The 72089-nt window shown below is 40.8% G+C and overlaps 1 protein-coding gene across 1 annotated transcript; it reads right to left on the minus strand.

Annotated features, from left to right (window-relative positions):
* Positions 1-35282: 35282 nt before the first annotated feature.
* Positions 35283-54585, minus strand: LOC127214106 (glutamate decarboxylase 2-like). The gene is made up of 8 exons (XM_051174438.1): positions 54479-54585; positions 52785-52901; positions 51476-51540; positions 47493-47571; positions 42371-42520; positions 40034-40141; positions 39618-39707; positions 35283-35560 (listed from the first exon to the last, which is right to left on the minus strand). Exons 1-8 carry the CDS (start codon positions 54524-54526, stop codon positions 35387-35389), a joined length of 831 nt encoding a protein of 276 aa, XP_051030395.1. The 5' UTR covers positions 54527-54585; the 3' UTR covers positions 35283-35386.
* Between the last annotated feature and the right edge of the window lie 17504 nt (positions 54586-72089).

Raw genomic sequence — 72089 nt, forward strand, 5'->3', positions numbered from 1 at the left:
CCTCATTCATCAGTGTGAAGGGTCAGAATTGCAATAGAGGAGCTGGAGGGATCAACGGGGCTTATCTATAGAGGTGGCTAAAGGGCAAATGAAGGCTTTGCACAGATGAGGCATCCCCAGAACTCTCCAGACAAGTCTGCCTAGGAAGTGGCTAGCAGGCCTGTAGTACCATCAGTGGTTGCATATGAGGGTTCTGAAGCCCTGGATTTTGCACTTCCCTTTCTCCTGGGTGATATTCTGATTTCTTTGCGGTGTTTATTGACTATGTACTCTTTGTCATTTCTCTTTCATTTGCCTAACTCCCGGCTTTCTCCACACCAAGGAAATTGGAGCCAACTGAGATTTGTCAGAAATTTAGCAATTTTCTATATTTAAATCTGCCCAGGGTTTTATGAAAGCTGTGCCTTTAAGAAGTCCTAGTGGCCAATGTTTTCAAGAATTAATTCTTTTAAATATTCAGGAAACAGATCATCCCGATGCCTTTATAAATATGCCAGTGCATAAAGAAACCTTTAAAAAAATCCCACAGAATCAGCATGTAAATTTTAACAAAAATAGCACAGAAAGAAAATTATAGGTTACTTTAATATGTGAATATCTATGCAAAAATTCTAAGTGACAAGGAAAATGAGAACTGAACAATGAACTATGAGTACCTAAAAGCAGTGAGGTTTGTGGGAGCATTTTAAGAAAGGCTTAGTATTAGGGGTATTATTAAGACAAACCACCAAATTTATAAGTCAAAGATAAAGTGATATGATCACATTGATAGATATAGAAAAGGCATTCCTTAAAAATGTTTTTGAGTTACAAGAAATCATAATAAAATAAGAATAAATAAATATTCCTTTAGTGTAATAGAAGTACATTGCTCAGCCTGGTCTACAGAGTGAGTTCCAGGACAGCCATGGCTACACAGAAAAACTCTGCCCCCATCCCCAGCTTGTATTTTATGTCAGTATTATTTAGTTATGAAATATAATGGGAAGACTAGGTCTGTGGTCATAAGAATATTTGAAAACATTATTAGGGGGAAGATTTAAAAGAAGACAAAGAAGGGAAGGGTGTACTCACTCTACTTGGGATCGGATGGATATCATCACTAGATGAAAGGAATTTCTAGTCTTATGTGACTACCGTTATGTATGTTTTCTACTGTTCACTAAAATGCTGTTGTTACACAGCTCCTCTCTATGTAAGCACACAACACCCATTCATAGCTATATGTTTATCAATTACATACATGTTTAACTGTATGTAACTAAACTGTATGTTTAGTCACTCATACAGAAATACAAAAAAACTCACATAGGATGAAATATATTTATATATGTACATTTTCACAAAGTTTTTCTATATCTCTATATTCAGAGAAGCACAAAATACACTTTTGAAGTATGAAAGTATGAAAGACTGCAGGGTGACACAGTCAGACTTCTTCACAGAGGTTATTGCTAGAGAAGTGTGTGAAAGGACCTCCAGCTAGACCCATATCCTTTCTATAGTGAATTATCTATATTTTGTTTTAGAAAAACATAAGCTTGCAAGTAAGATATAGTAATACAGTCTTTGAAAGACTTTTAAGTACTTTTTTTTTTTTAAATAACGTTTTGTTTATTCTTCAAAATTTTCTGCCATTGATATGATGCATTTTGGTCATATCCATTTATCATCATTTTCCTCCAACTGCTCTTAGTGCCCTTAGCCTGTCTCTCTTGTACCTTTAGGTCCTCTCTCTTTTGGTTGTTAATAAGCCCCTGAGTTCAATTGGTGCTGCCCGTGCATGGGTGTGGGGCCAACTGGGGCATGGCCAACCTGCCAGCAGCCACATCCTCAAAGGAGAGTGACTTCTCTCTTAGCAACCACCAACAGTTAATAGTTCCTCCACTCAATGAGAGGCCCTAGGGGCCCCTCCCCCAATGCTGGAGTTTTAACTGGTTTGATCTCATGCATGGCTTGTGTAGGTAACTATAGCTGAGGCTATTGTGAGGGTGCCACTTTATCACGGATTAATCCATTGATGAGCCCATACTGAATGGGCCATGAGGAGCTGGGCTGGTGAGAGGAAGTAGGTTGCCGAAGACGTATCTTTGCAGGGTATGTCTGTATATCTCTTACTGTGTATCTCCACTTCCTGTCTCCTTCTGCAGTATGTATATTTTCTAATTTATATTTGGTGTTTTGTAATAACCATGTTTGCACTATGCTGCTGTGCTAAAACACCCTGGCTAAAAACAACTGGGGGAAAATAGTTTATGTCATCTTGTAACTCCCATGTCACAATCCATCACTGAAGGAGTCAGGGCAGGGTCTCTAGCCAGGAACCCAGGGGCAAGAACTGAAGGAAGAACCATGAAGGGACACCGCTTACCGGCTGCTTCCTCTGCAGCTGCTTTCTTGTACAGCCCAGGCCCACCTGACCAGGGATGGGTGGGCTGGGTCCCTTCCATTTTAATAAATAATCAGGACAATGACACACAGATATGTCCACAGCCCAAGGTAAACTCTTCAATTGAGATTTCTTCCCAGGTACGTTTAGATTTGTGTCAAATCGGAAAAAAATTAACCAATACAATCAACCCTTTGCCAACTTGCACACAAACACATCACTATTAAACCATTACCTTTCCAGTATAAAAATGTAGTATAACTTTAAGTGTCACCCATTCTTTGAAAAATTCAAATATTTTAGAAGTCCAAGTTCTCTTTAGAAATTCAGTCTCTTAACTGTGGGTTCCCATAAATTCCAAAATATGCCACATGCATCTTATTCCCAGAGGGAAATATCAGAGCACAGTTACAGTTGATTCAAAGCACGTGCTCATTATGCTATGTCAATCCCAGCCTGTAGTTAGTGCTTGGTATCTGGGACACTCATGAACTTCTGTGTTCCAAATGGACAACTCCATTTCTCTGCTCTGCCATCTGCAAGACAAACAGCTGGGCTGTGAGCTGGTGGGCTCAGGTTGGTTTCACTCCACACCTGCTGCTGTGCTTGGAGGTCACCTCAGGGTCAGTTCTGGCCTCTACAGTAATACATTGTCTACCCTCTTCAGGGATTTTGACACTTCTGCGTGGTGCCAAGCCTCAGCTTCTCTTCATGACCCATCAGGCTTTGAGTTTCTACTACAAGAGAGACTACACCTCTACTAATGGGCTCCCTTTTGACATCCCTTCAGGGAGGCACCAGCCTACACTTCCAACATATGATATCAAGTAGAGAAAAAGGTTGCCATTCCACACTTGACCACTGGGGGGTAATATGATGCTTCAAACAGAGTGAGGAGCTGTCAAGTCATTTAAGTACCACTGTGACTCAGAACACACTTTCTCTTGACTTAAATGTGCTCAAATCTACCCTGTGTGTGTGAAAGGAAATGGAGGGCTGTAATTATATAAGAATAAGAGGTAAATGGAAAAGGGAAAAGATTTGCCTCTCTAAGAACCACAATAGAGAATTACAGATGGAAGATAAGAAAACAGCAAGAATACCAAATAATGTTTTGCTGTGTGTCCTTAGAAATTGAGGTGAAAAATGTGCACAAGCTGGAACTTTACTGCTGCTGAGGAGAGCTCACAACTGTTGGTTAGATCCCCAGAGCCCTGAACACACAGGTTGCCGCTCTCTGTATATCCTTCCACTTTGGGAGGTTCAGAAGAAATGAGAAAGAAGATTCACAGAATATAATTTTCCTCAGATAGGATGTTCCCCAGACCAGATAAGTGAACCCTGGAGAGAAAGAATTCCAGTAAAACGTTGCCTGAAATAAATGGGGCAGGGGAGCACAAGTTGCTCATGAAGGCACTGGAGAGGCCTGACACTGCCATTGTAGGGATTGAAACTATAGTGCTGTCAGTGAACATCGGTCTCCAGTGCAGGCTCCCTGAGGTTGCTGCGCTGGTGACAGTTTCCAAACATGAACTAAATACTGCAATGGATGAGGTGACTTGACATTGTCTTACCGGAGTTTGAAAAGATGTTGTGCTGACTAGTTGATGTCATCTTGACATAAGTTAGAGGCATCAGTGAGGAAGAAGCCTTGATTGAGAAAATGCCTCCAGGAGATCAGGCTGTAGGCAAGCCTTTAGGGCATTTTCTTTTTTTTCTTTCTTTCTTTTTTTTTTTTTTTTTTTTAGATTCTAAAAAGGTTGTTATAAGTGTTATTTTTTTATATTTATTTTTTATTTTATTTAATTTTATATAACAGTCCAATTAAATGAAAGCAAACATTTATACACAATATTTGGGAATTTGGGCGTCTTTCTTTCCAAACTACTTCCTGCTGGTAAGGGGCGCTGTCTTGGGGGATTCGAAGAAGATTCAGATATCCTGGCTGTAGTCTGTAGGGCTGTTTTGTCCAGCTGTTTTGAATGTAGGATCAGCTTGTACTCTGTTTCAGGCGGTCTGGTGTGATCAAACCACATTAGTCTGGAAGGAATCCACATCTTTTCATTTTCTGTGGAAACAAAAATAGAAATCATTTTCCCCAGTAACTTGTCCTTCAACTTAAATTTTGGAGACAAAGCATTTTTTTTTAATTTAATTTATTATTTTACCTGTCGATCCCAGTTCCCTCTCCCTCCCTCCCTCCCTCCCTCCCTCGCTCCCTTCCCCCCAGCCCTCCCTCCCTCCTTCCCTCCCTTTTTACCCTCTCTGCCCTGGGTATTTTCTTAATTATTGATTGATGTGAGAGTTGGACCCAGTTCATTGTGGGTGGGGTTGCCCCTGTGCTAGTGGTCCTGGGTTCTGTAAGAAAGCAGCCTGAGCAAGCTATGGAGAGCAAGCCAGTAAGCAACACCCCTCTCTGGCTTTTACATCAGTTCATGACTCCAGGTTCTCAAATTTGACTTTGGATGTCTCAAATTCATACTAAAATCATTAGAATGCTTTAGTAAAGTAGGAAATATTTGAGGGTTGCTTCCTATAGGTTAATACTGTTTTTCCAGTATAAGTCTCTTGGTTTCACTGTTAGGCATAATTTCAGTAAGAGGCTGAAGCAGTTACTGTTTCCTGTCAACTTATAGAGTTCCTACAGGCTTCGGCATTCATCTGTGATGGATAGTCTTTGTTTCTTGCTTGATTAGATTTAGAAGGGCCCGAGAGATAAGTAAATACACTTCTGGAAGTGTCTTCAAGGGGTTTCCAGGAGATACTGACTAAGGGGAAGCACCAACTCAGAGGCTGGAGGCCCGATGTGACAAAAGGAAGACATGAATATGGGGGACTCCCCTTTCTTATTTCTGGCCATATTGATGTCAGATCTCAGCCCTAGCACAAACACCCCACCATGAAGCACCCCTGAAACAATGAGCCAAGCAAACCTATTTTGCCTGAAGTCAGATAGTTGTTCACAGTTATGGGGACTCTGGTATGCTGTCTGAAGTCTAATGGATAGATCTGGCAGAACAGCAAGTCAAAACTACTGGGGCAAGGAGGAACGAAAAAGATGACAGGAAGAAGTTCAGAAGTAAAATGACTCATCGCTGCTTACTGTCCATTGCTTTGCATACCAGTGAAGCAAATAGGCCTGCTCATTGCACACTGGTGAAGGGAATTCTAAGTATGTGGTTTCAGAGAGTTTGCTAGATAATCTTACTGAGCTAGGAAGGGCTTGGAGCAGGGACTTCAGGTTTTCTTTCTCTTTTTATGTTTTAGGACAGTTCTTCTCATTCATTGCTGAATGCCTATAGCTTTAGAATCATACATTTTCTATCCTTGTTTCTATTGTGCCAGCCTGGAATTTGGTGAAATATGGTACATTAATAAAAATAACTGGTATTGCTGGCCATAGTTGGGAATATGTGTGGATAAGATAGCAAGTAGAGGGGAAAAATCAAGTGGATATTATTATGTTGACTTTTTTGGTACTGAGGGGCAAGAAATTATTTCAGAATCCATTAAAATTCAGATTGTCTTGAGGTGATTTTAGTAAGTAATAGAAACCATTTTGAGTAAAGTAATATGTGTCTTAGAATTTAAAATAGAAATGCTTTCTGATGAAAAGGTTGAAAACTTGGGAGAGTGCTTGTACACATATGCCAACTGCATTTGCTTAAAAAACCCAGGGTCACTGGATCTCTGAAGCAGAAGGAGAGGAAATGTAGGGGGATAGCCATGGGATAAAGTGACGGGCCATTTGCTAGGTGAAGCAGGATTGCAGACACAGGGTTGTGACTTCTCTAGGAGGTTTCAGCCAGACCTTTGTACCATGGAGAGTTCTTTTCAGCCAGGTTCCTTTTTCAAGATTTTGATCCTAAACTAGAAACAAGTGCACTCCTTACTTTCATCCTAAACATTTGAAAGGTTCTAAAATATATCTTGTGAATGTACTCGTTGACTGTATAAAAGACAGAATACATTTTAATCCAGTTAGAAGTGAATTAAGCTTCTTTTAATCAAGAATGAGAAATGGCAGGAATGGTTGGATACTTGAGTTTACTGAACTTCTATACAGGCAATATTTTTGTAAGTATTGATATGTGCTCTAAAATGATTAAAATTTACCATCCCTAGCATTTTAGTGTTTAATATGTAGATTAAAGATGGCTTTGACTTTACTGGGTATTTTATAAACATTCAAGAATCTGCTGATCGAAAGACCATCATTACTACTAACACTGCATAGCATCAAATCAAACTTCTGTCCTTTGTCAGGTTTTGAATGATTCTATCCTGTATAATTATGGTTGCTTGACATTGGCTGGTTCGTCTTGCTTCTTTCAATTGTCCATAAAGAATTTCTTAGGTCAGGTACAATGTAGGCACATGATATAGACAGCGCATAGTCACTGACTTCAAGGAGCTCAGAGACCAGGGTAGAAAATAACATAATATATGAAGAACTTGTTCATGTCCTTAGGGTAAGTGCAGCCGCTCATACCCACCCAGCTAAGAAACTGGTGGTTCTCTGAAGGAATGGCTGGAGGGGAAGTGGTAGGCTGCTTATGGTAAATAGGAAGATGTGGGCTGGAATAATAAGAAAAACCTAGAATGTCAGAAGTTATGTGTGCATACACGGCATTTGGGCATCAAACTGGAAAGGTGAACATTTGTAGGGTAATTAAAAAAAATCTTTCTAAGAATGTGGAAGATGTACGGAAAGAATGCACAGGACCAGGGGGTTAATTTTTGGTAACATCATCATCTCTGATGGCTGCAGAAGAGTGAAACAGTGAGAAACTTATTTTTTTTTTTACACATAAAACCACATAGTCAATTGTGCTATTTTAAAGAACCACATACTGATTTAGTTTTGCTAACTTTGAATGATTTCTTAGAGCAGTGGTTTTCAGCCTTCCTAATTCTGCAACCTTTTGATACAGTTCTTCATGTTGTGGTTACCCCCAACCATAGAATTATTTTTGATGCTACTACACAACTGTAATTTTGCTACTATCATGAATATTAATGTAAATACCAGATATGAAGGATATCTGGTATATGACCCCTGTGATAGGGTCATTTGATCCCCAAAGAGGTCATGACCCACAGGTTGAGAACCACTGTCTTAGAAGAACTCAAATGTAAAATCACTCAGAAGCAAATTTTGAGTCCTCTTTTGGTAATTCTATTATTGAGATCATATAAATAATCTGCTTCTCAAGTGCTGGGACTAAAGGCCTGTGCTGCCCTGCATGGCTTCCCTCTTCTTATAATAAAGCCACTAATAACATCTGGAGACCTGCCCTTAACTAAGCCTAATTACTTTCCAAAGACCATGCATCCAAGTAATAGTAGTATATGATGTTAAGGAAACACCGTTTCCAGGTTGAATTCTGGAATCACACCAAGAACCAGTACCAAGGGAAACAGAGGTGAAGGTGTGCACAACACAGCTTCCTGGGTGATCTCCCATAGACCAGAAGTGAATGCTGTCCTGGGGTCACCCAAACTTTCTTTCTGATCTTTTAATTCAGTGCCTGGCAAGAAGGAGGAACACAGTAAGTTTTTGTTGAGTTAGTAGGGTGACTTTGGCTTTTAAAAATCCTGCTGCAGTTGTTTGTACGTTTCCTGAATATTTGGCCCTAATGGGATACTTCAACATGTCACTTTCAAACATTGATGTACCAAGCATAAAATACACAGACACTTCATATTTAGCTAAAAAATACTTGTTAGATATTCACCATTTGACATGGTTTTTTTTTTGTGCTCAGAGTTATGACAAGGAAAAAATAAACAAAAGTCTCTGATGTCACAATTATATTCCAGTGAACATTAAGATCGAAACAGAACATTTTATAATTAGATTGTATCTACACATAATACATCTATATAAAGCTTTAAACTTACTTATACAGGTAAGATGGAAAATTTATCCAAATGTGTACATATGTACATATACAGATATGCACATAGAAATTTGTGTTCCATATGACTAATGCATATTTACAATTAGTCACTTTTAGCCAGCAGTCAGCCCTTCATTCCATAGGTCAGCCATAGAATGTCCCAATAGACTTGAATAAACAATTAGTCAGCTAGAAGTACAGGAAGGTTTTAATCAGCCAACCAAACAGAAGAAGTGTGCAGCTTAAATTCTTTGCTCACCAATGAACTGCTGGGGAAGAGGACTACAGTGAAAACCTCCAATGAGCTAATTGCCTCATGAAATGCAGGGCAGCCCTGTTGCAATGCACTGAGAAATTGAGAATGAATCTTTGTTGCCCAAGTAATGCTATTTTCTGTAGCCTTTGTGTTAATGCTTTTCAGTTAACAGGTATGGAGCACAAAAGCATTAGCACTCATTACCATACACCATAATATCATGCCTACACTTCCTAAATTCTTTTCTAATTTTATTTTAGGTTTTCATACAAAGCAATGGGTTCTATAATGGAATCTTGATACTTGATTTCTTTTTTACCATATTCATATGATATTATCATATCATATAATATATAACATAGTTATCTCTGGTGAGGTTATCTCTGAGTAATGATTGTTAAGTTTTTTGTTTGAGTCACAGAAGTAAATGGAAGGTCTCTTCCACTACCTAAAACTACAACCAATCAAAATGCAGAGCTGTAGAACCTAGTCCCCATGGGTATGTCTACAAAACAGTTTCTCATCCAAGGCTCAGGGAGTACTGTGGAAGATGGGGCAGAAAGCTTGCAAGAGCCTGAGGACCAGAGTTTGCTGAGATAGTCTGTTAGAAGCCACACCATGAGGATCACCAACATGACTTCCTAAATATGAGTGGAACAAGTACAACAGTAGCAACATCATCATCATCAACAACAACACATGCCAAATGGATGGAGGACATCCCATGAGGCCTCAACTTTACACAAAGAACTACAAGCAGGTAAAGGATGTGAGACCAGGAGGTCCAGTCTTTTCCCAATTGGTTGTCCAATACCAAGTGGTCAGCGCTGAAAACACATATACAAGTAACATTATATGGGCTGGGCAGGTTATATTTGGAAATATGTATGTATATACATATACACATATGTGTGTAATAATGGGGAAAGAGGCTATGAATTTGCAAGAGGGCAAGGAGAGATATATGAAAAGGTTTGGAGGAAGGAAAGGGAAAGAGGAAATGTAATATTATAATCTCAAAAATAAAATAAAATAAAGATCTCTTGCCAAATTGCTGTGTTTGAACAGATTAGTGTAGATTGTCACTTGTATTCTGGGTCATTTTTTTTCCTGTCTGGATCTATTGTTCCATTTTCTTAGAAGATGATGTCCTCCCTCCAACCAAGATGTTGAGCATCTGAGATCTTAGCTGGGTGAGAGGTATTTTGGGTGCAGAGTTAAAGGTTGAGGTGATTCAGATGTGTGGCCTTGGAATGTTTTGCATACACAAGGGTTCCAACTCTGGCACTCTACTATTGACATGCTCAGGCCCTTAGTTCATTTCTCTCACTTTTTGTTGTGTTTCTTTATTGTGGTAAATAAGGGTCAGGATAAACAAATAGGCCGAATAGATGTTTATTCAGGGAGAAATAACTTACAACCTAGACAGATGAACACCAGGAAATTCAACCCGATCCTCTCCTGTCCGAGTCACGCCAGAAAGAGAGCGCCTTCCTCGCCCCCTCCGACCTCCTTCCTCAGGTCACCTCCGCCCATCGCTCCACCCCCCAATGGTCTTTAAGTTTTGAATTTTATTATTTTTAATGTTTTGAATCTTTGTTTCTATGTTTTGAATTTTATTATTTTTAATGTTTTGAATTTTTGTCTCTATGTTTTGAATTTTATTATTTTTAATGTTTTGAATCTTTGTTATTAAGTCTCTTATGGTTTGTATAAGTTTTTTATTGTTTGTTGTAATCTTAAACCATTTTTTTAAGAATATCATGTTAATGATGAAACCCATTGTTATTACAAAATAAAAGTATATATTGGTCCAGTCATAAGTTTTTTTTGTTAAAATCCTTTTTACATATGAAGTAAAATAATTTTTAAAGTTTTGTATAGTAAAATTATCTGTCATAGTTATAGAACAATTTATCTTAGATTTTATATCAGCTTAAATTGTAAAGGATGTTACAATTACCTTAGGTGTAATTCTGCTGTCCTGGAACTTTGATGCTTTTAGTTGTATATCTCCGCTTGTGGTAGCTACGCCTGGAGGTGTGTCATCAAATAGCGCCTAGCCGCCCAGGCTCGTCTGATCCCGGTTCCTGTAAAAAGTTCTTAACAAACTATGGCAAGCAGAATTTTGTTAAAAGGGGACTTTTGGAGTTACTTGTAACACAAGACGAAAAGCGTGCAAGCCGGGCGGGTGCCGCCGGGCGGGTGCCGCCGGGTGGGTGCCGCCGGGCGGGTGCCGCCGGGCGGGTGCCGCCGAGAGGCTCTGTGCGAATGCAAAGTCCCGTGCGGAAATGGGCAAAAAATGTTAAGCGGTAAGTGCCTTCTCAGGTCTGCTTTAGCGGCAAAGATCTCCTTTGCAGTAAGGAAGAGGCAAATGTCCCAAAGCTGTGGTGAGTCCACCTGGTTAAACCCTGCCCGTTGGGGAAGGTGGGGGGGGGCGGCTTCTGCCGCCTGGGGGCAAAACCCAGGTAAATCCCACTTCTGACACCAGATATTGAGGTAAATAAGGGTCAGGATAAACAAATAGGCCGAATAGATGTTTATTCAGGGAGAAATAACTTACAACCTAGACAGATGAACACCAGGAAATTCAACCCGATCCTCTCCTGTCCGAGTCACGCCAGAAAGAGAGCGCCTTCCTCGCCCCCTCCGACCTCCTTCCTCAGGTCACCTCCGCCCATCACTCCACCCCCCAATGGGCGTGGTCAGTGCTACAGAAAGACTACCTCACTACATTTCTTTTTCATTCATTATCGCTCTAATAGTAATATTCATCTTGCTCTTGATAGTTTCAATTCAAAGACTGATTTTTTTTTAAATCCACGTTGAGATTACAGCATTGAGCTCCCAGCTCTGGTGGTGGGTCTTGTATGCTCAGCACACATTGAGTTTGTCTCCTCTCTCCTGCAAAGCTCACAGTGATGAAATTGGACAAATATAGCTAAGGCAAAGACTGGCTTAGGTCTAGGTTTACCTCTCTGAATTTCTTCCTTCACTAAGTTCCCATTTTGAATACATTTTCATTGATGGTTAAGACATTTTAAATTCAACTTTAGCTGTTTTCAGGTAGAGAGTCACTGAGAATGTAATCCATCATATTACAGATGCAGTTCCATGATAATTCTATTTTAACCTATAGTTTCTTTATGTTAATGGAATTCTTGGTTTAATTCTATAGTTTACTTGAATATTTCTAGTGTTTTCTATCTCTTTATTATTTTGTATTTTTATAGATTTCCAGTTTTTAATTAATTTTGTAATTTTCTTTTTTTTTTCGTTTTTTATTTATTTATTTTATATAACCAAGTCCATTTAAATGAAAACAAATATTTATAGACAATCTTTGGGAATTTGGGCGTCGTTCTTTCCAAACTACTTCCTGCTGGTAAGGGGCGCTGTCATGGGGGATTCTAAGAAGATGCAGAAATCCTGGCTGTAGTCTGTAAGACTGCTTTGTTCAGCTGTTTTGAATGTAGGATCACCTGGTACTCTGTTTCAGGCAGTCTGGCTTGATCAAACCACATTAGTCTGGAAGGAATCCACATCTTTTCATTTTCTGTGGAAACAAAAATAGAAATCCTTTTCCCTAGTAACTTGTCCTTGAACTTAAATTTTGGAGTCAAAGCATTTTTTTTATTTAATTTATTATTTTACATGCTGATCCTGGTTCCCTCTCCCTCCCCCTCCCTCCATCTTTCCCTCCTTCCCTCCCTTTTACCCTCTCTGCCCTCTCACATGCACTCTAATCACCCTCCCCTCCCATCCCCCCACCCAAATTCCATATATAGGGGAATGCCATCCAGTTGGGGTCATTAGATTTCTAGTTTTATTATATCTACTCATCCATGCTTAAATGTCAGCAGTCCTAATTATTTGATTTTTATAAATGCAATGCAGTCATGTCTGTCTGGTACACTGACTTTTTCTTTTTCAAGACAAGGTTTCTCTGCATTGCTTTGGAGCCTGTCCTGGAACTTGCTCTGTAGACTAGGCTGGCCTTGAACTCACAGAGATCTGCCTGTCTGCCTCCCGAGTGCTGGGACTAAAGGTGTGTGCCACCAACACCCGGCAGGTACACTGACTTCTTAAGTTACTCTGGTGACATTAGAGTTTTGTGTGTTCCTTCCTATTACTGATTTATCTTCTTCCTGGGTTCTCACTCCATTCATTGGCTTGCAATATGCTTTTCTGGGCTTTCGGTTTTGTTAGCTGCATAGCTTCACTTGCTATTGGTCTGTTTTGTTCATGCACACTTGTAAAGGTTACATCAGTGAAGTAGCAAGCATGGCTTTCTTTGTGGTTGAGCATAACTGTTTTCACAAAAGAGTGTTCTTCTATCTGGGAGGCTGAGGATGTATCCTGCAAGTGGGAAGCATCTGCCTAACTGCAGGCCTCTTTGTAGTGGACGCAAATAGAAACCACAAGTGATGACAGTTCTGCTCGGGTGATAATAGGTTGTTAGTTGCCATTAAAGTCCACACTATCAGTTTTTTTTTCTTTTGCTTGGACCCAAACTGCTTTTAGCAGTTTTAACAACTGCTCTAGCAAGTAACATACCTGCAGTGAGTGGGAAAGGTCCCCTGCAGGGCTGTCACTCAGTTAATTACCCTGATTGCTGACCCTGTCTCACTTCTCTTTATACTGCAAAGTTGGAATGTAGAGCACAGTTAGAGTTTTTCCTAGAATATTGGCTCCTTCCATCCCCCGAGATTCTCACTTCTAAACTGATGCCTTCTCTACATTGTTCTTCTTCTTGTCTTTCAGAAACACAAATCTGGTGTATTGTCAAGTCTGCCGCCTGTTCTTGAGACTATTGGGAGTGAACATCTCATCTTTTACTTTCCGTGGAAGCTGGATATGGTACAGGAAGTGTATGTGTTCAGTCCAGTAGTCCACCAAAGCGTCTTTTCTGTTTTAGAAAATGAATGGCATTGTATTTCTGCTGTGTTCGTATCTTCCCTTCATTTAGTCTGTGTCTGATTTATGGCTAAATCTGTATTCACAGGCTTTGGGGGTAGGGGGTGGGTCATATCAGAATGGAGGGTGAAAAGGCCTTCTCCGGGGAGCCTAGGTGCTGAGCACAGTGGAATGAATCATGAGGTCAGGATGTTGTGATGCCTTCCAAGACCACTGTGATAGCTTTCCCTGGGTACTTCTTTGCTCTAGACCCTTCCCAGGCATGACTATACATTATAAACTGATGTGGGATGTCCTTCTGTATGCTGTGAATATATGTTTCTGTTATTGGTTGGTGAATAAAGCTGATTTGACCAATGGACAGTCAGGAGGTAGCCAGGCAGGAAGTATAGGCAGGGCTATCAGACTAGGAGAATTTGGAGAAGAGGAATGAAGAGAGTGGGTTGCAAGAGAGATACCATATAGCTAGCAGAAAGGTAAGATGCCTAGGCATTCTCTGGTAGGCCAAGACTACATGGAGATAAATAGATGAACAGAAATGGGTTAATAATTAAGAGAGAGCTATCCAATAAGAAGCCCAAGCCATTGGCCAAAAAGTTTATAATTAATATAAGCCTCTGTGTGTTTATTTGGGACTAAACCGCTGTGTGACTAGGCAAGACAGAAACTTCTGTCTACAATAAACAGTGATCCTTTCAATGTACAAATCAATTCCTCATACATTTTGCTTTCTTTTATAATAAAATTCTTACTGGGGAGATGGCTCAGTGAGTAAAGTGATTGCTTTGTGTGTATGAGGATGTGAGCTTCATCTCCAGCCCCCATTTGAAGCTATGTGTGGTAGTATGCTTCTTTAACCCTGTGCTGGAGGCTGAAGATGGACAAGCAGTGCAGCCTATCAATGAGCTCCAGGTTAGTGAGAGATCATGTTTCAAATTAAGGTATATAGAAAGGGATAGCATCCTACATAGACCTCTGGGATCCATACATAAGCACAGTGGAGTGCACAAGAACACACACACACACACACACACACACACACACACATACACCACACCAGGGTCTGCATGTTGTGGTGCCAAACTCCCCCTTCAGTTCCATCTTGGTGCGAATTTTCCAGTTCTCTCCTCCTCTGGAAGGATCAGACCTTGCACTAGATGGTGGTGACGTCAGTGGCAGGACAAGCAGAGACCCACAAATCCTCAAACATTCCCAATAGTTTCTGTCTTCCAGATGATAGTTACAGATGCATTGTCTTTCTTAGACAGTGGTCCCTTTCTTCTACTTGGGTTAAATTTTCTCACTCTTTGTATCCTGGTGCATTAGTTAGTTTCTCAGGAAATTATGTTTTTATCCTAATCTTTCACATGCCAACTTCTGTAAGGTTGAAACTTTATATTTTCTTGTATTATTATTTTCTTTCCATTTATAAATTCTTAATTCCTCATGATAGCATGAATTTTCCCTCTTTATACTTCTGATAATGACATAATGATTTTCCAGGGCTAGATATCATGGACACTAAATGAATATTTGTTGGCTAGGTAAGTTATTGAAGAATGACATTGCCTGTGGGTAGAGGAGTGATGTAAGTGTGTTTGTGTGTGTGTGTGTGTGTGTGTGTGTGTGTGTGTACATCAAGTAACCAATGGCATCTACTGGGATGCCTACTAAGCTTGTGAAGCACACGAGCTATCTCACTTTTCTTGATATTTGTTCCTGATCTATAGTGGTAGCTCTGAAAAATGTATCATCTTGAATACATCACATTTAGCAGTGTGAACACTCATTCCAAAATGCACTCAGTTAGATTCTTTCTTTTCTTTTCTTCTTCTTCTTCTTATTATTTTACATGTCGATCCCTCTCTCCCTCCCTTCCTCTTATTGTCTCTTCCTCCTCACATGTACCCTGACCACCTTCCCCTCCCATCCCCCCACCCCTATTCCACATGTAGTGCAATGCCATCCAGGTGGGGTCATGTAAATCTGTCAAGTCATTTGAAGTAGGGAATAGGACTTCTCTCCTATCTCTAGGTTAAGGGAGTATCCCTCCATGGGGGATGTGTCTGCAAGGTCCTTTTGTGCACCAGAAATACATCCTGGTTCCACTGTCTGTGGTCCCTTAGACTGCTCAGTCCTTCTAGCTGAGACCCATATTCAGGGGATCTGAGTCAGTCCCATGCTGGATTCCCAGCTATCAGTCTGGGGGCCTGTTAGCTCCTCCTTGTTCAGGTCAGCTGTCTCTATGTGGTTCTGCAGCCTGGTCTTGTCCTCTCCCTCTGTATCTGGATTCTAGTTCGACTCGTGTTTAGTTGTGGGCGTTTGCTTCTGTTTTCAACAGGTACTAGGTGAGGGCTCCATGATGGTGGATAAGTTAGTTGTTGATCTCACTATCCAGGAAGGGCATTTATGGTAGCCTCTCCACGATTGCTCAAATTGTTAGTTGGCAGCAGTCTTGTAGGTCTCTAGACCTTTCTTTAGGTTCAGTTTTCTTTTCAAACCAATAATGGCTCCTCTTTTGTTTGCTCTCTCTCTCTCTCTCTCTCTGTCTCTCTCTCTCTCTCTGTCTGTCTGTCTGTCTCTCTTGTCTTCTATTCCTACCCTGACTCAATCTTCCTAATCGCATGTGCTTTCCTCTCCTCCCCTTCTCTTTCTCCTACTTCTCTCTCCATTCACTGCCCCCAGCCCACTTAGATTCTTTCTTGTGAGTAATAACAAGAGACAGAGTTTAGAAAGTGGAGTTGAGCCCAGATATCAATGGCAGAACTTCAGAGAAAACAAACATCAATATGTGACTGATCACTGAAGTACTATGGGTACTACTCATTTTCAAGTTCTGAGTTTCTATGTTTTTGCACACTGATGTTTGTCTGCCTAAACTAGTTCAAATTGTATTTCACTGATTGCAGCCAGAAAGCCTTATTATTAACTTAGCATTGCTACTGTAATGCTCCAAAGCAGAAATGTGGGGCACAAGTGAGATGATAGGCAGTTTAAATAGAGATAAAGTGATGGGATTGAAGGAGTAGAACGGATATTGGTAGAAGCAGATGCCATTTTGGGCAGGACTAATGGTGGTTTTGTCTGAAATGGAAACATGTGGTTCCTAACATGCTGTGGGAGGGGAAATTGCAGGTCATTTCTGATGGGAGATGCCATTCTGTGTGTTAATTGGGGCTGGCGTGGCGGGACAAGACCGGCCGTGGGAGGAAAAACCTTACTCCTTACATATGGCGCCCACATGGCTAATAAGAACTTCCACTTAAAATTTAACAAAAGCTTAAAAAAGGGTTTTAGAAACAAAAGAACAGAGACAAGCAAGGCTTCTTGGTAACATCATTTTTCTCGATTGGGTTCTGTTTTGCTAAAGACAAACAGAGATTTCCCCGGCTCCTTTAAAAAGTTTCCCGACTCAGCTTAAGTGGCAAAAAGCCACACGGCTTTGAAAAAATTGCTAACAATTCATTGGTGTGTACGGGAGCTGGCAATGGCAATGACCACATCTCCAAGCCGACAACATGTGGCTGGATGGCAGCATAGACCAAGGCAGTGACCACAGCTCTCACTGCTGGCGGTAAAATAGCCGCAACCATCTTTGATAAACCCCGGCGGACACAAGTATGAATTTCATTTTAGCAATGTTGTTTACTAGATAAAAGACTCGTGGCCAGAAAAAGATAAACATTTACAGTAAAGACAGATTCATATTAAGAAAACCTCTAAAGGTTTACAGTGTGTTCTAAAATATACAGAGACATGAAAATTATAATGAAATGGTTTTAAAAAGACAAAGAGAAACTGGGTGTGGTGGCACATGCCTTTAATCCCAGCACTCAGGAGACAGAGGCAATCAGATCTCTGTGATTTCAAAGTTAATCTGGTATGCAGAGTAAATTCCAGGACAGATAAGAGTTACACAGACAAACCCTGTCTCAAAAAATAGAAAAACAAAACAAAACAAAATAATAAAAAAGCCACAAATGAAAAAACCTGGACATTGTACTCCATTATATTGTCTTTGTATCTTTTGACTGCTGAGAAAATAACAACTGTTAAAGGAAATGCTTCTGAATTAATTCAATTTACATATTTTAAAAGTGCTTTGACTCAAAAATTTAAGTCTAAGGACAAGTTACTGGGGAAAAGGATTTCTATTTTTGTTTCCACAGAAAATAAAAAGCTGTGGTTTCCTTCCAGACTAATGTGGTTTGAGCAAGCCAGACCCCCTGAAACAGAGTTGCTGATGATCCAACGTTCAAAATAGCTTGGACAAAGCAGCCTTGCAGACTACAGCCAGGATTTCTTCATCTTCTTAGGATCCCCAATGACAGTGCCCCTATCAGCGGAAGTAGTTTGGAAAGAACAATGCCCAAATTCCCAAATAGTGTTTATAAATGTTTTTTTTTCCATTTAAATGAACTTGGTAATAAATGGTTAATGATCACAGCCAATTCTTTTTAAAGGTAAAAAGGGAATTATGGTATCGATATGAATACTTTGTTTTGAAATAGATTTTCATTTATTGATACAATTTAAGGCCAATTTTGTGATATGTATATTTCTCCTTTTATTTAGGTATTATGTTTATATAGCTCATTTAGGAATGTAATGTATAATTTAATACAGATTATAGATAATTACCTATGATAGTCAAAGCTTAGAGTTAAGTTAGTTAGGTTTTCAAGATACACATAGATGTATTTGAGATAGATAGACATTCTTCAAACCTTTCAAAGACCTACAGAATATGGCATTTAAAATTGTTTAGGGTTTTTCTTGACAGTGAGACATAATTGTTCCTGGCAACACCACCTGTGTCAGAAAGGAAGATGGACATTGAAGAAACTCGTTATGAAGTTTACTTCCAATATGGCAAGACTAGCCATTTAGACAAGATACTGCTCTTGCCTGGACTATTTGACTTTATGCTGTATAAACTGAACATGCAGGGCCCACAGAAAAGTGACTGCTGATTCAAGATGGACATTGCTGCAGAGTTCCTGCTTCATGGAAGAGTCTGCCAGACAGTCTGCAGGACACAGAGAAAAGTGGCTGACAAACTGCCAATACAAGAAGACAGTTTAAAGTTTCCTGCTTTGCTGAAGAGTCTGCTAGACACACTATGGCCTATGGGCTGAAGATGGAAGATTACAGAAGAACTTCAGGTGACTGACAAGGCAAGATGTCTCTGTCTTTTCTAGAGTTTATATCCTATCCTTCTGTGGTCTTTGAAGGAGTTGAAGACAGATAGTTATGGTTATAGTTTTCCTTAGTTAGGGTTAAAGATAAGTTACATATAGGACTTTAGACTCACAAATATAGGGTAGATGATAGAATAGTTTCTTTTAATCTTGCTAAATGTTAATGGACTAAATATTGTTAACTGTGATTCTTACTTGATAACTGTTATGTTATATATTTTGCTATGTTAAGGTTAAAACCCTTCTTTTTATTTAGACAGAAAAGAGGAGATGATGGGAGATGCCATTCTGTATATATGTTTCTCATACTGGTTAATGAATAAAGCATTGTTGGCCAATAGGAAAGCAAGACAAGTGGGACTAGGGGACAAGGAGGAAGAGGAGGTAGTAAGGAGGAGTCAGCATGGAGAGATGGGAGAGAACAGAATCGCTGGTCCTCATTCTCCAGTAAGACCATGTGGAAATACATAGAAATGGGTTAATAATTAAGACAGAGCTAGCTGATAAGAAACTGGTACCTGCCCAACAGCATTATATCTAATACAGAGTCTCAGTGTGTTAATTGGGGCTGGCGCGGCAGCGGGACAATACCGGGGGTGGGCAAAAAAACCTTATTCCTTACACATTTCTGTTTGTGCAAACCATTACTCCAACCAGAAAGGCTTGTATGCATGTAAAGAATTTCACTGGTTTTCTATTCCTGAAGTTCAGTAAACTGAAGAAGAGTCTTACTCACTTCATTAAATATGGCAGAACATTCTTACAGCTTACAGCACTGATGTCTACTGGGTCTCAAAAACTATTTGTTCTATATCACTTTTACAATAAAACAGTTTCTGTGGGAACAAAGATTCCTAATACAGGTGTTCTGTTTTTTCAGTATTCATATCTCAAGGGTGAAGCCTTTCAGTGTCAAGTAAAGTGTTGCAGAAATTGTCTCATGAGAATAGCCCCAGATCTCTTCCTGGTACCAGGAAATTCACACAGCAACTTCCACCCTAGTAGCCCCAGATCTCTTCCTGGTACCAGGAAATTCACACAGCAACTTCCACCCTAGTAGACGGGTTCCTGCTATCTACCCATGGACTACCTCCATGCCTCATAAGTAACTAAGGGCAAGAATGATTTAGCACTTGGTTGTTTTGTGAACAATGCCTGTTCATTAAGGATCCTCATTTAGCCCTTTGTTAAGGCTATGACACTTCATCTATAGACTAGAGGCCTGGTCCCAATGATCCTCTGGGCAGTGCATGCTCCTGGAGCCATGCTTCTTGGTAGGGACTCCCTTGTCTACATTGTCTTTCTTATGCTCATGGGTCACCCAAAGCCATTCTCCTTTTTGTAATCTTGGAAAGCATTCATCGAGACCTAGACTTGAGTGTGGTCTCACCGGGCAGCCACAAAGCTGTGGCAATGATTCCAGCTTTCTGCATGTCCCCATTTACTTCTGAACTCACCTGCTATGTTGTAAGGTCTTCAAACCCGAGATTATAGTAGTTCCTTTTCATCTGCTACACAGAACACAAGGCAAATATTCACTATTTTCTGCTACTTGTTTTGACTCTTTCAGTAGCTAGGTGCATGCATGTTCTGAAAGGGAAAGCAGAGCAGTTTGGGTATATATATATATATATATATATATATATATATATATATATATATCATAGCATGCAGCTTGTATACATTATGTAATCTATAGGTTATATAGTTCCTGTGCCCTTTACCATGATAAATTTATATCAATAAATATGTGTATTTATATACACGTGTACATTATACATATACATAGCAATACATTTTATCTATTACATTAAGAACTGTTATGTTTACCCCATTACTGAAGCAGCTATGTGCTAGTTACACAGGAGTAACAACTAACATGTTTCCCATTCCTTTCCTTTTCTCCTTCTACTTTCCCTGTTATTGAGCAATGGGAGGCAAGATCATCATTGTTCCTATTTCAAATAGAAGCTGAAATGGTTTGTGTTCTTTAGCTTGTTCTTGGCTGACAGGGTCTTGTGTGGTGCAGCTCTGAGTGAAGGATGAGGAGATCAGATTCCTATGTCTGTTTGTGAGGTAAATGGAGGCAGCATGAAACTCCACTCAGCAGCTGCCTCCCACCACCGGATGTAAACACGCAGCTACCTCCCACTACCAGATGTGGACATGAAGCATTATGGTTGTGGACATGCAGCCATGTTGATTCCATTCCTGTGTGCCAAGCCTTCCACAGCTCATGTGAGTCATCGCTGCAGCAAAGGCAGCTGCCTTGGTCTTCTATCTCATGAGGTCTTGGCTCGTTGCCTGATACGTGATTATCTAGCCTGTCTCCTATGGGACCTTGTCTAATAGACTCCAATAAAGTACTTATAAATGAGTCCAATAGAAAAAATTCTGCTTCTAATGTACAGAACCCTATAGCTTTTTTCTTTTTTGCTAGAAGTACATAGATTTACTTGATGTTTTATATCAATAAAAACAAAACAAAACCCTTAGCTTATATGAGGAGCTACTCAGGTCAGCAAACAGTCACACTCAGTGAATGGCTGACCTGGTTAACTGGCCAGCAGTTCACTAGGAGGCAATTCTAATACTATAAGAAAGAGAAACAAAGGGGTGGGGGCCAGTGGAGGTGGCCAGCTCTGTGATAGATACAGTAACAATCATACAGGTGAAGAAACGACACTCACAACCAATGGCAGCAAAAAAGAAGGGTGATATATGATCATGAAGTATAAAATTCTGCCATTAATCTAGGGAGTGTTGAAAGGGGCTTCAGAAATTTCATTGTAGCTGCTTTGGATGCAGAATGAGGCTAAGACAGAGAGAAGAAAGAAGCACAGTCCAGGGCTTTGTCACTTCTTCAGCCCCTGGATGCCATTACTACACACCTTTGGCTACAATCGTTATATCAATGGGTTGATTGCTTTGTGCATTGAATTTACTCATAGACAAGATAAGTCTCCCATTATAAACTACCACAGGCAGACAGAAGCAGAGTCAACCATTCAGTGTCAGAATTTAATTCCCACCCATGTCAAGGTATAGATAGTGCATTCTTGATAGACACTTGCCCTGACGTTCCATCCATGTCTTCAAAAAGTGAAGCTTGCAACTTTAATAAGCAGTCACACAAAAGAACATCTTTCTTTGCACCATGGCTGCTAAGTAATAATTGGAGCCATCTGTTCTTCCCTGAACATAAACCACGCAGCCCAGCCAGCTGTGGAGAGGCAGGATGAAGAATGGCTTTTCCCAGAAGACTATATCTACATAGTAAAGAGGGAATATAAACTCATAGGACAATTTAAATGAAGTTTATGATAAAATAACCCTATTCTTTACTACTGTAATGTTTTACCATCCTAAAATAGGCCTATAAGGAAATAGAGAGAACAAAAGATTTTACTGGCAGGTTTTTTTGACTAAAGTCTGAATTGAAGGAAAATCTTGGATTCTATTCTTGCTACTGACATACAGATTTGTATGTGTGTTAGTCAGCTTTTGGTCACTATTACAAAATGTCCAAGATAAACATTAGGAGGAGGAGACATTTATTTTGGTTTCAGAAGTGTCTGTGAGGATCACTGAGCTCTGTTGTTTGGGGCCTGTGGCACATAATACCACAACAGGAACTAGTGACCTGGCCTTAGTCACCACCCAGGAAAAGGAGAAAGAGACTGGAAGGAGTGTGGATTCTAGTATCTGCTTCCAGGGCACAGTCTAATAGCTTAACTGCCTTCTCTTAGATCCCATCTATTAGAGTTGGAAACTCAGCCTTTGACACATGGACTTTTGGGAGCATTCAAGTTCTAAGCTCTGGTAGCATAATTGAATTGTTGAGGGTTTATAGTTACTTTGTTTAAATCAATTTAAGTTAACTTAAAAACTATTTTTTTTTGCCAACTGCAATAAGCTTTTAAATTCATTTCCACAGACAGAAGCCTCAGTGCTGAAACCTAACTAGGGTCACAAGCATTTTTGCCTCAAAAGTAGAAACAGAGTTCTAAGTAGGGAAAGTGGCTGTCTGGCTCTGGAGTGTGAGTTTGTGCTTTTAGCCTACAATCCATACCACCAGAGAAGCTAGGAAACAAGGAGGACCCTAAGAGAGATATACATGGACCCCCACAGAAGAGGAAAGGGACAAGATCTCCTGAGCAAATTGGGAGTGGTGGGGGGGGGAGAGGAAGTCAGGAGAAAAGAAGGGGGAGAAGAGGAGGGGGAGAACATGAGGGAGCAGGAAGATTGAGTTAGGGGCAGAATAGAGGAGAGCAAGAAAAGAGATACCATAATAGAGGGAGCCATTATAGGTATAAAGAGAAATCTGGCACTGGGGAAATGTCCAGAGATCTACAAGGATGACCCCCAACTAACAATCTAATCAATAGTGGAGAGGCTACCTTAAATGTTCTTCCCCGATAATGAGATTGATGACTACCTTATAATGCCATCCTAGAACCTTCATCCAGTAGCTGATGGAAGTAGAAGCAGACACCCACAGCTAAGCACTGAGCCAAACTCCTGGAATCCAGTTGCAGAGAGGGGAGGAGTGATGAGCAAAGGGGTAAACACTAGGCTGGAGAAACCCACAGAAACTGCTGACTTGTAAAAGGGGGAGCTTATGGACCCCAGTCTGACAGCTGAGAGACCAGTATAGGACTGATCTAGACCCCCTGAATGTGGGTGTTACTTAGGAGGACTGGGCAGTCTATGGGGCCTCTGGTAGTGTATCAGTATTTATCCCTAGTATATGAATGGACTCTGGAGTCCATTCCACATAGAGGGATACTTTCTTATCTTAGACACATGGGGGAGGGCCTAGGCACTGCTCCAAATGATATGACAGACTTTGAAGACTCTCCATGGAAGGCCTCACCCTCCCTGGAGAGCAGAATGGGGATGGGATAGGGGGTTGGGGGCAGAGGAGGAGGGGAAGGAGAGGTAAATGGGATTGACATGTAAAACAAGCTTGTTTCAAATTTAAATTTAAAAAAGGGAAAAGCAAAAAACAAAATAACAAACAAACAAACAAACAAAAAAAACAAGATCATGCTATAGGCAAGCCAATCAGGCATTTTCTTAGTGATTAATGGGGCAGGGTCAAACCATTGTTGGTGGTACCATCCCTGGGCTGGTGGTCCTGGGTTCTATAAGAAAGCAGGCTGAGCACGCCATGGGGAGCAAGCCAGTAAGCAGCACTCCTTCACAGCCCGTGCCTCAGCTCCTGCCTCAGGATCCTTCCCTGTTTGAGCTCCTGTCCTGGCTTCCTTCAGTGATGCACTACAAGGTGGAAATGTAAGGCAAAAAAAAAAAAAAAAAAAAAAACCAACCAAACAAACAAACAAAAAAAAACAAAAACCAAAAAACAAAAACAAAACACAAACATTTCCTTTCCTTCACACTGCCCCCCAAAAGAAAGAAGCTAAGGGTGAGCTTGGGGCAGATCTGCCCTTCCATTCAGAATTCCCTGTGGTCTTTTGGAATTTGGTTTTTATTTTTCTTCAGTTTGTAGAACTACATATATGATTAAATTTTCAGAATTGACACATATCTCCTTGAAACCCCCCACAAATCTCTCCCAACATGTCCCCTTTCTGACTGTGTATCTTTTTTTTTTTTTTTTTTTTTTTTAAATACAACTGCCAGGTGGTAGTGGTGCATGCCTTTAATCCCAGCACTTGGGAGGCAGAGGCAAGCAGATGATCTCTAGGCTCAACTCCACACTGGGCAGTTATTTACAATGCTTTTTTTTTTTTTTTTTTTTTTTTTTTTAGCTCTTGAAGTTCTTTGCTGCTTTTGAGAAGGTTAATTTTTTTTTTAATGGTGTCTCCATAGTTATATTGGATTGGGCTACTATAAAAGTTCAGCATAGACTGGAGGGCTTAGAAATAACAGCCCATTCTGGATGCTAGTGGTTGAAATCAGGGTGCAGTGGCCTGACTCTGGGGACATCGCTCTGCTGAACTTCACACTTCACACCTCGGAATTCTCATTGTGTCTGCATTTGACAGAGGGTGAAGAGATCCCTCTAGAACTATCTTGTTTTGTAAGAACATCAATTCCCACTCATGAAAGCTTTACTTCTCATGACTGGATGCCTCCCCAAAGGCCTACCTCTAAATTTTATCACATTGGGTGTTGATGTGTTTCTGCTTTTAAGATATGGGGAGACACAATGTTTTGTTTGCACCAATGTTTATGTCCTATTGTATGAATAGAAGAAGCTAGTAAATATTAAGCAAGCCACCTTATTAGTGACTCCAGGTAGGAAAAGGCACATATTCCATGTCATTTTGCTCCTAAAGGTGTCTGCCTGGGGGAAGGATGCATGTGGGGATTCCAAACAAGCATTAGGGAACCAACCGTTCCAACTAAATTGATATATGGGCTATTTATTTATTCATCCACAAATTATCTGGTCATATTCACACCTCACTGTCCTCTTTTAACTCCTTTCCACTACTATTGAACTCAATCTCTTCTTCCCAGAAAACACCTCTCTTACTTTCATGTGTGTGTACAGTGACTTGCATGAGCATGAGTGGGGGGGTATTTACTGGGTCAGGACAACTTACCAATGGCTACTGGGAAATATGACTCTCCCTCCTTCAGCAAACATTAACTGCTTATATCTACTCAGCTAGAGGTGAATGTCTTGAGCTCCTTCCACATTTTGTGGTGGGTAGATGTTTCTTATGCAGGGAAACACAGCTGCTGCTGGTTCGTGTGTGCAATGGCTATGGCATGTTCAGAAGACAATGTTTGACTGTATTCCTCCTGTATCCTGTTTTTTACAGTATTTCCATATTTTCTGTTGTGAGTGCTCTGTTACCTGAGCTTTGTGGGGTGAGTGAATAAATGTCATATTTAGGAGTAAATACACAACAGTCACTTATTACTTTGTCCAATTATGAACTGTGCATTCACTACTATCCACTGTACAATTAAGCTTCTTTGCCAAGGCCGTGAGTAGTACTTATCAATGGGTATGGACATTTAGATGTCATCTTAACATGTTCATTAAGCAAAACATCAGTGGTAGGTTCTTCCTAGGACTTATGAGTTTCCCACCCATAGCTTTCCATCAGGCTTATAGTGAGTGATAGACATGATTCTCCTCCAATGGAGAAGACCTCAAACCCAACCAGAAACTCATATCAATCATGCTCCTATTGAGTCTGTGAGAACATCTTGTTTGTGAGGTTAGTATTATATCACTCTTTTTGTTGTTATTTTTGACACAGCTCAAAATAACTTCAAGATTTATTATCCCCTTGTCTCAACCTCTCAAGGACCACCACACCTGCTTAACTTTTGGCTTCTTGTTTCTATTTTTCTCCTTAGTTCCCTATAACACTATCTAGGTCTTGTCCCCCACTCACCATTACAACCAAGACTTCTGTCTTCATGGATGGTATATGGAAGCCCCCCAAACTGTTCCTGCTTAGAACCCTTAGTCCTGGAGAGCTTCCTGTAAGAGGGAGGCCTTGTACCTAGGCCTGGTTCTTCCATGAAGCAGCACAATGTGAAATGGGGTTCATGTAAGATGCACTGGTGAACGAGCACTTTGATTCAGGCTTTGGGCATTTTTCTCATTTGAATATTCATTATCACCCTGAGGATCAGATGCTATTTGTGTCCTAGTTTGACAGGTGAGAGAACTGAAGTAGGAGATCATGAGAGATCTAGTAGGTTAACAAATGGCAGACCAAGTTTCGAGAAAGCCAGGCTGGCTCCAGCTGAAGGGCTGCCAGCTAGCTCATGAGGGGAATGAAAACATGGGACCCACAGTTCTTACTTCTCCTGGCAGGGGCTTATTTTCCAAGCCTGGGCAAATCCAGTTCCTTCCATACATATACTCTAGTTGTGTGTACTTGACTATGCAAGTTTCTGGGAAGGAAGTTAATAGGACTCGGTTCCTCAATGGGCATCAAAGGCCAGAGGAGGAAACTTGGCTTTTATAATTAACATCTCTTATTTCTTGTTTCATCATCATTTCTGAGCAGTTTACTCAAATGTTCGTTGGTTAACATGGTTGTTCGAATCCCTTTACTGCCAGACATGAAGGCAGGCACCTGTAATTCTAGCTCTCTGGAGGATCACAAGTTCAAAGCCACCTTGGGAGGCATAGTGAGGCCCAGTCTCAAGCAAAATACAATAAAACAAACAAAACAAAACAAAAAATGATCCCCTTTATTGTTGGATTCAGAGTCCAGAGTGCTAACCATTACACCATGGAACCAGCACGATCCCCTTTATTGTTATACACAGGAAAAAGAAACCTTCAGGCAGGAGGCATCTTTAAAAACCCCACACACACTGGGATAATATTGTTTTCACTGTGACATCAAACTCTCCTAGTGACTCAGTCTTAGAATACTCACACATCCACGTGATGTTCGTGTTTGGGAGCGTTCACATCCACCAGAAGAGCAGAATGTCTCTCACAGGGCAGCAGTTATCAACCTGTGGCTCTCCACCCCGTTGGGAAGTCAAACCACACTTTCACAGTGGTCAGATATCCTGCATATTAGATATTTACATTAAGATTCATAACAGCAGCAAGGATACAGCAATGAGGTAGCAACGAAATCATTTTATGGCTGGGGGGGGGGGGTCACCACAGCGTGAGGAACTGTGTTAAAGGGTCGCAGCATTAGGAAGATTGAACCACCGCTCTAGGGTGAAGATATTTACTCAGCAGCAGCCTTGGGGCTCTTGCTCCTCTTTCAGCTCCAGCCCTGCCCACTGTTGCAGCTTCCGTGGGGAATCTGGACAGCAGGAATCAAGAAAGCAGTTTGAAAAGTCATTGCAAGCCACAGCTTTCTCAGCATCATCAAAAGACAGCCGCCAGGGCAGGTGTGTTTTCTGAATGCATGGTTGGGAACTTTCCCACAGAGCATGGAATGCTGTCTCATGTGCGGATCTGTTTGGATCAAGGACAAAAGTTATGCAACAGGAAGTAGAAGGGGGATTGCTGCTCTCTGTGAAGCACCTGCAGCCCTGAAATTCCCTCTCTTCCACAATAAACAAAAGATAAAAGAGATTCCTCACAGGTGCATCAGTGTCCCAGGGTCTACCAAGGCCTTGCCCATTTCCCATCTCCCTCCCTCCCTCCCTCCCTCCCTCCCTCCCTCCCTCCCTCCCTCCCTCCCTCTCTCTCTTGCTCTGCCTCTCTCTTCTTTTCTGCTGCTCCTGTCCCTAGAGACTAGTCTCCCTTCTCCCCTCCCCACTTTCCCATCACTTTCCCTCAGTAAAAAAACCCTCCACCCAATCTGGGCCCAGGGATTGGCTTCCAGGGGCAGGCTAGCTAGGGACAGCTCCCAGTAGGGTCTTGCCAGCTGTACTCCTTGCTGAGCCTACAGCTAAAGGAACTACTGGAATCTTACTAGAAATTCTTTGCCTGTTTAATTTAATGTCCTCGTGATTGATCCCTTGATCAGTAGGAAGTGACCATCTTTATCTCTTATGAGTAATTTGGGTCTGAAGTCTTCTATTTTAGATATGAGAATTGCAATACTTGTTTGCTTTCTGACTCCATTTGCTTTGGATACCTTTGCCCATCCTTTACCCAAAGGTAGTATCTATCTCTGATGGTGAAGCATGTTTCTTGGAAGGAAGAAATTGATGGATTCTGTTTTCTGGTCCAGTGATAAGCTCTGTCTTTTGTTTGGGGAGTTGAGACCATTAATATTTAAATCTATTATAGAAAGATGTATATTCCAAACATTTGTTGATTTTCTAGTGTCTGTTTTCTTGGTCTATTTTCTTAGCCTTTGAATAATATTGTTTATTTTTCCCCCATGATCTCTTAAGTTTATCATTCTTTTAGGTCTGAAATATTCCATCTAGTATCTTCTGTAGGTTTGGATTGGTAGTCATATGTTCTTTCAGGCTGTGTTTATCTGGCAATGTTTTTCTTTCTACTTCAATTATGACATAGTTCTGTTGGATATAGTAGTCTGGGTTGGCTTGTGATCCTTTACAATGGGAAGTGCACTATTCCTGTCTTTCTGGCTTCATCAAATGTTATACAAGACTCCATCCTTCTCTCTTGCAGCTTTCAATGTTTCTCTGTTCTATTATAGGACATGGGGAATTGCTCCTCTAATCTCATCTTTTTGGTGTGCCTCTTGTATTTGGATGGGCATCTTTTTCTTTAGATTTGGGAGATTTTCTGTGAAATACCTTTCTGTGCCTTTGACTTGGATTTATTCTCCTTCTTTTATGTCCACAATATTTGTAGGTTTGTTTTTTATCATAGTGTTTCAAAGGTCCTGCATAGTCTGTGTGATTTTGATTTATTGTTTTATTAGACTGAGTGCTCCAATTCCTCTACTGGTCTTTATGCCCTACTAGTTCATTTTCCTGTTCACTGGTGAAGTTTTTTGCTGAGCTTTTTACCTCAAGTTTTATTTTGGTTTGTGTTTTATTTAATATTCAATTTCTTTATTGAATTTTATTTTCATGGCCTGGATTGTTATCCTTGTTTATATGTTTTCTTAATCTTCATTTTGGCCTCTTTTCATGTTCTGTTTGAGTTCCTTGAACATATGTAATTGTTCTATTGAATTCATTGTCTTAAGTGTCATTCCAGTTGCTTTCCTTGGGGATCAATACTATGGGATTAAAGATCCTGGGGGAGATGTATTGTCTTGGTTTTTCATTTTCTACTGTTTTTAGTAGCGGACTTGGGTGGAGTTAAGTTGTTGGTTATGTGGTCTGGCCCATCTTTGTGGAGTGAGCATTTGCTTCCCTTTTCACTTTTAAGTTGGTTTGACAACTTTTGTGTCAGTTAATGCCTGAAGTTCATTCTTAGTGCCATTCTGGGCTGATTAGTGAGTTGGGCAGCAGAAATATTTGTAGTTTAGCTAAGGAAAGGTGTGGCCTCTCATCTCACCAACAGATGCTCTAGAGAACAAGCAGGTTTTTCTAGTAGTTCCCCAGAAACTGAGGTTAGAGTGCCAGAGAGAAGTAGAGGGAGTGCTCCCAGTGGAGCATTTGGGTACTCAGCACAGGTCTTCAGAGGGTGTCATTAGGGTTTTGGAAAGAGTTTTGAGAGGTTTGGTGGAGTAAGCAAGGCAACAGCATAGGTCCTCATTTGGGCAGCACTGGGATTCCAGCACTAGGAAGTGATTGTCATTTACGGAGGGAGCAAGGGGGCTCAGTTCAGGCCCTCAGATGGTGAAGTTAGGTTACAGGGTTAAGGGGAAGAGAGGGATAGTTAAGGAAGACTGAGTGATTCTGCACAGATACCCCGATGGCAGACACAGTATGCAGGAGGTGTGAGGTATGAGGGCCTTCTACTTGACAGGCACTTGAGGGAGGGTATGTTAGAATTGGAAAGTCTGGGACCTCTTATCTGTCTAGGATAAATGGACACAGGCCTAAATTTGTATGTTGAATTATATCTCAAGGACCTTCTTCCTAGGACCCATTCTCTTAGTCCTCAGTTCTAGAAGCTCAGGGACAGTAGTGGACTTAGTCAAGATTACACCAAACATCAGGGAAAGATGCATGTACAGATGGATGTAGAATACCACAGGAGAGAGTGGGGGGTTTTGCTAGGACTCTAGGATGAGTAGGAAAAGTCAATAGGATAGTTAGGCAATCTATATGAATAAGCAGAAGACAATGTGAGGTATAACACCCAGAGACAGATACACCGGTATCAAGGTTCAAACTGAAGATCAGAAAACCAAAGCAGCCAAGCCACTAGAGTTCTTACCTCTACCAAGGCTAAGGCCAAACTGCACTGCTCCTCAGACTCTCTAGACTGCAAACTGAATACACTACACTTCTGTCTCCATCTGCTTTACATTCTTCTCTAGTGCTGGGATTAGAGGTGTGAACCACCACTGCCAAGTTTCTATGGCTAATTAGTGTGGCTTCTGGGATTAAAGGTCTGTGCCACGACTGCATGGCTTGTATAACTGTGGCTAGCTTTGCACTATGATCTTCAGGAAAGCTTTATTAGATCACCACAGGCATGAGATTTCTGGATTGAGCTTGTTAGGTGGGCCTCAGCTGAACTCCACTGACCAAGAGTCAGCAGTGGAGGAGCTCAGTGGGGTTTGAGTGTTTAAGGAGGTGAAAAGAGGAGACTTAAAGTGTTCACATAAAAATTAACAGGGGTATGATACAATCAAGATTTGTGGACTACTATGGAATGCTCTATTAGATACTTTTCTCATTGCTATGACAAAGTGCCTGACCACTGCCATTTAAGGAATGGAGGATATGGTTTAAAGCAATACAGCCTCCTGTGCAGGGAAAGGGTAGCAGCAGAAGTGAGAAGTGGCTAGCCACATTGAAGTTGCAATAGGAGGCAGAGAGAGATGAATATTAGTGCTCAGATCTATTTTTCATTTTTTTTGGGGGGGGTTGGACACACCTCAAGGTGAATCCAGTCAAGTTGATGATGAAGATTAGGCAGCACAAATACCAAGAGCCATCTTCAGTGCCCAGTATATATTCAATGTAACCAACATAGAAACTTTATGAGCAAAGTTGCTGGGACAGAATCAAGGAGGCTTGGTGACATTTGTGGGATATCCCAAGGGGCAGTGTTGGGGTTCTACCTTAATCCCAGATAATTCTGATGCAGAACCTGCATTCTTATAACTGCCGAGATGCTTTTCTGTAAGGAGTAGGGTTTTTCCTCCCGCCTCTGGTCTGTCCCGCCGCCGCCGCGCCAGCCCCAATTAACACATGGAGACTCTAAATTAGGTACAATGCTGTTGGCCTGGCACTAGTTTCTTATCGGCTGGCTCTGTCTTAAGTATTAACCCATTTCTGCTGATCTATGTATTTTCACGTGGCCTTCTCTTACCGGGGAGCCGGCTGGCATTCTGTTCTCTCCAGACTCTCCATCTTGGCTCCTTTACTACTTCCTCTTTCCTCCTTGTCTCCTAGTCCCTCCTATCTTCCTTTCCTATTGGCCAACAGTGCTTTATTCATGAAACCAGTATGAGAAACATATACAGAATGACATCTCCCATCACTTTTCCTCATCAAAAAAGAGTAGAAAATTCTTCCTGGGCACAGAGGATAATGGCAGGGCTGTGTGTCCCTTCTATTTAAGAGTCCCTGTCTTTCACACATTCAGAAAAACATAATTTGCTGGTGGGGAGAGAAATAGATTAACATTTGAGCTCTACAGCAGTAAAGGTTAAAGGCTACACAGGCTTTCTTATTTTGTTTGTTTTTTTTCTCGTTTTTTTCTACTTATGTGAAATGTTTTGTAATAATTTTAATTGATCACTTCTGTTTGAAGGAGAAACCAGAATTTGTGCAATGGTACCCTCCAGATGTGGCAGGAGGGGGTGATAGCAGAGATAAGACCAGAAAGACAAGAAAGACATTAAAAATGACATCTGCCACATGGCAGAGTTTGAAATGATCATGCACAGACTGGATGTGTCCACATATACACATTTATTTGGGTTTAGAGAGAAAACACAGGTAAAATACTTTGATCATACACAAGTTTATATTTGGTAGGAAGAACAGGTTGCCACATGTCTGTATGTTTTATTTTATTTTTATTCTGTCTTTAGTAATGGAAGGGTACTGGGGGAAATATTGACATTATTCAGAAACACCACTTGGTAACAAGATCTTGGCACACACAACTAATTAATACACAGTGTTTGCATTTAGTACTTGAAATAGAAAAGCACGTGCAAGATGATACCTGATTTGATGGTCTTTGATTCTTTGTCCTGCTGCTATATTTACACCTGTGTTTCCTTTGTCCATGTTCTGAGGAGCAGCACCTACTCCGAGTCCCCACAAAGTGAACAGCTGCAGTATCAGCAGCTTGTGACACTGTAATTGGCTTCTCTAGCCGCAGAGATGAAACAGCGTTCACGTTGCATTTTGTGTTCGATCACATAATTGTCAAAGAGATTTCTTGGGGTGGGCTTAGCTGAGGTTATGTTCTCTATAAGAGCTGACATACAGGGCACACAGCTTGGGAAGGGTGAGAGGGTGAGGGAGAAGAGAGGCGAGAACAGGAACGGATGCAAATACAGTTCTCATAGTCTCAAAGCTCAAAGTTCAATATAGCTACCACGTAGAAGACGACACACTGATAATTGTGCAAGCTTTTACAGCAACACATGTTAATTTGCAACACCACACAATTCAATATAGAGTGCACAACCCCAATCCAAGGTGACAAGACAGTACTAACAATGTACTAAAGGCAACACACACACACACACACACACACACACACACACACACACTTTTCTTCTTTTCTTTTCTCAAATCCCGTGACAGTACATGAGCTCTATACCATTTAGAGATCTCAGATAAACACACACTGCACTTTTTTTCAAGTATTTTAAATAATAAATGAAATATTGCTGTGTAAATAAAAATGGCCATATCAATTCTGACTAAAGATGAAACCAGTGTTTTATAAATGAAAGAAAAGAAGATCACAGATAAAGACTTTTGGCACTGGGGATTTGGACCACTGTTCAGTGCAATTTCCCTCCATTATTCTTTCTTCCCATCTTCCCTCTTCCCCTCTCTCAAGTGAATGGTAGATCTAATTAAAGCATTGCCCCCCCCCTTTAGAATACAGTGGGAAGAGATCTCTACATCTAAGCAAGGCTCTAGAAAATGCAAGGAAGAGTCTTTGAATGAGGGGATAGGAGAATTCCAGTAAAAAGTATTTTGCTGGAATCTCATACATGGACATGACTACTTTTTCAAGTTTGTCATCTCATCAAACCAGAAGCCATCTTGTGCCACCAAGTCTGTCCCCTAAGGGCTAAGCCTTTCTGTCTATCAGGACACCTGGCCTTTTGCCTTCTCTAAGTGGGACAGTGGGTTTGATAGATGAATATCTCTTCTTGTGAAATGAGATCTTTGAGCCTGAGGTTCAAGATGGGTGGACAGCTGCTGGCTTACTCTCCACAGCCAGTTTCCAGAAAGGCCTGCTTGCCCACTAGAGAATAGTTAAAATGGGAGGCTATTCCTTCACACACTCAGTTGCATAGTGAGTTTTCTTTCCAGTGCTCTGGGAAGGCCATTGGCTTTCTAGACAGCAAAGGCCTGAAGCCACATTTGTAGACAATCAATATGTTTGCACACAGCCTGACCAAATAAGATCTGGGACTATGTCATGAAGATATATGACAGTTGAGGACAGGGCCTTCTTTCTTCCTGTAGTCTTTCTGAATTTTGAAATGCCCATCCACTTGGAGTGGAAGAATGCTTCCAGACCTATACTAGCCATTTATTTGTAAGAGGCCATAGTTCTCCTACTAGCACTTAGGTCATATGTGACTCTAAAGTTATCATGGAACTATGGATAGCTCTCCATATAGTTGACAGGGAAGGAAACTTACTTTTAAATTATTATTTTGAGTTTTAGTGATCTCTGCGTATCCTTGTTATTGTGGACCTTGACCGGAGACAGATAAAAGATCTTAGGCTATCTTGAAACTGCTTGCGTGAGGCGCTTATTTCAGAAAAGGAAAACATCCACATGAGATACTAATTCCTTCTTGTGGGTTGGGAGGTAGGGGAAAGCAGCAGAATGGTATTTGGGATGAAGCCATTATTGTCATACAGAGGTCTCATCTCCCATGGCTGGGTTTAATATACTGAGGAATGTGCTACACTCCTCCTTGGTAGGGCTGATTAGGTTTTATTTTTAGTTTTTTCCAATTAATCCAAGTGATCTAATAAAAGAATATGGTTTGAAAAGAAACTTCAAGAACTAATATCAACCTTCTGTTCAAATCAGCTACAGGGGAAAGCAGGACAGACATGCTTACTGGATCTGGGACCAAGCAGGACTTCTAAAGTGGGTCTTCTAGGGCCAACTTGTGCAAAGCCTAAACAGGAAGAGAGTCTTAAGTGTTGATCCGGTCAATTGTTTTTAGAAGTTTCTTGTGTGTGTGTGTGTGTTTGTTTGTTTTGAAATACTATCTTTAGGGATATGATAAGCCATGATATATACTAACATAAGTTATTAAACTTTTAAAGAATTTTGTGGGTTTCTATGTTAAAATTACCTTGCTAAAGTGTTTTATTGTGCCTCTATGAAAATAAAGAGAGAAAAAAAGAATAAAGAAATAAATCTGGCTTAGGTTTCATATCTGCCCCTGCAGTTTATATAACCCATATAAAATAAAATCTATATGTTACAAAATAGGATTTCTTTTATATATATTTTCTTTTTGTAAAATTATATGTATTTAAATACATTTGAAATGTTGCTATAGGTAAATTAGAAATTTTTTTTCTAATACTATGAAAAAGGCAAGAGTTTGTATTGTCAGCGTACATTTTATATTTACTTTGTCCTTTTCACGGCACCCCAGAGAACCCTTTATGATTCAAGGGTGATTTGGCACTATTCAGCATTCCTGCTGGGAAGTGAAAGTAAAGTTGGATTGGCACACAATATTAAAAGGAAAGTATTTATAACAACTTTATGCTTTCTCTTACTGATGAGAACATAGCTTTTTGTCACTAATTATTAGAGATGTATTCTAAACTTAAGAAAGGATTTTTAAAAGGAGCAATGTTTCTCTTTATGTTTGTTAGTTTTGATTTTTTTTTTTAAACTGTACTCTACTGTGACACCACAATATAGAAATAGTTTTACTTTGGAACAAACTACAAATACATTTACACAGTTGTGACAACTTAACTGTCTACCTAGAGAATTTAAACACTTTGATGTGCAAGGTGATTACAAATCCTGTCCCAGGCGTTCGATTTCTTCAATGAGGAAGTCGATGTCTTGGTGAGTTGCTGCAGGGTTTGAGATGACCATGCGGAAGAAGTTGACCTTGTCTCCCAGGGGTTGGTAGCTGACCATCGTGGTCCCATACTCCATCATTCTGGCTTTAATCACTGGTGCCACCTGTAGAAGAGACTACATCAGTGCAATGTCTTTCTTTTCTAGGTTAGGAATCCCACAGCAAGCCTTGATTTTGTTTTTTAACTAAATGGTACCACAGTTTTCTCTTGAAGGAATTTCTTCAAATTTTCATGGGGTCAGAAAATGAAAAGAGCTCAAAACATCGAAAACCGGGAACTGCGATCGATAAGTAAGATAAGAAAAAATAAAAACATTAAAAACCTTAAATATGATAAGAGTAACACACAGCAGGCTAGCAGATGCTTGCCACCTTGGTTGTTTAGTTAGTGTTTGTTGGGAATGGGAAGAATCTGGTCTTGGCCCAGGGCTAAATGGTTTAGCAGAACTAGATGGGAGAGAGTTTCAAGACAGAAAATACGAAGTCATTATAAAGAAAACATTGTTCATAGAATTATTATGAGGGATGTGCCTTAGTATCAAGTGATGGTTAAAAGTAGTAGACCTCTGAGGGGCTGAGAGATGGTTCAGTGGGGTTAGTGCACTTGCTTGGAAACATGAGGACCTGTGTTGTCCTAGCTCCCATGTAATAAAACCAGGAGTGGTTGCGTGTGCCAATAACACTAACACTGTGGGGAGGAGACAGGCTGGCACTGGAGTTCACTGGCCAGCCCAGCTAAAACAGTGAGCCTCAGATTCAGCAAGAGACCATGTATCAAGAGAACAGGGCTGAGAGAAATAGGGGAAGACAGCCAGTGCCCTCCTTTGGCCTCCCCAGGAGGGTGCACCCCCACTGCCACACACACACACACACACACACACACACACACACACACACACACGCACAGTTATCGTACTTCTGATAACTTTCCTGTGATCCAAAACTTTCCTAGTTTCTTTGCAGTCTCTTTTTAAATTGCTTTCCCTGATGAGTATGTTTTTGGAGGGGGAGGGAAGCTTTTAATGCTATGAAGAATTATCTAGGGGTAAAAAGCTGAATCCACAAGACTTCATATATAGAAGAATATCTCAGACAAGATCACAGCTTCATGGATTCTCTTTGCTGTTTCAAACTGAGTTCATGGTCCCTAGCTTGGCATCAAGGTCTTTTGTCACCAGCTCCAAGGATTCATCTTCAACTGCTCACCAAAATGAATCTACAACTCTGATAAGAGCAACTTATTAAATATCCCTTGAACCATCTACATTTTTGCTGTTTCATGCCTTCATCAGACCTATGGTGGCATGCTCTCCCAGTCCACAGTCTACATCCTCTGTAGGACTCCACATCCTAAGCACTCTGCAGGATTTCTCCCACGTTGCTACATGTCCTGCAGACTCTTTCCTGCTTCTCCTTCTGAGTTGAAATGAGATGGGCCTTACCTGTTAAATCTAACAATATCCTGATAGTTTAATTGGCCTATCATCTTTCTTCTTCTGAGTTATAATGAAGTAACAATATCCTAATTTTTTAATTGGCCTTTCACTGATAAACAGATACATCGTCTCTTTCTTCCTCAGCTGTAAGCTGCTGGAAGTTACCTTTGCTCCCTAGCACAGCGCAGGGGAAGTGTAGCAGGCTTTCTGAATTCTGATATGGCAGTAGTATGGGAAGAACAGTTCTCTAAGACAAGATATACATTCCAGTTGCATCTTCTCAGATTCGTGATCTGCCTACGTGCATTTGCCACTGGAGTTTGTAAATATAGCATCTGACCTTTGGTGTTCATAACAAAGACGCAGCCAGAAATGAGAAGCCAGACTTGTTTTTAACTTAGATAGGATGAGCATGTTCAGAAATTCAGTTCAAAATGGGGACCATCCCTTAAATGACAGCAGGCCTCTTCATAATTAAAATAAACAGTTGTTTCTTCCTAAGGGGGCTAGTATTCATGAAATAGCATACAGTTATCATGGAAATGCCCTTTCACTATTTGTTATAAAGATTTTGTGTATAAACCCATTTGTTGATGTTTTGGAAATCATCAATTAGTGAGAGGGGAACTATAAAAGCTAATAAAAGAGATGCAAGTAATGATGGAGAATGGCTGGGCCATAAGATGCACACCTTTAATCCCAGCATTTGTGAGGCAGGGGTCTCTGTGCCCTCTATTCCAGCCAGGGCTACATAGTGAGCCATTGTCCCCAAAACAACAGCAAACAACAACACAACAAAAAGAATAATTAGAAGAGAGGCTAGAGTGTAGCTCAGAGGTGGAACAGCTGACAGGTATGCATGAAGTCCTGAGTTCCATCCCTAGAATAGCTACAACAACAACAAAAAAAAAGATGATGGTGATGAAGATGAAACAGAGGAACCAGAAGTAGGAGCAGCCTGTCTGGGCAGCGGGAAATGCACATACCGGATCCTCATCCTGACATCCTCACTATGGGGTGAATGCTTGGATTAGTAATAGCCATTTCTGTTATCCAGATATTTGTTCCTTACCAGTGAAGCCTGGGAAAGCCTCAGGGGCCACCATTAACATAAGGGGGTGTTCCCTTCCCTTATGCATGATGGTATGTGAAAAGCACTTACTGTAGACTGGACATTGTGTCCCCTTAAAGGTCTATATTGTCATCCTAATTCCAAATTAGGAGGTAGGGCTCTCAGGAGACTCTGCCTCATTAGTTTGTGCCTTTTTATGAGACCCCAGAGAGGTGTTTGTCTTTGACTCTTTTTTTCTTTCTTCCTTCCTTTCTTTCTGTGAAAGGAGGGTGCAGTGAAAACAGAATACTAACGGATTAGAAAGTGGGATCTCAGCAGATATAGGATCCTCTGACTTCTTGCTCTGAGGTTTCCCAGTCACCAGAACTGTGGGAAATCAATTCCTGTTGTCTATAAGCCACCTAACCAGTTCATTATATTGCAAACCCCCACACCTCAATACTTTAGCTCAGCAATTGACCTTGGGGTAGGTTCTTTCCTTGTCTTGTCCAGAATTTAACTTTGCTCTCTCTCTCCAACATGCAGATGCACACATGGGAATATGTACACACAGGTACATTTGCAGACATGTGTGAACATGTACCCTTATATACAAAACACACTGACAAATTAAAAAAGAGAGAATCTACCACATCTGAGTTTCACTATGCTGATGAATGTGATGATGGATTGCTAAAGGGCAGATGTTAATGTCTAAAAACTTTCCTGAGGATTTTTCATCTACAAGAATCATTCTTCCCTTAATGTAGAGGGAATGAATTGTTCTAGTAGGTCAGTAAGATAAGGTGAGATTCTTAGCAATGGGAAATACATGTCTGCCTAACCTAGCTGTGCCTCCAGCCTCCTCTAGTCACAGAAAAAAAAATGCCTAGAGCAGCTAGCCTTCTGAAGTTCAGGTATATACAGTCAACCTAGTTTTCTATTTCTACAAGACCGTGATGTCAAATAACAAAAAATATACTATACCCATGTGTAGATGTTGGGGGCAGGTAGAGATTAAAGGTAAAATATATATACATATATATTTCCTGACCAAAGAAGACCTTGAAGCAACTTAGGCTCTGGAGTCAGACTTACTGTGAAATTTGGGGACAATTACATTTTCTCCCTGTCAATCAGTACTTGGCCACATCAACTCAACATGAGTCTCTAAGTGACCAACATGATAAATGTTGAGCCTGGGGCACAGTGCACACTGTAAATGGTAGCTGTTAATATTATTGTTCCTTCCCCTGGGTAGCCTTGACCTTGGTATCTCAAGGGGGTCTTCCACAGCCTTTTTCTTTTTCTTTTCTTTTCTTTTTTTCTTTCTTTTTTTTTTTTTCTGTTTCTGATACTTAAAGTGTTTTTGTACTTGTAACTGAGTATCTGTTTCCTTTCAAAAACCAGGAAACTTTGAGGACAGTTCTTGGTGCTTTCTGAATGTCAGTGGAGATTATCACCCAACCAATTTTAAGACATCATAAACTCTTTTTCTCTAGAAACAAGCAAACAGAATTGTGAAAAGTCAGGAAATACAGATTTTGTGCATCCTGGCTCTGTGGGAGCCACAGAGGGTATCCATTATCCATCTAGGTACCAGCTGGTATTCCCCATAAAGATGTTTCTCGTCAAAAAGAAGACACATAGACCAAAGGAACTCACAGCACTTACCTTTGAGAGGCGGCTCATTCTCTCTTCATTGTCTTCCAGAACTCGCAAACTGGGAGGTACAAACCAGAAGCACACATTTGTGTGCTGAGGCTACAAGGAAGAAAGTAGGATTCAGACATGGTCCAAAATTCCAAGGATGATTTGGATGTGTTTATTCTTTAGGTTCAGAAGATAATTGCTGTACTTAAATGAATAATTGCCTTTGGAGTGTCTCACTTTCACATTCTATACAATTACTTGTGAGTCTGATCTTTATTCCAGCTCAAAGGGGCCATCCCACCATCTATTGCTTCCCCTTGTAATGGTCCCACTTAGCTAGACAGCATGTTTCTGACATCAGAAAACACCAGGGGTGAAGAGTGGAATTCAAGACGCTGGGATTCAACAATGGCAAGTGTTGAAATATGAGTATATACCTTCCCATCAAACACCATTTCATAGCCTTCTCGGTTTTTGATGATATTGTATAAATACTCTGCCAGCTCCAAACACTTATCAATATGTGCTTCAAAGCCAGTAGTCCCCTGTGAAAGAGAAGAAGGAAAAGCATTAGGCAGACCCGGCATGTGGGTAGCTATCAGCTGGAAATAGGGGAATGACATGAGTCCCCGGGAGACTGGGGGTCATCCTGCCCTTTCCAGCTCTGCCAGGCTGAGATGAGACTGTTCTGGAGGCTTCTCTGCTGAAGGCTCCCTTTTAATCCCCCCCCAGGTGCATTTGTTCCTTTTCATTACTAGGGCCCACAGCTGACTCCTTTTGTTCCCAGGGCTTAATTCCCCAGGCAATTATTTTGATTACTCAAGGGGAAAATTTGCCTGTGCAGCTCATAGATGCAATCATGGAAGTCATTAATAACAGAAGAGCTGGGCTAGTCTTTTCCTGTAGGCAAGAAGCCTTGTCAGAGACCCCCCCCCACATGCCTGCTTGGCCCCCACTGGTGTTGTAAATTATCCATCCCCAAACTCCCTAAATGACTCAGTAAGAACAAACAGACATTGAATGTCAGTTGATCAAACAAATGAGTCTTGGGAAGCCTGTCATTCTGCCTAGCTTTTTGGTGTTGTCCTTTGCGATGATGCGTGACTCATATGTCAGCTGGGTGAATATGCTATTGAAGTCCTCTACTTCTCAGCTCTAGAAACCTCGGGTCTGGACTTATGAAACACCTTGGGCTGGAGCTATTTAACCAATGCCTAGGCACACTAAGCAACTGATTTCTAAAATGATTTTCCTCCTTTAGAACCTGTATTTGGCAAGTGCAAATGCAAATGTCAGAAAAGAAATTAATGCTGTTGGTACTGGCATACTACCTAACCCAACATGGGAACCAGAAGAAGCAACTCTAACTATAAATGGAGAGAAGATGGGTATGTTTTCCCCTTTTATTCAGGGCCTTATCATCCCTCAAAGGGAAGACCCAACACAGCCCGTGTAAAGCATGTTTCAGGTCTTAATTCCTGAGGCAAAGGAAAGAAATACCAGGTGTGGATCAAGCAGCAAGAATAGGTCAACCCCTGACAGGAAGGTGATGAAGCCAGCTTTTCCCAGCCTTGAAATAAAAGACCCCAGAGAGCGGTGAAAAAGGCAAGGTCACCAGCTGCATTACTTAAGAGCTTTCTTTTTTGTTGTTATGAAAAGCTTCAAATGTCTGGATATCCAAAGGGAAAAGTTCCATTTGGCTTTCATTTTTTCCCCCCAAGATGAAATGGTAAGAGTTATCAAAGTAATAAGTGCAGTCCCTCAACCTAGACCAGAAGTGAAGGTAATTATCCCATCTGAAGCTCCCTAGCCATGCCTGTCACAGCGGTCAACCTTTCCCTGAAAGAACAACTGTAGCAAATTTACATGGCTGTGAGACAAGATCCTACTCAGAAGACAGGCTGATCTCAATCAAGCTCACACCAATCCTCTTGCCTTAGTTTACGGAGAACATGGTGTTTTTTCTTACATGTAAATTGAGAGTCCAGTTAAAATTAAACTAAGTGGGTCACAAAGCAAAGTCCAGAAGCCCCCTAAAAGATATGAAGGTGGGTTTTTGGGGGGTGGGAGGGATAAGAAAGGGTGGAGGGACACATGTGACTAGAATGCATTATATACATGCATGAAACCATCAAGGAATAAATTAATAAAAAATAATCTCTGACCTTTGCAGCCTCCTTACAGTTAACATCTGCCTCCAGAAGGCTGAGAAGAGGCCCAGCCTATATTGTACCAACAGCTACAGAAAGTACTTCACTGGGTAGAAGAAGGATCACCTCTAGGTAAATTTTGAGGCACACAGAACCCTACACAAAGGACTGGGAACTTTTAGAGTTTAAATAGTGTTTTCACATTGGGAATTATCCCTGGAAGTGACCAACATAAGGGATCATGGTAGCATTTTTCATTCCTGTTTTCCTTCTATAAACACATTAATCTACCCTGGTGATTGGTCATCAAGATGGAGAGGAGGGCACAAAATAAACCAAATAACAATGAGGATGATAGCAGTAAGAGGTGCCTCTCAAAAATTAGGCTGCTCTGCCAAATGCATCAAAATGGGTTTTTTTGAGTTAAGAGCTTTAGAAACAACTGGCCTTGAGAGGAGACAAAGGAGGGGGTCTCATTGTACTCTTGCCCATGGAGAATGTGGGTATGCAGATAGAGATCAAAGAGAATTCCCTGAGTAATTTTCCATCTAGCAATCACTTTTTACAACCTTTGTCATATAGGCTTTCTTTTCTTTAGTTGCCATTCAGCGGGTGTGTGCTCACCTTTGCTCTCCACATGAGCCATAGTTTAAAGACATCAACATGGCGTCCACACTGCAAGGCCTTGTCTCCAGTGTCATAGGACAGGTCATAGTGCTTATCTTGCTGAAAGAGGTAGGAAGCATGCATCTGGTTGCAGCTCTGCATCAGTCCCTGCAAAAGCAAAGAGGACATTCAGGGCACTCTCCTCACTCTGCATTAGCATTGCATTGTGGTAGCAATTGTTAAGGAAGAAGAGAAGCCATAGACCCAAATGTTTTTATATCTCATGGAAGAAGAAAACAGTAAGAGTTAAATAGAAATACTACTGGACAAGACTGTCCAGGCAAACATCATAGGCTGATTCGGGGGCGGGGGGGGGGGAGATGAATGCTCAGGGTAGGATGCTACCAGAGGTTAACAGGGTCACATTTACATTTTTGTTTTCTTCTTCTTAGGAAATAACATTTACAAAAATACATAGATACATAAGCTTCACATGATGTTCATTTTCTAGGAGTTCATCTTAATCTAGTTTTGTTATAATTAAAATATTTCAGAAACCCAACACTTGGAAGGATTGCTGCAAGTTTGAAGTCACCTCGGTCTCCTTAGTGAGTTCTAGGTCAGTCAGGGTTGTATACCAAGACCACCCTTTTAAAAAGAAGGAGGAGAAAGAGAAAAAGGAAAGGGGAAGAGGCTTCAGAGGCTTCTATTTCTTTGATTTTTAAGATTTACATGTGTGGATACTTTGCCTGCATTTATGTCTACCATGTGTCTGTAGTGCCCCAAGGGGACAGAAAAGGGTGTTATAATCCTTGGAACTGTAGGTACAAATGATTGGCAGCTGCCAGTTGGGTGCTGGGACTCAAACCTCTGAAAGATTAGCCGGAGCTCATAACTTTTGAGTCATCTCTCCAGTCCCAACTTTCTGGTTCTTAAAATACCATTATTGTGGTTCTTCTAGAACTTTCACTCCTCTGTAATTACTAGAGCTTGAGCTATTAGGTAGCTCGTTGCTCTTATTTTTTATAAACTGGCATGTGAAAAAAATTCAAAGACACTGCAATTATGAGTTGAACCTAAAGAAGCAGACTTTCCCATCTCCTGTTCCTCTCCTGAGAGTAGGGCTTGGAGACTGCATTTTCAAACATTCAGTTGCTTATGGCAAAGTAGATTTTCCTGCAGTGACCATGAATTTACCCAAGCACCATACCCCTAATATAGAAATAGGCAGTGAAGTGATTGTTCTGAAGAACAGTGAATGACTCATGCTTCTGGCTACAATAGCACTGCCTGCCAGTCTCCTCCTGGAAACCCTACCACAGTTCAATTTATCACAGCCACTGGAGGTTCCTGACTCTCCTGTCGGCTGCTGTGCAATTGTGATTTTATAAAAGCTTTGGCATTTGCTTTCCTTTCTCTTATGACTCATGACAAGAGAAGAAAAGACCAAAATGTGATCACGAGCTGAAGTAGAAGTGAGAACCTTTTAAAAAGTTATTTAAACTAAAAGGCAGAGCAATGCAGACAGGATGCTTGATAGACAATATAATTGATCCACCTCTAGCTTGGGCTTCATATTACATGAACTCTGTAGTTCTCTTTGGAAGTGAGACAAAAAATAAATATGTGTGAGCATGAAAGCAGGATGAACATATTCAACTTGAAAAAGAAAATCCCCTTACAGATTAATAAGAAGTAGAATTATAGGCAGTGCCTCTATTTTGATTCATGACCACAAAAACCTTTGTACCAGTTTTTTTCCTGGCATTGAAAATTTACAAATAGGTGTCACCCGTACTAAACAAAAGAGTTTCAGAGAGTGTGATGGTGGGTGGATTGGACCAACTCCTACTGAAATGTAAAGATTAGTTTGTAGTCCATGATTTTCATGACTGGCCCTGGACAGACCAGGTTCACCATGTCCTCAGAAAGCAAACAGTGATCTAGGTTTTTATACACAAGACTTTTGTGAGTTAATGTCCAGGTTCTGACCAAGGAAACAGTCATAGACCACAGTGTTCCAAACTAATCCAAATACATGAGTTCATGCTACACAAAATGGAAGTCTCAGATTTCAATAGACTTAGGAAACTATATATTTGTGTCTTCTGTCTAGATCTTATAATGTATAACAGAATATTAAAGGCTTCAACAAACACTTGGGATGGTAGGATTTGTTTTAAACTCTTATCAATACATCTCAACCTTTTTAAAACTGAAGTTTTTTGTTTTTCCCACCACAGAACTTTCATTGCAATCTTGTGTGATGTTATTACTCATTGTATTCCAAAAGTGGTAGTGGGGTGTGTGTGTGTGTGTGTGTGTGTGTGTGTGTGTGTGTGTGTGTAGGGGGGGTGGGTAGGACATCATAAGCTCTTGGATTTGAGAGGATCTTCGAATTAAACTAATCTATTTTTTTCTTTGATTTATTTTTATTTTTAATTCTGTGTCTCAATGCGTGTGCTGATTAGTTTTTTGTCAAAAGTTATCTGAGAAGAAGAAATCTCAATTGAGAAGATGACTCCCTTATTGATGTGGGAGGGCCAGCCCTCTGTGGGAGGTGCTACCCCGGGTAGGTAGTCTGAAGTTGTATTTTTTATACAGAGAGTCCTATAGAGCAACTCTCACAGTGTGTGGGGCCTCCCACATCGGTCATTAATAGTAGACGTTCATGTAGTGTCCCTGGCTATTGGACGTCTCACTTGGTGGGGTCCCATATACAGTCTGGGACCAAGCAAGTGGAAACGCTGCAGGTGTGGCCTAACCACTAGAGAGTGGAGATACCAACTTTTGGATGCTGAATTTACTCTTCTCAATCGTGGTCTTTTTGAATGGCATTTGGATTTGCTTTTATCGACCATGTATAGTACACACTGAAGTTCCATTTTCTTTACACGTCTTAACAATAAGTGAGATGAGCCTGTCTGCTCAAGCTCAAGTGTAGCCTGCTCTGTTTCAGCCTTCCCTTGATGTGGCCTTTCCTTGCTATGCCCCATTCTGCCCTGTTGGCTTACCCTGTGCTGTCGTGGGTCTTTTGGGTTTCAGCAGCTCACAGTTAACAGCTCTGAGTTTCTGAAGAGACTTTGGGGCAGTGTTGAAACTGCTGGATTACAGTGACTTTTGAACGACCTGCACTTTGCATTATGGGTAGCTGCAAGTGGAAGGAGGCCAGGGAGAGAGTGCTATGGTTTGAATGTGAGATGTCCCTTCATAGGCACGTTTGAACCTTGGTTCCCTCGATGGTAGTGCTGCTTTGGAAGAGTGTGCAAACTTAGGAAGAAATGACTCACTAGGGTAGGCCTTAAGGGTATAGCCTAGCTCCACATCCAGACTATTCACATTTGTGTTCTGCCGAGATTGGAGGTGGTGAGATATCCCAGCCACATGCCATACTGTGGCCTGCTGCTGTGCCTTCCTCATCGTGATCCACTGGATCATCTCACACTGTGAGCCAAAACAGACCCTCCTTGCGTTAACCCCCCCAACAGTATTTGGTCCCAGTGATGAGAAAGGAAAAGGATGAACACCATCCTCTTTCCAATGAGACTCTCAGTCCTAGTCTGTAAAACACAGGTTGTGCTCTGATTCTGTTACCTTCCAGCTTCCTCTCATATGAAGCATAGGAGCTTTGGTGTCTCAGATTGTCATTGAGTAATTTGTGTATGAATGGGTCAGGTGCCAAGCACAAGGCTCTATCCTAGGTTGCATCAAATTGTCAGTGGGCAGATCTTTCCAGTACAGGCAGCTAGTCAGATCCAGTTTGGCCTGTTTTCATCTGACTTGCATTTCTCTTTTTTGGCTTGCTGTGACAGAATGCAAGCAATGTCTAACATCTGGCTGGGACATAAATAACAAAGGTTTATTTTATATTTTCAAGTAGTAGCTGAGGTGTACATGGGCTAGGGTAATGACGATAAAGTAACCAAGTGTTTCTTTGCAAACCAGTCCCAAGGGATGCTTTTACAACATTCCTCGAATTTTGTAGGGCAGTTTTTCTCCAATTTGTGTCCAGATTTTAATTTTATTTGATGAAGACTCAGAAAGCATGGTGCTTAAATTTATAGTTGTTAAGAGGGATCAACAAAGATCAACAAAATAAGAATGCCATTTGACCCAGAAATCCTTCTTAAAGGGATTAATAATCAGAAAAGTGATAAAGATACATGTTTTAGGATTTTGTTAAACAACTAAATATCGTGTGATAGAGAATTAAAATATAATTTAAAAAGTATTGAAATATCATGTTCATCCTAGAATGTTAAATATAGAATGTAGTATATGAGATATGTGGTAGCAATTTTATTTTGAATGTATAAAATGTATCTATATATAATATACACAGTCCTAGGAAATTGTGGGAGCATATATTTAAAGACAATAGTGATAATATCACTAAATAACAGAATTGTAGGTTAGTTTAAATTTATCTGTATTTTGTGAAATTTTGTTAAAGCAAGTAAAGTATTTAAAAATGGCTTTAGATGTGGTACTAAAATCTAGTATCATGATTTTAACAAGGCAAAATTTAATTGGAATGAACTGAAGTTCCTTAGTTTAGTTCTTGTTTTCATTTGCTTGGTTTTGCTTGTTTCTGGGTATGGTCTGGCTCTGGAAACTAGGCAAGGCTTGATTGACAACAATCCTGCTTGGGCTTCCTTAGTGCTAGGATGACAAATGTGAACCCCACATTTGTCTTGTTGTTTAGTTCTTAACAACAAGATGAATGTAAGAGTGAAGACATATGACTCACCCTGGCACCACTAAGGGAGATGCAGAGCCAACAGAGAGACTCTATTTCAGACTTTGCACATATAAGTACTTTGAATGAAAGTGGTCATTGCTTATTCTCTTTGTGGTTCATAGTTACACAGATGGGTTAGATTTATATTCTGAATGTATTGGGGGAATGTAAGGAAAGGGATTTTCAGAAAACATGCAAATGAAGCCAAGGTATTAGTTCTGAAGGCTGAGAGTTAAGTCTTCCTTCCCCTCTGGGTTTCAGGTCCTTCCCCTCCAAACAAGGGCTCTGAAGACCTCTCTGTGGGAAACAATTAACACCTGGACCTGAGCAGGTCCTAAGCTGTATGGGAGCAGGTAGATTCCACCCCCTGGACTGGCCCCAAAGTCTGGCAAAGCATACCTCCTCTCTAACCAAGAGAGCTGAGCACTGCAAAGGGACACCCATCATCTTGTGTGGATTCCATGTCACAGAGTTGGCCCTAAAATAAGAAAATCACATTAGATTTTAGTATTCACATCAGATTACTGGGGGTCTGCGCCTGACACCAGAGCTTCCAGGTTGTACTTTTCTCATACTCCAGGATGACACTCTATCTACAGAGGTGCAGCCTTCCACTGTTGACAGATGGGGTTGGTGAATATGCTTCCATGTCCTTTCCTTTCTCTGTACCTTCAATAAAAGCGGACATTGCCTGTATGGTGTTCTCAGAGCCCTTGGGGTGCCTGGGATCACTGAATTCATGGTCCTGCCTTTAGCCACTGTTGACCAGAGCATTGTAAATGTAGAAGGGCCATCCTTGTGCCTCTATTGTCCCTGCTTCTGACTCTGCCACCATGGTCTGGATGAGGAAACTCCTTTCCTCCTTTCTTTGATGGTATTTGCCCTACTCAGTTCATAAACATACATCTCACATGTGTCCTTTCAGAGGGACTCTCCTCTCACCTGATACTTCTGTGGTGAGCGGGATGGCTCATACAAGAGAGCTGCTGCTATCGTTTCCTTTCTCTTCTTCCCTTCCTTTACTTTCTCTTTGAAACAGGGTCTCACTACATAGCCTAGGATGATTCAAAGTTGTTATCCTTATGTTTCAGCCTCCTGAGTACTGGGACTATGGATATGGCTGCCCATATTTACTGTACAGCAGAGTTTCCAATAAATTTTGTCTTCGTTCATATGAAACACTACAGTCTTTCAGTGACTATGATTCTAAGATGAACAGCTCAGTGACTTACACTGCATTAGGACCATGGTTCATATTTATTTAATAATTATCATTATTATTAGCTTAATCTGGGTAGTCTTAACTGACTCTGCCTCTCCCCTAGGCACGGGGATTATTTTACACTTTTGTTTATGGTCTTTCCCTGTAGCTCAAATTGCAAACTGCAGCATATGACCATGGATATCCCAGGGGGACCTCTGTGTTCAGCCTACATCCCTTCCCTTCCTTTACGAGTTTCCATAACACCAGATCCCTTCTTGTTCTCTGAGTATTCTACTCTACTCTTGGGAAAATCATGCCATTGCCTCTTTCTTGGCTTCGCTTTGTTTAATTTTATTTGCCCTTACATCCAGATACTTAAGTACCTCTTCAGCCATATTCAACTTCCTTTAACTTCTCACCTTTAACTCCCTCTGCAGTGCCCCAACCTATACATTCCAAGTGCCCAGAGAAAGCAACTGTTGCTGCCAAGAATTCCATAGCCATCAAGCAAGATGATGAGGTCATGATATGAATGTTGAATAAAGAAACCCACAAGAGGCAGGAAATAAGGCCGTGGAACAGCCCATAGCAACTGAGTCCACAATGCCCTAGCTTGATGTTCCCCTCACTCTTCAAGGTGTGAGGGCCTTGGGAAGTAATGATAAATAACAGGTATAATCTGGCCAATCAGAGGACTCTTACTGGGAATCTTACCTAAGCCAATGAACAATCCAGCTCAGCAGTCCATGGCATTTAGACAGCACCCCTGGGACTTTATGTGCCAGATAATCTGCCAAGTCCTGGACAGGTCTTCTGTATTTCTACCACTCTTCTATTCTACCTACACCCAGACTGGACTCTACTTTCTCCAAGGACATTTATGCATCTCTTCTCTCCAGGTGGAATACACCCTTCTTTCATTTTTGCCCCTCACTGGATGATGCTAAGTCCCCGTACTGATGCTTGGCATATGCTTCCTGGAATGACCTTCCTAGGAAGGACCATTTCTTCCTCCATCTCTCTTATCAGCAGGCTTGCCTTGGCTCTCAAGTGGGATCCAAGGCAATTGCTGACACTGCTTCTGTTTCATTGAAATCCTCAGCAAGTCCTTAAGTCCCCTGGAAGAGCAGATTGTTGCAGTGTTAGACATGCTCTGGAGTCTCTGGGCTCCTAGCAGCCCTTCTCAGCTACACTGGCTCTAGGAAAGGCAGTGCTAGCAAGAAAGAGAGACATCTGAAGGATTTGGTTTGTTCTCAAAGAGGATGCTGGATAGTGCTCTGCCATTATGCTGTGAAAATGTCACTCAGGAATGCCCTGAAACCACAGAGGGCAAGAATGGACCATGGATTTCTCTTTCCCCTTTAAAGCAGGTCCTAAACTTTGGCTTGTGATACTTAGAGAAGTTATTTCTCCAATGGAGTCACATTTCTTTCCTAAAATTAAGGCCCTCCACATTTCCACAGGTTCTGTGACCATATTCACCAAAGAGTATGCACGGTGTGCTAAGGATGCTGTAGGATGGTTACCATCTGCTACATGTGCTCAGAGCCTGACATGGCAGTGCCAGTGCCCCAATTTCTGAGTAGTCCATCCTTGGCTACTCCACTTGGTAAATTTAATCATAACTTGGTTTTGAGAATTGTAGCAGTAGGAACACGGAGGACTCTGTGTTCCAAGATGAACACTCTGAGCGTTTCTCTCAAATAACAGTCTTTAGTACAAAAATGTGTGGGTGTTTATTTTCCCCGGGCTCCAGCTAGGTAATTTAGTGAGCTTTTAAGTGGTGGTGGCAGGGTGCTCTGTAGTCCTCGGTACTTACCAAATGAGGTGGTATTAAAGGGAGTATAAAATATGCTTATACTTTGTCAGAAACAGTCACAGAAGGGAAGGTGCTCTGCACTTCTGGGTGGGCATGTAGGGTACCAGGGCTCTGGCCAAGCTCAGGTGGGAGCACACCTACTCTCATCTTCCCCTCCATGGACCATGTAGCCGGAACAAGGGCAGTGTTAGTGACTTAACCCTGCTGTGCCAAGGCCAGGGCTCCTGGCAGCAGAGTCAGGAACAGTCATCCCATGATGTAAGGCTTGGCTGCTCTGTGCCAACTCTTCCTTAGCCTTATTTCTGCTAATGCAAAAAAGGACACTCTTGGCTCTATCCCCAATCTCTTCCTCCCCCACTTCCACACTCATGGCTTCTGTCCATGTGAGCCTGAGTCGGCCTGGCCTCACACAGATACTCTCTGGTCTGTGCTCTCTGCGTACTGACAGATGCTCCCAAGCTCCTGAAGCCTCTTCCCTGGTCCTGACATAGAACTTGTGCCAAGATGTCCAGGGGCAGAGCCAGGGTGAAGCTTTTCCTGGGAAGCATCTGGCTGCTTGGCAGAGCATGGTAGGCAGTTGTCAGCCTCTGATGAATTAAAGCTTTCTCTGTGGTCTGGAGTGGCAGAACTCACAGCTGTAGCTGACCTGCTGACCTGGTTGACATGCTGTGTTGTGATGGGAAAACTGGTTGCCCTTTGCCTGTGGCTCAGAACCACAGCCTGAAGCCATATTTTGTATCCTGCACCCCCTCTGGACTTCAGTATGTTTTATGCTAATCAAATACTACTTCCTTTGTGCTTTGCAGCCTTTCTCAATGGTCTGCTGCACCGGCCCCAAATAAGAGCTACTTACTGCATCAATCAGAGCTATGTCAGAACAGGGTGACTGTGGGACAAAGCCAGGAGAATAAAATCACTAGCATGTCTTACTTTGTCTCAGTTGACTGTATCTAATGCCAAAATGTAACTTTCAGCATTACAAAGGACAAAGCGTTTGCCTGATTTGAGAAAACTATTTTTTTCTTTAAAGTAGTGGATGTTATTCTTATAGTAACGTGGAGGCTATAGATCTCTCTAGGAAAAATGTGGACAGGCTGCAGGTTTTAAAATCATGGCAGAGGATTCAAAGATTCCGGGAATGAACTCTAGAGATCATTTCTGAAAGCCACTTTCCTTCAGTTACTTGATGTGGGATTTGCTTTTGCTCCTCCCCCACCCCCATAGTTACACATAGGCAAGACACACAAGTACAGGCAGAGTGGGCCTACTGGCATTCCAAGACTTTCTTAGAAGTGGAGTGCCATTTGCTTCTGTGTAGCATTTCACATTCTACATTGCAGACTAGGAAATAGCACATACCTCTCCACCCCGCTCAACTTCCATTTGTGTTTCCGGGACATCAGCAACCCTCCACCCCAAGCTGCCTGAAATGACAAAACAGATAAGGAAGAGTGTGGTACCCTTTCACAGCCTAGATTTCTATCTGCTGTCTTCAGTATTAATGGGAATGTCATAATATGAAAATGACCTTCACAGTTTCATATAGCTTAGGGGAGTAGACCACCTTCTCTTAATGTGAGATCTTTAAACTTCAAGGTGGGAAGTCTCAGACTCTATCTTACATTTATATATCATACTTTTATAATTATGGAGTCAAATTAGAGACACATTTTCCCAGGGTGCATGAGCGGGAGAAAGATCACTTCCCCAGCCTCCTGTAGTTTTTATGTTGATCCTTTGGAAGGTCCATGCTCTCAGAATGAGAAAGCCTATGGCTGCCACAGTTGGAGTAGGTAATGTGGGCTGGGGAACCATGAGACAGGGTCCATGTTGAAAGCCAGAATGACCCAGATCAATGCTACTTGCAGATTTAGCTAACAGCAGCATAAGGAGTTTGCACCTGAATGTGTAACAACTTAGCACTTCCTTATAGAGAAAATATTGTAACAAAAAAGATCAGCTGAACTAAACATCCTGCTGAGTTGGTGATGGTTTGTGGTTGGTTATTTATCACAAATATTTTTATCTCACCGTGGACCATTAGCATGTACTTTGCAGATAGCAATTGATCTTCAAGCCACACCAAGTAACACACTCAATTTAAATCCCTTCAGTTCAGCCTGACAAAAAGGGGCACATTTTTTATTAGAAAATGCTGGTGTATTTTCTTTAAATGTTGGTGTCATTAAACTTTGTGTCAAAATATATCTAATACAGTTCAGCTTCTTAGTTTACTAAACATATTGGAAATTTGGTAGTTCATACTTCCTAGTAAGTTGTCAAGCCTGCTTTTTAACCACTAAATAATGATTATCTAACTTGAACTTGAATTTTATAATCCTGTGGGGATCTGCATATGTGTGACTGTGTGTTGGGGGGGGTGATTTTTAGCCAGGGACATTATGGATTGATAAATTGAGAACCAAGGTCAAGTACTGGACATGTCAATAATATTTTCACATTGGGAACCTTAACACATAATCAATGTCAGCCTATTTCTGACTAATATCACACACTGTGTAAGTTCTGTGCCTCTGAAATCTTTAAAATCTGAGATACCACCATTCTAAACATAGAGAGAGAGAGAGAGAGGATACAAATAGTATTTCATGAGTCTCATCTAAAAAGTGTGCAGAGGTATTTAATGGGGTCGCTGAGGGGTACTTACATCCACATGCATCCAAATCTTATACTTCTTGCAAATGTCAGCAACAGCCAAGAGGGGATCAAAAGCCCCATACACAGTGGTTCCAGCTGTGGCACTCACAAGGAAAGGAACAAATCCCTACAAAAACAAGAAAGCCCAGTTGTGTAAATAGCGCCTCTGGGCTATTTGCTCATTTAAATTTTTTGAGACAAGGCCCTGCTATTCCAAGTAGCCCAGTCTCACTTGGAACTCAGTATATAGACTGGTCCCAGTGTGTGACAATCCTCCCAGCCCAGTCTTGAGTGCTGGTGCTATAGGCACGACCACAGCACCAGGATCCGAGGCTTCTTTTTAATGAACTTTTTAACAACTTTTTAACAAGAGTCGTCAGCACTATCGATTGACCCAGCAATGACTTCTCCAAGATTCTGAAATCTTCACTTCACCACAGCTGACGACAGACAGCTGGGGTTAGCAGCACTGGCTTTGCTGCACTGGAGGTTTCCAGTGATGTCCCCAAACCATTACATGCTCCAGGTAGACTGAATGACCCTTCCTATTTTCTTTGCTCATTTTCTGCTCTTTCTTCTTCTTCACACCTAACTCCTTCCTTAGTGTGTCCATGCTCCTATGTGGACTAGTGCAAGTGATTTATTTGGGATCTTAGAGGGGAGCTCACATGGGGCTAAGCGTTCTTCAAGCCATGCATCACGAAACTTGATTTAAATAATAGGACATGACTACAAGAGGGTGTAAGAATGTCAGATACAATCAACTTGGTGCCATCACTCTAGGCTGTCCTGACCATCCTGTTGGTTCATAGACCTTGATGTTTCAGAGTTTGTCTTTAGGTGGCAGCAAAGATTTAATCTTATGGTTTATAGTACTCATCACCTTTCTAAAACATAAAAGCCGTGGAAGGGAAACAAGGCATATGAAAATAAATTATTACTGTTAAGTTCATAGTAATTATATCTACTGCTAAACCAGGCATCGTACCCTTTATCTACTAAAAGTTAAACAGAATTCTCAAAGCACTCTCTGACTTGTGAACTGTCCAAGGGCATATTATTTGATGGTATTGCTATTTTGTTTTATATTTTTTGAGCCATGATTCATGATTTCATATCTTCCAAAATGACCTCAGACTTCACATGTAGCTGAGGATGATTTTGGAGTCCTGACTCTTCTGCTTTGACCACACATACTTTATGGATGCTGGGGATCAACCCAGGACTTTTGGCAAGTTAAACAAGCCCTCTCCCAACTGAGTCATATCCCCAGCCTATCTTGTTATTGATAACAGAGTTCTAAATTTGTGCTTCAAAATCAGATGTGTGGTTTAGCAAGATCCTCTCAGAACTTCACATGACAGTCACTCACATGTTGCATGAGCATGCCAGTCCTTAGCTGTGAGAGGGTGGTTCATACATGTGCAGCATGTATGGGGGCTTTGGAAACCCATATCTGTATAGATTACCTACTCAGAAGCTTAAACTTTTATAAAACACACACATACATACATATGCATATACATCACATACCACATGTACACATACACATACATATACTTGGAGACCAATATAAGGATTTGTGGAAAATTTAATTTTCTTGTTAAAGCTTGGAGACTGGGGTTTGTATCCTTTACATGACGTTTTCTTGGCTACAAATCAAAATACATATTGCTATGGGGCAGAGATCCCTACAAAACCTACCTTCTGTTTGACTTCAAGGATTCTTCTTTCGAGATCAGATGGGATCATTTTCCCTCTGTAAGGAAAAAGGAATATATGTGGGTTTGTCTGGAATAGTTTTCTTTGCTGTCTTTACAGTGTCAGGATCCTCAAGATGGTAGACTCCAACTAATATCATTAACTGGTGCTCAGTTAAGACAGCTCTTTGTCTATCTCTGGGGACAGGCACAAATGCATTTATCTTCCAGTATGACATATAACTATTTGTTACTGTGTTTGAGAGACACCTGACCATACCATGTCCTTGGTAAAATGGTCGCACTGCTTCTCTCCTTTGCCCACAGAGCTGCTAAAATGCATCCTTTTGCTTAATTTGAAACAGGTCTAGTTGGGAACAAGACATCTGGCAATGAAAGAGAAGTTCAGGAAAACAATCATGCCCAATCTTCACTTTAAAAAAAAATTTCACTCCAAATGGGTGGATCTACTTTTTTTTTCTTTTTTATGTTGATGGAACACCAAGAAGAGAGAATCCATTCTGAGACATTTGTATGAAAATGTGATTCCCAAATCACCTATATAGTCTTAAAGCCTGAAAGCATAAAGCAAGCCCAAACCCAAGGACTCATTTCAAATACTCGGATAGAAAGGCACATGAGGAAGAAACATCATGTTGTTCCCCAATGGATCTCTTTCCCAAAGGACAGAGCTACCTCTGTGTTTACTGTGATAATCAGTTAAATAGGAAGGCGCCGGATGAGGACACATCATTGCATTCTGACACTGTTTCTTTCCTGTAATAAAATTCAACATTATGATAATCATGAGAAATTATCTCTAGAACAAGTTATATGATGCCAAGTATTCCTGGAAAATGGTAGTATTTATAGTTAGTTATTAGGATTAAGCAAGTCAATAACTTAACAAATGCAAAAATATTTTTAAAGGCTTGGCATGTGATAGACACATAGTCATCACTGAGATTATTGTAATGTGGTGTGATAGTTCTGTTTTAAGATTCTGAAGGAAAACAAAAAACAATAAAGTAGTTGGAAGGAGCTGTGGGTGGGGAAATACTTTCCTAAGACAGGCAACTTTCCCTGTTGGGATCATTAATCTAAATTTTGTAAAGACACTTTTGAAAAAGTAAGGACAGAGTGTGTAATACAAAAATTGGGTGGGGATGCTACCAGCATTCAGTGAGCAATGACTGGGCCTTGGTAATTTAGCCCCTGTGGATCTAAACACATGGTGACCATGGGCTGCTTCATCATACCTTCTTGTGTCTTTCCAAAAATAAGTGATTTTATTACAGGTTAATTAACATTTTCACATCACATTTCTTTAGTCTTCAAAATAATCTGAATATTCTATAGAGGGGGATGTCAGGCCGTTAGGTTTTTTTTTTTTGTTTTTGTTTTTGTTTTTTTTTTTTGGTCAATTTCAATACAGATTTTGTTTTTTTAAAGAAGCTTGACAAAACAATTGGACATTAAATCTCAAAGCTCAAAGCTTTGGGAACCACTGGCTTAGGTGGTTCTGCCAGAACAAAGTGATTTATATGCAATCACCCAAGCAACAGCAATGGACTGGGGCTTGGGTTGTCAGGTTAGAATTTAGCAAAAGGCATTACAGGTGTATTGCTGTGGAAAGCGTGTCTGCAAGGCCAGAGCATCCCATCTTCCAGACTCCTGTGAGACAGGGAAATGGGACTGGAAATGAGCTCTCACAAGCATTTTATACCCTAAATTAGTTAAATATTTACTGATAATAAATCAAAGAAATTCATTCTATCTTGTTTGTATGTATGCATGTGTTTTCATGCTATAAGTGCACATGTTTATAAGAATACATGCTTGTGCATATGCATGTCTGTAGAGGTCAGTTCTCAGGTTCCAGTCATATTTTCTTTTGAGGGAGGGTCTTTTACTGGCCTGGATCTTGGCAAGTAGGCTAGGTTGACTGGCCAGAAAACCCCAGGCATTTCCTTACCTCAGTCTCACACCCAAGGCCTAACTTTTAAACATGAGTTCTGGGGGTATTTACAAGGCAAGTACTTTAGACTGAATGATTTACCTAGCCAGAAACTTATACTCGTTTTTGGCATGTATATAATTTTGCCATTTGTTAATGATGACAGCAAGCATGCATACCACTGAGATGCATGTGCCTGAATTAAATCTTGGCTGAATGTTTTATGCTGCAGGCTGTAGATCATCTTCAGGGGTTTCCAGAGTAGACGGATGTGTTTATAACAGCAATTAAGAAATTAATTATTCAAAAATTAATCATTCTAACATATAATCCAGAGAGATACAAATCTGATACTTGTATGATGAAGAATGACAAAAAGAAACTTAAAATCTTTTTTTTCTGTAATTGCACCATTTAAGTTTCTACAGTAGCAGCAAATCTTGTATGTACAGTAAAAGTACCACAATTCGTAGCATACATCTTAACCAGGTTGTTGCAGATGATGGTTGTTGATACTGTGTAACATGAAGGCACACACTGAACCAGATGTGCTGGTTGTATATTCAGAACCAAGTCTGCAGCAAAACAGCAGAATGCAACTGAGTGGGCACTGCCAGAAACATCTTGGAATCACTACAAACTGATTTGAATTAATTTTTGCTCATTGTACAGTCAGAAACATTTTACTGTTGTTAGATTTTTCATGACCCCCCACAGTTAAGTGAACCTCAGATGAGGCTGTGACCCAGCATTGATGGAGCTGTGTCCTGGACCACAGACTATTCCACCCTGTTCTCAAGGAACTGTTGGAACTTCAGAGGAAAGTTTGGCAATGTATTTCTCTCTTACAGAAAGTTTTAAGCATGTAAAACTGCCATAGTATTGTGTAGGTAAGCATGGAACTTCAAAGAAACCTCTCAGAAACTGGTTATGCATCTGGTAAATTTGTATAGTTTGCCTAAATTTGGAAAGTACAGGATGGATTTGATCATCACTATTTGCTCATCAAATTACATAAGGGTATTTTGTTACATATAAACCACTCCACTGTGTTGGGAGATGTCATTCTGTACATGTTTCTCATACTGGTTAATAATAAAGCACTGTTGGCCAATAGTAAAGGAAGATAGGAGGGACTAGGAGACAAGGAGAAAATAGGAATAAGTAAGGAGGAGTCAAGATGGAGAGTCTGGAGAGAACAGTATGCGGCAGCCGGCTCCCGGTAAGAAGAACACGTGGACATACATAGATTAACACAAATGGGTTAATAACTAAGGCAGAGCTAGCCAATAAGAAACTAGTAACTGGCCAACAGGATTATATCAAATACAGAGTCTCTGTGTATTATTTGGGGCTGGTGCGGCGGCAGGACAAGACCGGGCGGCGGCAGGCAGAAAAACCTGTACCCCTTACACCACTGTCACTGAGTACTCAAGAGTTGGGCACATTAGAACTGAGAATGACCTGAAGGACTGGTTCTATTCTCATTTCACTTATCAAATGAGGAGGAGGCTGAGAGGGGAAAAGACCACCTGACACAAATGGCTGCCACAAGGGCATGGATTGCAACTAAAATAAGCATCAAACTTAAAGGAACCACACACTTAGTGAGGCTATTTGGAAAGGTTAGATTATTTTTTTGATTGTTTGAGAATAGTAAACATACATTTAATGTATTTTGATCAAATTGACCTTCATCATCACCCTTCCATTTTCTCCCTCTTCACCATAACCACTTTTCCCTCCCAACTTCAGTGCTCTCCCATTTTTTTTCTAACTCACCAATCCCATTTTGTGCTGCCTGAATGTGAATGGTTGTGGGAGCATCTACTGGGACATGGGTGGGTAGTATTTCAGTGGCCAAATCCCTGAAGAAAAACTGAGGAAAGTTATACTCTCTGATGATAACATACTGCTTTCGGGAATCAGTTATTGTCCAAACCTGCTTGGGAAACAGCAGTGAATGCAGAATCCACTTCCTATTTTATTTTTATAGTATACTCTGAGAATACTAATGTCTCATCAGACAGACAGCATGGGTCTATGAGCACAAAATCATACATCACTTTTTATTAATTTCATTTTGTTTTGAGAACTTCATACATAGGCACTGTAACTATAGTACTTCTGCCTCTCCGCCTTCCTCTAACTCCTCCAGTGTTGTCTCCCATACTCCCAAATTCAAGATCTTTTCTTTACACACATGCACACATGTACATATAACCTGCTGAGCCCATTTAGTGCCACACTCATCAAAGAAGTTTATTTTTGCAAGAGATGGAACTATTAATGAGATCTACAACTGGTCAAAATACAGAGAGTAAGTGATAGTGGGATGCCCAACTCCATCTAATACACCTGCAATGCAACTCCCACACCCAAGGCTCCAGGAAAATCTCAGAAGAGGAGGCAGAAAGATTGTCAGGGAAGAAGCCCAAGATAACTGTTGCTAGATAGTATCCTTTAGACCTGTCAGGGGAAATGCACCCATGAGATCTCAACAATATGGATGTCTGAACAAGACTGGTGTGATAACCTTTCCATTTTAAGATCCTAGAATTCACTGAATTACTTTGGGATACAAATGCCTAATATTTAGCATGACTAAGAATCACTAAAGTACTACTTTAAAATGTGAATTCCTTGACTTCATTCTTAAGGATTTTGATTCAATAGTCAGTATAGAGTTGAAGAATGCAGTTATTGAATAAATATCTATAAGCACTTACAATGTACAGATATTGTTTTATGATCTGGTGTGCCAGGTCTTCTCTCATGCTATCATGGGAGAGAAACAATAGGTAGACAGGTATATAGAAAGCTGCATTTCTAACATGCACCGAGATGATTATGATGGAGGTAGACTCAGGTTCACATATAGAGAAATAATGCTTTAGAAATGTACATTCATCCTGGGTAGCATTGTAATAAAGTAACAAGCTAGCTAAAGACTTCTCATATGAGCCATAGTTCAGAGTCTGTATGGCTATCAGGCAGCAAGCAGAAGGGGCTCCAGATGTAACACAGACAGCCTCTGCCTGCCCATATGTGGTGGGGCCACCAGCAAGCTTTTCTGAGGATTTGTAGCTGTCTGTCCTAGCCTTTCTGGAAATGCTCTGTATGGCAGATTTTCATCCTTTATGCCTGGCCTACCAGGATCCCTATAGCATAATGTATGTCTTTCACATTTACTCATCCAGCTGTCTGTAACCTCAAAGTAACCACCAGTACCAATATGACATGGCTCTGAGTGTCAGTGTGGCAGAAGACACTGACACCTGGGTGAGGGCTGTTGAACCAAGCTGAGGGTTTGTATGATGATTTTGTATTGAAATTTTTTGGTAAGTGATAGTTTTAAAAAGTCATACAAAGTTGCCTGCATAAACCCCAGCAAGATGCTAGTCGGTTGGAAAAGTCTTTGTGTTAAGACTTTTAGTCTACATCATGGATTTTGGGCTATGGTTCATCCCTGCACATCCATGAACCTAAGTCAAGGGCTATCTTCCTGCACAGAGCTCATTAATAGAGAGGGTGTATTTCTATGCAGGTTTCTAGATGGTCATAGAGAGCTGAGTTATTGACTGACCTTGCTTATAGTTCTTCAGAAATGGAAAAGCTTCTACAGGGTTTTCCTAAATTATTAGGGAAAGGACATGGCTTTATTCAGACCATTCATATGCAAAGAGAGGACTCATGAAAACCATTACCAATGTTGCAATGCCTCTGGCAGTGATAATGAGTGGTCCAGCTTACAAATGTTCACTACACCATGCTTTTTCACATGGTCCCTGATCTCCCCTGACAACAATTCAAGAGAATTATCACTGCTTATTTTGGCGGATGAGGAAGAGACAGATGAACATGAGGTAATTGGATACTGTCCCAGATTTAAGGTAACTAGCTGTATTAGAAGAGTTAAGTTTTTCCTTTTGTTCATTTATAAAATAGTAGTTCTTGCCTTGTTAATTTTCTACTGAGGACCAAATTGAGTAGGAGGCATAAACACTATAAAATACAAAACATGATACTCCTGCCTCAGTTTCCCAAGTACTGGCATTACAAGCATGCAGCAGCACACCTAGCTACGAAATGCATTTTAACAATCAATAACATATATTCTAGAAGAGGAAGAATGGAAGAAAGAGGAAGAAGAGAAGAGTCCGAGAGAGTGCGAAGAGAAAAAGAAGAAATTCCCAGTAGTTTAAGAAAAGTAGGTACTATTTGTCACAATTGAAATCATCTATTTCCAAAATAAATGTCAGTATTATACCAAAATGCAGCACCTAGATACTTGTTAAGGTTAAGAACAATAACACTCTTTAATTTTTTTTTCTGTGAACATTAGTCTTTAGATAATAGAAAGTCCAAGCATTAACAAGTATAGAGATTGAATCAGCATTTAAAAAATTTACCATTACCACCCCCACCACAGAACCTACTGGCTTTACTAGTGCATTTCATTAAACATTTAAATAGGGATCACTGCTAATTTCTACAATTGTCTGTATAAAGGACAAGGGATGAATATTATTCCAAACTTTTTCTGCCATTACCTAGACATGGAAATAAGGAAAAGACTCCACCTGAAAGAAACAAGCAGGATAATGACAGATGCAAGGATCTTCAAGGGAACACCAGTAAGTTTAACATGATAGTATTTCAAAAGGATCCAACACCATAGCCAAATGTGATGTATCAACATATGCAAATAAGAAAGCACAGTATGACATATCAACAGAATGGAAGACAAAACATGACTATTCCATAGTTGCAGAAACAGCATTTGACAAGTGTCACCATCCCTACACTGTGGTGGAATATTATTTTAAGGTGTGTGACTTTTGTTTATGCTGCACTTGCTTAACTCTGTGAAGCTGTGATTCCTTGCCTGTCTAAAACACCTGGAGATTCTAATAAAGAGTTGAATAGCCAATAGCAAGGCAGGAGCAAAGATAGGTGGGGATAGCAGGCAGAGAGCATAAATAGAAGAGCAAAGACAGAACAAGGAGAGGAGGGACATCAGAGGCCAGGCACCCAGGCACCCAGCCACCCAGGCACCCAGGCACCCAGCCACCCAGCCACCCAGCCACCCAGCCACCCAGCCACCCAGCCACCCAGGCACCCAGCCACCCAGGCACCCAGCCACCCATCCAGCTACAGAGGAAGAATGAAAGTAAGATATACAGAGATAGGGAAAGGAAAAGCCCAAACACAAAAGGGATAATTTAAGTTAAGGAAAGCTAGCTAGAAATTAGCCAAGCTAAGTTCAGGTATTCATAACTAAATTGTGTGTGATTTATTTATGAGCTGGGAGGCAGGCCCTCAAAAAGTCAAAAGAGTGAAACTTCACACAACACTACACAATAAAAACTCCCAATGAGTCAGGTATGAAAAAAAGTGTATGGAAAAACAGTTGAAGCCACATAGAAAAATTCCACAGTTAGCACATCATACTGAGTGCCAAAAAAATCCCTAAGCTTAAGATTAGAAACAAGAAAGGATGACATGTCTTGTCACTCCCTAATAGACAGTCCTGTAAGTCCTAACCAGGGACAGCAGGCAAGAAAAGGGAGTAAGACACAACCAAGCCTAGCAGAAGTTAAACCAAGGAACTAACAGATCTATACACCCCAAACTGGAAATGAATCAACAAATGCGCAACACATGTATACAATGGGCTGTTACTCCTGAAAAGGAAGGAATTCCAAGGTATAAACATCGGGACAAAGCTTAAGGACATCATGCCAAGACTTCTCACAAAAAGTCATTGTGTGATCATGTTTTCATGAGTGAGACCCAAAAGTGGCCAAATTCATGGAGAATACATAATGAGCAGTGATTGATGGGCATGGGGAAGAGGGTGGTAAGCAGGTCTGATGGGAATAGTTTCAGTTTTCATTACAATGGTTAAAAATGTGAGTGTGTGCTGCTGAGGTGTACCATCATGCAGTTAAGATGGCGCTATGCATTTGATGATAACAGTGATTGGGAGAGAGAAAGTAGTCATCTTAACTGCTGAAAGTTGGTAGTTCCCTTCTGAGGCTGAGTCCCAACTCTTCACTTACCAACCATGTGACCTTGGACAGACTGTGGATATGTTGCAAGCTAAATGAGAAAGGAAACCTCACTGTACTATTTGAAGTTGTTGCTTGTGTGGCAACAAATCATAATGCACTGTATCAGCAGGGATACACGTGAGGCAATATACCCCTTTGTGTTTCTAATTAAGTGTATTAATTGGGGTCGTTATGCACAGCAGGTAGACCATGCCTACATGCAATAAGCAATGAGTCTTGGCTGTTACTCTTTTGTAATTTCCTCATATAGGCTATCACAAGTGTCCCTGAGTCCTCTGCATAGAAACTCAGAGGAAATTGGATGTTAGACTTTCCAGCTTTGCCTCTCTAATAACTGGTTCAGTGTCTCTTGCATAGTGTGTCCTGTTACTGTGCCCTCAGCTGCCCCCCCTGGGGCCTGAAGGAGGCCATTAGCATTCTCAGTTGTAGTACTGGCCACAATTCAGTTAATTTAACAAAAGAGTTTAATGATCTCAGATTATTTACACTTTCAGTTGTTTCAGTAAATTGTCTGACAAAGTATGGTACTTTAACAATCACAGGAAGCTATAATCTCAAAAGCTAGGGGAGTGTTTTTAAAACAGTGAAAATGTGTACAAAACACTAGTAGTTAATTTGTGTTCTAACAACATTAGTCAGAGTAGCTTAATAGAATTCTTGTCGCCTCAGCTGGGTGCAGTCAGTGACCACTGTCCAAGCAGGCATCATGTGTCTCTGTCAGATTTATCCCCTGTACAGTCACAGAAAATTACTAGCAATTTAGATAATGGAAAGGTAAGTCTGAAGGGAAAAGAAAAAAGAGATGGAGAAAAGGAAGAGAGAGGCGAAAGTGAGTGGGAGAGGGCAATGGCAGGGAATTAGTTTCTGAAAGGACCTATGAATCCATTCAGTGATAGAGGAAGAGAAAGAATAAAGAGACACAAAGACACAGAAAAAGCCACCCCACCCACTGATAGGATGCAGGAATCAACAAATAAACAAGAGAGGATGGAGTTACAAAATGACCATCTTGCAACCATCTAAACAATTCAGATAAGAATTAAAATGGGGGAGGGAGGGAGGAAGAGAGGGAGGAAGAAGGAACTGGAATCGATATGTAATAAATAAATAAATAAACAATCAAACAAACAAACAAATAAATAAATAAATAAATAAATAAGTACAGAAAAAAAATTAAAATGGATGCTGCTGAATGCTGCCGGACACACAGCATCCTTACTACATATACTCACTGAAAAGACAGTCCAATCATTTTACAATATTTAGAGTTAATGTTATTAACATTTACATATTTATTAGCTAAAAACTGACAAAAAACAGCTCTCACTGCTGGTGGTAAACATACCCCTGCCATATTGGAAAGCAATGTTGTTGTTTAGCAGATAAAAGACTCGTGACCAGAAAAAGATAAAGATTTACAGTAAAGACAGATTAAGGTAAAGAACAACCTTTAAAGGTTTAAAGTGTGTTTAAAATATACATAGGCTGGGGAGAGAAAAATAAACAGGATAAAGTGGCTTAAAAAATAAATAAAATGAGAGTAGCTGGGTGTGCTTTAATCCCAGCACTAGGAGGCAGAGGCAAGCAAATCTCTGTGATTTCAAAGGGAACTTGGTATACAGAGTGAATTCCAGGACAGGCAAAAGTTACGCAGAGTAACCCTGTCTCAAACAAAACAAAAGCAAAACAAAACAAAAGCAAAAACAAAAAACAAGCAAAGAAAAAAATAGAAAAGAAGCAGTAATAAAAAAAAAAGTCACGTAAAGATGGAAAATACACAGAGAATCTGGATACTGTATGCTATTGTCTTTGAATTACTCAATTACTAAGAAAGGAACAACTTGATTATCAATGCTGCTGAATTAATTCAATTTATATATTTTAAAAATGCTTTGACTTCAAATTTAAGTCTAAGGACAGGTTACTGGGGGAAAGAATTTCTATTTTTGTTTCACAGAAAATTAAAATCTGTGGATTTCTTCCAGACTAACATGTTTTGATCACACAAGACCCCTGAAACAGTGTCCCAGGTGATCCAACATTCAAAACAGCTGGGACAAGGTAGCCTTGCAGACTACAGCCAGGATTTCTGCATCTTCTTAGGATTCCCATGGTATTATAGCATTCTCAACCAGCAGGAAACAGTTTGTCTATAAATGTTTGTTTTCATCTAAATGGTGTTGGTTATAAATGATTAATGTTTACAACAAATTTCTTTTTAAAGGTAAAAGGGGATTATGGTATAGAAATGAATGCTTTGTTTTGGAATGAATTTTCATTTATTTATACCAATTTAAGGTCAATTTTGTGATATGCATTACTTCTCTTGTTTAAGTATTGTGTTTTTATAGCTCATTTAAAATATAATGTATAATTAAGTACAAATTATAGATAGTCAAATATATAGAGATATATTTTAAATTGATAGGCATTTTTCAAACCTTTCAGAATATGGCATTTAAAATGGTTTAGAGTTTTTCTTATATTTTTGGTTGTGAGCCTAGCCTTTTAACGGCTGAGCCATCTCTCCAGCCCTAAGGTTTTCTTGACAGTTAGATATAACTGCTCCTGGCTTAACACCACCTGCGTCACAAAGAAAGATGGACATCGAAGAAACTCCTTATGGAGTTTACTTCCAATAATGGCAAGACTAGCCATAGCCATTTGGGCAAGAAAAGGCTCTTGTCTGGACTGTTTGACTTTATGCTGTATAAATTGGACATGCAGGTCCCACAGGGAAGTGACTGCTGATACAAGATGAACAGTGTTGCGGGGTTCCTGCTTCATAGAAGAGTCTGCCAGACAGTCTGCAGGACACAGAGAAAAGTGACTGACAAATGGCCAATACAGATGGACAGTTTAAGTTTTCTGCTTTGCTGAGGAGTCTGCCAGACACACTATGGCCTATAGGCTGAAGATGGAACATTACAGAAGAACTTTGGGTGACTGACCAGGCAGCGAGTTGTCTCTGTCATCTCTTATATATTATCCTTCTGTGGTCTTTGATGGAGTTGAAGACAGATAGTTATGGCTATAGTTTTCCTTAGTTAGGATTAAAGATAAGTTACATATAAGACTTTAGACTCACAAAGATAGGATAGATGATGAAATATTTTCTTTAAATCTTGCTAAATGTTAATGGACTAAATATTGTTAAATAGTTCTTATTTGATAATGATTTTGTTATATATTTTACTATGTTAAAGTTAAAACCTTTCTTTTTATTTTAGACAGAAAAGAGGAGATGATGGGAGATATCATTTTATAAATATGTTTCTCTTACTGGTTAATGAATAAAGCACTGTTGGCAAATGGGAAGACAAGATAGGTGGGACTAGGAGAGGTGGAGGATTCTGGGAAATGTAGTGGAGTCTCAATGTGATCTTGGGAAGGGAGGATGAAAGTCTGGTGTTCTCGGTAAGATAAGATCAACGTAGAAATACATATATTAGTGAGTGATTATGGGTTAATATTAAAGACAAAGCTAGCTAATAAGAAACACTTGTAACCAGAACAGTTTCATAATTAATACAGTGTCTCTGTGTGTTATTTTGGGACTGATGCAGCTCTGGGTCCAGGTACGGGAAAGTACCCATAACACATATCTAGTTAGAAAAAAGAAAACGTAATCACAAATAGACAAAGAGAAGGGGAGAAAAGCAAAAAGAAAGAACCAACCTAAATGTTTAGAAAAGAACTTCCCATGCTGATTGCCCTCCAGGATTTATAAAGCTTTTAAGGTGGAAATTTTTCTTTATTATTCTCTCTCTCTCTCTCTTTCTCTCCCCCCCCTCCCAAGTAAGCAAGTACTGATTTTGGTGGTAAAATTATAATGCATTCTTTTATTCTACAGTTTCCTCTTTTGGTTTGCCTCCCACTTTACAATCCCTCCATGCCCCCTTCCCCAGGCTTTCTTTTTCCTAATGTTTCTTTCCTTTTTTTCTTTCCTGGAGAAACAGGGAATTTGTTTCCTTCTTTTTCATATTGTTCCCCCTTCCTTTCTTCCTTCCTTCCTTTCTTCCTCCCCTTTCCTTCCTTCCTTCCTTCCCTTTCTTTCTTTCTTTCTTTCTTTCTTTTCTTTCTTTCTTCTTTCCTTTCTTCCTTTCTTCCTTTCTTCAAGGCTCATGAGCATAAAGAGAAAAAGGTCCTGGGTCCCCACTGTCTGATGACTCCTCACCCCTCAGTGCTTCCCAGGGACAGACATGGGGGGGGGGCAGCCAGCATTGAAGTTCTTTCGGGCAAAACCACATGGCCTGTTCAGGTGTGGGATATTTGTACACTATATGAAGCTATATTGCTGTGATTGGTTTAATAAAGAGCTGGATGGCCAGTGAGGCTAGACAGAAGGTATAGGCAGGACTTTAGGGAAAAGAGAGGAGGTAGGAACATAACCAAGGCACAGGGGAGATGCCAATGAGTCATGGGGGGAGTTGGACTTACAGAATGAAAGGTAAAAAGATGCATGGTAAAATGTAGATTAATAGAAATGGGTTAAATGAAGTTATAAGAGGTGGCGAGGAATAATCCTAAACTATAGGCTGAATTTTCATAATTGATAAAAATATCTCCATATCATTAATTTGGAAGCTGGCTGGCAATACAGAGAAGACTTGTTACATTCCCAGTCTTTCTAAAATATTTGAAATTAAAAAAAAAATAACTTCAAAATTAAGGATGTCTTGCCAGTTAGTGATTCTGCATCTCTCTGGGGTTCCTTCCCAGCATTCTTTTCTCCCTGCACTTTCTCTCTGCTTCTTGCTGGCCAATGTCACCCTTTGGGGCCCTGCACTGGAAATCCTGTCTGTTGCCCCTTCTTCTGCTTCTTGTCCCTCTCCTCTGTTCTTGCTCTGTTTTCTTCCATGCCTACCCCTCCCCTTCTGATTAATCCCTGCCATCATGTGGCTGAACCCCTGCTGCAGTCACCCCACTCAAGTCCACTTCCATGGTCACACTGGATTCCACTGAAGGAGCAGCAGCAGCAGCAGCAGCAACAGCAATACTGATGCCTTAATGAGTGGAGTTCAGAGCTCCTATGCTGTCTGAGGTCACCTGTTATCCCGCTGGGATTTCCATGTTGGGGCATCTGTTAACTAGGCTGATGACTAAGTAGGCCAGAAGCCCAGTGTCTGCCTGAGTGATCTATTCCTAAATTCTTGGTTTCTTACTTAGATTAGCTGCATATTCACTAAAAATATTAAATTTAACTCTATTCTATTGCTTTCTATTCAGAAATACACTTCCCTTTGGCAGTTTATTCTAGATATTCTAGCAATACAATAAAGAAAGTAAATATGAGAAACTGATGCCTCTTTTCTGCCTGTTTCTCTTTAAATCTTGGTTCTTATGCACCTCAATAATAAGGAACGTGAGACAGGTCCTCTACTGACAAATGTTTGCCTTGTTTCAAGCCTTCATCACTTCCTGCCTTTCTCTTTTGCTAGAATCCCTTTCCTGCCCCCCCCAAACCCCCCCCCACTTCCTGGAGGGTGGTTTCAGTCACTTCATGTTTGGAGAGAAGCATTTTCAAGTTGCTTAATTTGCTGATCTATCCAGGTCAGTGATGCTTCCAGCTCTCCCCCCACTCAAAGGAAAAAAAAAAAAAAGTTACATATATTTCTCTCCTCTCTTTGTCTCTCTGTCCTCTCTCTTTCCTCTCTCTCCATTTCCATCTCCAGCTTTGTCCCTCTTTCTCTCATTTGTTTAAAATGAGGTCTTTATATCTACCCAACGGTCTTGAAGCTGAAATCCTCCCCTGCCTCAAACTATTGAATGAGGAGGTTACAGTCAAGCACTACTGTGCCTCCCTCCCCTTTATAAAAATAAAAAATATTCATTGCAAAGAAATAAAATCAGGCAATAAATCAAGTGACAATCATTAATCTCACCACTTAGAGGTCAATGCAGCTGTCAATCTGTCTTTGGGGTTTTTAGACCTTTCCACATCCACGTGGCCAAACATATTTTCCACGAATTTCTTTCTCTGTTCTCTGACCAGGCCCCACTCCTTGTATCCCATGACATGTTCCAGCCTACCTCCTTTTGTGGCTGTACCTGTCTTGTGTAATTGTCCCTGTCCCTTCTCCCTCGCCCATATAACACTCCCTCCACTAGAAAACTCCAGCTTCCTCCCAACTGCTCACTGAGTTTCCACCTCACCTCAGCATCACACACAGTATACCCTACACCCCACCATGCCACAATTGCCTTCTAATCTTTGGCATTTTCCCACTTATATCCTCTCAGGTTTTCTGGAGCCTGGTGACATGGTGGGCAGCCTTTGGACTGATAAATGGCTCATTGTCCTGCTTTCTTTTAAATTAGTGAATATTCTTACTCAATACTTTAAACATTGGGTCTGATTTCTCCCTAAGTTCCAGGCCTATTAATCAGTAGTACCTTACACTTGGATAACCTAAAGATGATTTTTACTGCTCTACCCACAGTGGTATCATACCTATTTTCTAGAAAGCTGTGATTTCTGGGTAACAATTAAGACAGTTTCCCCCAAGAGGACCCCTTGGTTGCTGCCCAAAAGCTGTCCGAGCTGGTAGGGCATCATTTACTTCAGCAAGTTTACATAATCCGTGCTGCTCAGTCTACCTCATCATCAATCACTGCTTCAATCGCCTGTTGCTAATGCCCAGGTGATAAACGTCCCTCTACACCAGCTACTGAGGAGAGCTTTGATTGATTTAACAAAGGTTCCAATTCATTCAGCAATTGTAAAAGGCTCCATGGTTTCAAGGAACAGCATCTGGAGACTCTGAGCAAGTCTGTGCTCCAGAGAAACAGTGTATGGCTGTGTCTTAGACTGAAGCAAGATTGTACCCCAATAGTCATCACCTGTTTCAGACAAAGAGGTACCTGTGGGGGCATTTTAAAATGGTTAATGGACAGGGATGCAGATTCGTTGCTCACCCTCTCATCACATTTAATCAGGATCACGCTGTCTGTCCCGATCCCTAGGGCTGCAGCTCCCCCCTTCTTGAGAGAAAAGTGACTCTGTAAAAAAAAAAAAATATATATATATATATATATATATATAATTATTCTTTATGAAAACAAGATCGAGTTCCTCTTTGGTTTTCCTTCTTTGTTTTGCTCCTCAATGCCCAGGCTTCTTCGGGGATAGTCACTCACTCACACTGGGTTTTTGTTTTAGTTATATATGTGACTTTAAATTTAATTAACTTATTTGTATGTGTATGGGTGTTTTGCCTGTATGTTTGTCCATGTACCATGTGGGTGCCTGATGCCCACAGAGGCCAGAAGAGGGCACTGGATCTCCAGTAACTGGAGTTACAATAGGCATTGTGAGTTGCAATGGGGGAGACTTGAACCATGATCCCTCAGGAAGAGCAGCCAGTGCTCTAATGTCTCAGCTGTCTCTCTAGCTCTCCTACTTATTATATGTTTAAAATATACTTTTTATTAATTCTTTGATAATTTCACATATGCATATAGTTTATTTTGTGATTTGTTTCCACTCCCTCCCTTAAGTCTTTGCATGATACTCCATACCCCCTTACATTCCTTCCAACTTCATGTCCAGTTTGTGCTACCCACATACCCATTTCACTGGAGCATGGTTGAACTAACTGGGACCATAGCCTTAAAGAAAACTCTCCCTTGGCTGGGCAGTACACCTTCAATCCCAGCACTGGGAGGCAGAGGCAGGTGGATCTCTATGAGTTTGAGGCCACCCTGGTCACAGAGAAACCCGGCATCGAAAAAACAAAATGAAACAAAGAAAACTCCCTTTTCTTTCCATAGCAGCTATCATTCTCACCTGGGGAAGGGGCTTCTGAGTCCCTCCACATGTAATTGTAGACTGTTTTTCTTTTTGTGCAGGTTTTATGTAGGCAACTACAGCTGCTGTGAGTTAATGAGTATAGTGGCCCTGTCATCTCCAGAAGACACTGTTTCCATCTGCTCCTCTCTGACCTCTGGCTTTTCCTAATCTTTCCATCCTCTTCCACAATAGGTCCAAATCCTTGTGGGAGGGGTGTGATCTAGATGTACATTTGTGGCTGAGCACTTCTCAGATACTTTATTTGTGTACTCTGACTAGTTCTGAATTTCTGTGTTAACCACTATTTCCTGAACAAAGAAACTTCTCTGATGGGTCTGAGAGCCACACTACTCTATGGGTATAGAGATAGAAATGTGATTGTTTTAGTTGGGATAGTTGTTGAATTCACCTGGGTTTTCTGGAGGAAAGATAAAAATATATTGAAAATTGTAACTGGATGCTGAGCCCCAACACAAGTCTAAAACATATTCCCCCATCATGTGTGTGTGTGTCTGTGTGTATGTGTGTGTGTGTGTGTGTGCCCAGAGAGAGAGAGAGAGAGAGAGAGAGAGAGAGAGAGAGAGAGAGAGAGAGAGAGAGAGGTCAGTATCTATGTGGAGGTCAGAGGACAGCCATGGATATCAGTCCTCACTTTTCACTTTGAGACAGGGTCTCAAACATAAGCCAGACTTATGTAAATCAGGCCCCCTAGATTTGGATACTTCTCTCATGTTTACTTCTTCTATCCCCCCAGAACAGATACACCATGATTATACATACTCTGGTTTTTATGTGGATTCTGGGGGCTCAGCCTCCTGGTTGTCACGATTGTATGTTTTACTCAGGGAGCCATTCCCAGCCCTGAGCTAACTTTCTCAAACACTTAGCAACTGCCTCCAGTAACAACACACAGTATGATTCTCAAACTCACATTTTACTCTGGAAGCTTTCTTCCCTTCCTCTTTCCCTTTGATTTTTTTCTTAAAAAGTAATGGAGTTTTATTATGAAATTCTCCATACATATTTTGTTTTCCTTGATTCATCTCTTCTGATCTTCTCCCTATCTCTGTTCCCCTCTGGCTGGCTCCTTCCCTTCCCTCCGCTGGTGCTCTTCTGCTTCTCATATCACATGTATTCTATATAACTCCCACACCCTGCACACACACATCTAAAGTTTCTTTCTCCTCTGATGCTCATTGTCTAGCTTCAAGAAACTATACTTAATTTTTCTCAGATTTGTGACGTTGTGTGCATTCAAGTAAGAGGAGAAATTGCCTTCTAAGTCCAGCACTCTTTGTCCTCCATAGTTCCCAGGAGGTGTTGTGTGTCTGGAGCTAGGCAAGTGGGTAATAACTGACAGCCTGCTTTGCTTGCTTGGAATCTGGGTCTTGATGGCTATAATCACCTAGACATTTGGAGAGATGGACAAGGCTACCTAAACCCAGCTGTACAGCATCTGCCCATCAGCCTCTTACGATTCACTCCAGATCATTAGGCTATCCAAAAGGAGATCAGCTCCCTAATTTACATCTCCAAAGAGCTGCTGAGTGGAATTTTAATCATGGCTCTAAAGAGGCGTGCTCTTCCCCAGTGCCTAGTCTCCACCGAAATTCTAAGTATCAGTGCATGAACTTGGAACATGTGTATTTTTAGGGCAACTGTCTGGTAAAAGCAGGAAACCACATTTGTAACAGCAAAAAAAACACAAACCAATAAGGGGGACACACCAAAGGGATGAGTTTAGAAAGCTCAGTGTAACTAGAAGTAATGAGAAAGGACCATTAGCTTC

This window comes from Phodopus roborovskii, unplaced genomic scaffold (genome assembly GCF_943737965.1).
Source record: "Phodopus roborovskii unplaced genomic scaffold, PHOROB, whole genome shotgun sequence".
Classification (NCBI taxonomy): Eukaryota; Metazoa; Chordata; class Mammalia; order Rodentia; family Cricetidae; genus Phodopus; species Phodopus roborovskii.

Excerpts from the sequence above, each read along its gene's own strand:
- LOC127214106 (XM_051174438.1), bottom strand. The coding sequence starts at position 54,526 with ATGATCCCATCTGATCTCGAAAGAAGAATCCTTGAAGTCAAACAGAAG. Across the intron at positions 42,521-47,492 it reads CTCTCTTGGTTAGAGAGGAG|GGACTGATGCAGAGCTGCAA; the intron begins GTATGCTTTGCC and ends TTGCTTTTGCAG. Across the intron at positions 35,561-39,617 it reads GAATGAGCCGCCTCTCAAAG|GTGGCACCAGTGATTAAAGC; the intron begins GTAAGTGCTGTG and ends TCTCTTCTACAG.